A 70129-nucleotide genomic window follows, 5' to 3' on the forward strand; every position below is an offset into this window, starting at 1 on the left:
GAGGATGTTAATAACAGAGAACTTACACATAGACATCCAATGCAAATATTCACAAACATATTACTAGAAACCCAAAGACAGTGCCCTTGAAAAAATGGGGGGGGGTATTTCTTTCAGGTAGCAGGCTCTGAAGCCTGGATGGCCATGCCCAGGTATTCATGATGAGGGGAATGCTAGGACTAGCCAAGGACATTTACTTTTAAGCTGAGGTTCACTGGAGCAGCACCTATCAGAAGTGCAAGGGAAGGGTGACTCCTACCTTTGAAGAAAAATGACTTTTTTTTTAAAGAATGAAACAGGAGTTGCTCTTTTCCTGAATCAATAAATCCTGTTTTCAACATTGTATTGAGCAGGCTTTTCAATGGACAGACATTTGGGGGGCAAGGGAAGAAAGGAACTAGAATTAAATTCCACAGAAATGAGAATTGCACTTAGGGGAGACTTCAAACAAAGGGTTCCAGAGGGGATCCAGAAAGATTGCTTTTCTTCTAACCCAGGACTGACCAAAAGGATATTTCTGCTGAGATAAAGACCAGGCATTGGGAGCTCACCCCCCCCCTTTTTTTTTTCTGAGAAGTTGACAAGTATCTAAAACCATTCCCAGCCTTTGAGCTGGTTGGTGACTCTCTGGGGGTGGACAGAGGAGAGAGAGAACATTTTTTAAAACTCTGGCTGCTGCTATGGTTCCCTCTGAAAAAAAGTTAAAACCCACTGACTGTTTGTAAAAAGACTATGACACTCTCCTACCGCAGAAACCCCAAGAAATGGGAGGGACCCCAATTTATGTTGGAGAGGGTTTAGGAAGGAGCATGGGATTTCTTGGCCTGCAGATCACAGGTTTTCTGTGCAAGATCGCTGGCGCTGGCTTGCCAAAAGATGAGAGGGGCAAAACCCAAAAGTGCTGGGCTGCCTTCTGGGGCTGGCCTTTCTGTAAGGGGAGGAGAAGCCGAGTGTCACCCCCCTCTCCAGGAAATTTGGAGGGTGGTGACTGCCAGGATCACCAATGCAAGCGCCTGGGAATACACTACACTCATTTCCCCTCTAACACAACGCCAATTTGGGCAGCTGTTTAGAGGCATATCAAAACAAAACCAGAAATTCTTAGAAAAGGTAACGAGTCAGAATCATGGACGGAAAGGTGGCAGAGAGAGTAGAGGAATAGAATATAGAGAAGGAAAGACAGAGGAGAGAGAGAGAGGAAGGAAGATGAGAGAGAGAGAGACCTGGGGGGATGGAAGGAGAGAGAAGGGGTGAAAAGGGAGAGAGAAAGTGTATGTGTCTGTGTGTGTGTTGGGGGGGAGAAAGTAAGGGGAGGAGAAAGAAACGGGAAAGAGGGAGAAAGTGGGAGGGAGGGAGAGAGAAAATGGGAGGAGGGAGAGAGAAGAGAAGAGAAACGAGAGGAGAGAAAGAGGACAAAAACATGGCGCTTGCTAGCTGTACGTGCAAAATCCGCAAGGAATTGCAGTAAATTCCTTTTTGTTTGAAGAAAATTTACAACTTGGTAATAGACCTTTTTATGACCTATTTGCGGTCGTCATTGGCTGCGGCTGGTCATGTGCAGGCGCCGCTCGCCTCCACGGCCTTTTTCCTGATTTCCCAGGCGAGTGCCCCCCCCTGCCTTCCCCGAGCCGCACCCCCTCTTTCCCTAACCTTTGTCTCCGCAGAGGTGGGCTGCAGTCGCCGGCTGCGGGAGCGCGGGCTCCGGGCGGCCTCGGTTCCCACCCGGCGCCCGGCTTGGCCCCGCGGCCGCTCCGCAGCAGCGCCGCCGCGGCCTCCGGAGCCACGGAGCGCCCGGCGGGCGGGGAGCCCGGAAGGAGCCCCAGGGCCGGAGCCCCCGCCGGCCTGCTCCCTGCGGCCGCAGCCCTGCGGCTCCAGCGCGGTCCCTCCTCGGACGTGGCGGGGCCCTGCCGCTCAGGAGGGCCCGCAGACCGCCCGCACCGCATGGATTACAGCAGCCTCCCCGGCCGACCTCCGCCTCCGGCCCGCAGCCTCCGGGTAAGAGCGCCCCGCCTGGCGCCCCAGGCGCGGCCACTGCGGGGCTCGGGGCGCCCGTCCTCGGGGGCAGCTCGGTGAGTCCGGCCCGACCCTCTGCGTTTCCCCGGGGCCTGGGGTCAGCTGTCTGTGCCCCCTGTCCCTTCATCACGCCAACTCCGAGCGGTCCTCCCTGGGGGTCCCGGGTGGGGTCCCGCTGAGCGCAGAAGTCGAAGGGAAGCCCCCTCTCTCCTGGAGATCCCGAGAAACGGAGAGCGCAGACAAGACCCCCACTGCCTGGGGCGAGAGCCCTCAGTTCCCATCCCGGGGAGTGTGGGGAGCTCCTGGGTGGCTCGGCTGCGCTGGGTCCCCTGAAGGCACTCTGTAGTACAGTGTTAGGAGGTTTGTCTGTGCTCGGAGGTACCTGGGAGGCAAACAGGTGTTTTTTTGTAGGCTGGGGCTTGGGATAGGGGTGGGGTGGGTTCTGTGTACCTGGGATGTGCTTGGTTTGTTCATCTAGGCTTTTGGTGGGTGATACTGACTAATTTCTTGGGTTTATGGTTTATTGGGCCTTGTGTATGAGATGGAATTTTAAATATTTTAAATTGTTTTATAATTCTTAGTGAATTCTTGTAATAAGTAAAAAAATGGTTCCTCTCACACCTAATAATTTGAAAGGTGAATTTGGATTGTTTTATGTCACAAAATGGATGCATTTGGGAGGAAGGTTGTAGTATCAGGAAATATATGGTTCAGGGCCTGGGTTACAAACCTATTAGACATTCCAGAAATGCGAAGCATGTGTATGTTCAAAGATCGCGTGTGTTTCTTATTTGCCAGAGTAGAAAAAGGGTAGATATTTTGCCCTCTAAATGTGCTGTTGTGTTGTTGTTTTTTGCCTACAAATCAATATTCTATAGCAACATTTCCCCCTCTATTTCAAAATTACTGAAATGAAACATTGTGAACCAAAAGAAAATCTTTACAGACAAAAAAATTTGCTATTTTCTCCCACGGATTTTGAATGGTAGGTACTTGAGGTTGTAGTTCTCAAATGCTATTGCCTGTTTACGCATGGACGCGTAGTACAATGTTAAAACCTTTGGACAATCTGCCGCATTGCGCATGGCGTGGACCTGCGCATCGCGAAGTATGATCCACAAAGCATCCAGTGGTAAAATCTAACTTAAAGTATCCCCAGCTATTCGAGTATAATCATGTTGTCTGTAAAGGTATTTCTAAACAATAAATGACATCCTTGTAGAAAGATATTTTTAGTAATTAACGATGAAATCACGCTAGTTTCAAAATGGAGGGCCACAATTTGTGGCCAGCTGACGTCTACCGAGCTATCGCGGATCACTATGATCTCTCACAAATAAGAAATTCCGAGTGATTTTTTTATTTTAGAATGTCCGTATTTTGTAACTTTTCTTTTTTTTTTTTTTTTTTTTACTGTAGTACAATGGCTGTTAAGATGAATCTTTCATATTAGTAAACAGCATTAACTATTGAAAAATCAGGGCCCTGGTCAGGGACTTAGGCCCTTCGCTGGCAGCTCCAGAGTCTAAGGAGCCCCTAAACGGCTGTGGCCACGGTGGGGGTGGGGAGGAACTGAAGCCATGATGGCCAAGCCCTGGTATTCAGAGCTGTGGTTGCTTTTCTTTGGGTTCGGTGGCTGGGTGCACCCAAGTGACTAGGAACCTGGGCAGGCTGCAGGTCAAATTACGCAGCAGAGGGTGATGTCACGGGCAGATAGATATCGAGGACTAAAGGGCTCTTTTTAAGCCCGTGGTAGCATTAAGAGTTATTGGAACTAAATGGCTGTCTGCATCTAAAGAATAATCTGCAAATCACATTTGAACTCAGGCCACTTATTCCTCGAGGAACTGGTTAACACTTTTGCCACTGCCGGAAATGCCCCCCATTGCCTCTGTTAACCAATGAAAAAATTAAACGAAATAAAAAGCACTTGTATCCTTTGAGCTCACAAGCTGGGGAGTGTAACTCCTAGGGTACTTTGCCTGAATCCCTATCCGTTTATACATCAGGGATCCAGCCCATGGCACGTCCAGGCCTTGTTGCCTACGGGTCAGGCTGCGAGCTGGGCTTGCGCTCTCTCCAAGGACCAGAAAAAAAAAAAGCAGCAAAGCTCGCTATTATAAATGTGGCCAAGCACCAGGGCTGAAAACCAAACTTGTTTTCCAGTCAGATGCTCCTCCAAATAAATATATTTCGCCAGAATTTTGTTTTCTGAGCTTGAGAAGCAGGGGACATCAGAACAAAGACAGTATTTCACTCTGGGCTGGCAGGCAGCTGTTAGAGGTATTTAAGGCCTTGCCGCAGTGCGGCCGCGGGGCAGGGCACGCGGGGGCACCGGAAGCTGGGAGAAGCCACCAAGAACTCGGAATTCTGCTTTAAGTCCAATTTAGGATCATTTTTCCGGAATTGGTCTGAACAGATCCCCTCCTTCTAGAAACTGGTCCCTTAGACTCGATAGTTGTGCAGAATGAAGAAGCTGTGCTCTCTGAACGCAGGGTGGTTCTCCCCCTGCCTTGATTAGCGACTCAGGAGACGCCGTGCACTAGATGTGAAATTGCTGGTCCAAATGACAACCTTGAGAGTGTACACTGGCAACATGGCGACTATGCTGAGTCTGCGGAACAGAGCTTGCAAATCAGAAAGGATGGTTGGCGCTTTTAATACAGATTTTCCTGAAAAAGAAAAGTATGTTTCCTGCCTTTCTGAGATAGGCGTCTAAGCGCCGCTACATACAGGCGCCGAAGCAGAGCGTGTATGGCAGGCACATCACCCGCACAGGTCCAAACCGCCTGCCACCCACGCTCTACCGGCTTCTGGCGCATGTGCAGTGAAATAGCCTAACCGGGGTATCCAACCAGCAAAGCACCGATGGGGGGAGGGGGCGAGTGGACTCAGAGCAGGAAAATATAACCCGATCTCTCCACTCCTCCCTCTCTTAGGATTCGCTTTGTTTTATTCCAGCCTTCAGTCTAAATATAGCTAAACATCTTGCCCTTGACTACGGTATTTTCAATTATCTTGACTCACCACTCCGCCCCAATTTTAATCTGTACTTTAGAAACAGTCTGCAAATCAGAACTAGTGGCCAATGGGAAATAAAATCTTCTTTCAAGATGTTATCTTGAAAGAACATTTTGTATCTGTGATTCTCGGGGAAGTGTACAGATATTTTTCAGCCTGATGCTCCTGCTTTGGAAAAAGGCCTTTCCTTCTGGCGCCTGTTCAGACGGCCAAACTTCAGGCCAGTCCCTCAGCCGCATCATTCCCCGGATCTTGTTATGCCAGCGCAACGTATTCGAGGGCTCTGTGGGGTCCAGCGGCTCAGCAGAGAGCGGTCAAATAAATAAGTGAACAGAAAAACTGGAAGATTTTCCTTCTGGGTTCTCCTAATTAATGGGGGATGCATTCATAGCAATAGGAGGCAGCCTCACAGACCTCTCGACTTCTCGGGCCGCCGCCGGGGACACACTGACGGAGGAGCTCACAGCCTCTGGAGCAGAGAGAGCTCCGCGCACGCGAAGAAACTCGGGCGTGGAGTATCGGCTGGTGCCTTCCTTCTGATCAGCTGTCTGGAGCCTTGTCCAGGAGGAGGCGCTGTAGGACAAGCATCTCGAGGCTGCTGCGTTGCCTGAGTTGCCCCTGACGCGAGCGAGAAAGCGAGCAGGCGCGGGCGCGGGCACGGGCGGCGGGGAGGGGGGAAGGACACGTGACCCCACTCTTCTTTCTATCTACCCTCCACCTAGGCTTTCAAAGTGATTTCTGCCTCTGAGGAGGGTCACAGACACTGCCGCCACTCCTAGGGAGCGGGTTCCCAGAACCGGCAGCTAAGGCTGCCCCTACGCCTGGGATCCTGAAGGCAGATTCCTGGGTGGCAGATGGGCTACCTCACTTCATTCGCCTTCCCGGAGGGGGCGCGATTTTCGCGCGCTTGGCTTCTAAAAGCAGGAAACTTGGGTTCCGTGGAAGGACAAGCCACGCCCAGTCCACGAGGTTTCAAACAGCGTCCTCATGCTGGGCTGCTGTTCTTAACACTTGACCTTCCCAGGATCCCTGGTACCCTGAATGGGCGCCCTTGAAAAGCACAGTGTTCAATGCCTCCTCTGGCCGGCTGATGAGCCTTGCTCTGGTTCACCTGGAGCAAGGCCTGCTGCTTCCTGGAATCCCCCGGGGGCTTCCTCTGAGAGCCAGAGCGAAATTTACCGACATTTCAGCTTGAGAACTCTGTAGATACTCATCTCTACCATTTTTTTCACACCACCCACATGCCCTTCTTTCACCATTGCTTCCATTTCAGGCCTTTAGTAGGTTCCATGGGGCGTTTCTTGCACTAACAGTGGCACCCACCTTCAACAACAAGCTCCAACCCCATTGGATCCTCCATTGTCTTCTGGCAATGCAGTTTTTCTCCCTCTTTTCCTATTTTAGGGCTATTCTCAATGAAGGCCTGTTTATAATGTGGATTCCTGGGTCTCACTCAAGTTTTCTTACTAAATCATAATGTCCAGGGCCTACATTTTGTAAACGGTCTTTCCCCGGGCAATCAGAAATGCACACTTACATATGAGACTTGGTCAAGGGTCTCTTCTGCTTTCATGGTTATTCTTCTGTCTCCAGGGACCAAGTTCTGCTTACCACTCAGGAACCCCCATAGTTCCCAAGGCTCACTCCCTAATTGGGTTTTCTAATATAACTATCCCATAGGTTGAATAACTTTACATTTAGGGAATGGGACATTTATCCCTTGCTAAGTGGGAGATATTAAAGAAGTAAGTAGGTTTCCACTGCCTGGTTCAAATCATTAACACTTATCTGCTGTGTGGCTTTGGGCAAGTAGGGCAAGATCTCTGGGCCCGTTTCCTCATTTGAAGAATAGGGCTAATGAGAATTCCTTAAAGTTGTATGAGAATTTTTACTTACATTGCACCACTATTGTCAAGCACTATTCGAACTGCTTTACATACATTAACTCACTGGTTACTTACTTAAAACTGTTTTAGCACAGAAGCATTCAATATGTGTTTGTTATCATCACTATCTCTTTTCTGCTTACCAATCAGGCCTAGAGTTTTAAAGCTGAAAGAGACCTAATTCATTCACTCAATCCTTGAATTCTACAGAGAAGACAGACCTAGGCTTGGTCACATAGGAAGTGGCAGACCCAGGAACTCATAGTTCTCGGACTCTTCCTATCGCTGTAGTGGGCCTCATAGACCCTGCCCCCTTGGGTCTCAGTGTCTGACACCTGTCTACAGGTATACTTCAGGGCCACACCCAGGAAGAAAGTACCCCTAGCTTCTCAGGGGGCAGAAGTCAGGTAGAACAGGTCTCACAACCACATAGACACATCTGTAACTCCTACAGAGAGCTTTAGGCCTTGCCAGAGAACAGCTTCACTGCCCACTTCCTGAAGTCACCTTCACCACCATCTATCACTCACACCAACCAAGGCAAGAACCCTCTTTTACAGCCCCAGGAAAAATACTCTTGAAATTTAGTCTCTTGAAATCTGGGGAAGGACAGAAAAGCAAAAGATCAGTGGGCAACAGTGCCCTACTCCTTAATCTGCTTGTGTTCCAAGATCTAGGTTCCAGGGCCATAGCTGAGCCATAGCTCCCAACTTAGGCCATACTGATAAGAAGGTGTGTCTTTGAGAGAACTTCTCCCCAAAATCTTCATCAGCTCTTTCAAATTTTTGAGATTCCTGTATCTTTTAAAAACAGTTATATAAATACTACCTCAGGCTAAAACACACACATGCATGCACACCCTGCAAGCAAGTTCCACCCCCTTAGCCCTGGCTTCCCTGACTTCTGCCAATAGATTTTTCCTGTGAGGGCCTCCGCAACCCTTGGCTAAGATGCTTTCCTTGGTTTAACCAGGAATACACCCGGGTCATATTTTCTCTCAAAACACACGATCTCTTCTGCTATCAACCATTTCAGGTAGAGTTTGGCCCATGGCATAGGACAGTGCTGTAACCCCAGCCATCCCCAACTTCTGTGCCATATCGCCTCCGTTCTTGCTTCTCAAAGGACTTAGATAGCCACCTCAGATCCTGCTCTTCTTGCGACCTCTGAGGCCATTCTAGCTCCTGACCCAGAAGGTCCTGCCCCAGGGCTCGTTCTTTGGATCTCATCTCTCACTACTGAAGTTTTCTTCCGGAGTCACCTTTTCTTCCCAGAGGACAGGAAGCCAAAGTTCCAATGAGTGGATTCCACTAGGTGGGGGTAGCAGGAGAAGTGTTCCTTTTTCACTGATAGAGCAAAGTGCCAGGAACTGTGGAATCATTTCTTTCCTGCTTGGGACTCCCAAACCAGCCCTTATTTAGTTCCAGTCCCAGCATGTGTCCCTAAGTGCCAGGCCTGAGCAGGCTCCTTTCTCCCTCTGTCCCTAGCCTAGGGAGTTCCTCCAAAGTCCCATCCACACTTCTTCTGGTTGTGCAGAAGTTTAGTTTAAGGGGAAAGCTTAATACCATCTCTGGGCAAGAAACCTCCTAAAAGTCAAGATCAGAATACTCTTTCCTGGGACCACATAGTAGGGGCCCTTCGGGTGGGCAAAAGGCAGACCTCATTACATTTGGAGGGTAGCTGATGCCTCTTGGGGTCTCTTTCTACTCTTCTCCTTCCCTAGAGCTATTCTGGCTTCTGGGTCAGGAGGAGCCCTACAAGGGCTCTACCTCATGGGAGCTCTCTGGGAGGAATTCCCCAAACTGGCTCTTTCCAGACAATGGGGAAGGACAGTGCCTATAGTCTCACATGACCCAGAAACTAATTCTCTACAGGTTTTTAAGAAGGCTTCAGACCCTGGCTGGGTAGCCCAATAGGTTAGAGCATTATCCCAACATGTCAAAGTTGCAGGTTTGATCCCAGGTCAGAGCACATACAATAATCAACCAATGAACATATAAATAACTGAAACAACAAATCAGTCTCTCTTTCTCTCATCCCCTTCCTCCCTTCCTCTCTCTCTAAAAAGCAATAAAGAAAATAGAAGACTTCAAGCTCTCCTCCCCTACCTTCTCTTTCATAACTACTACCACCACCATTGAAAGTCCTTGGGAAAACCCCAACAAATGAGCCCAAACCAGTCTGCTGTCCCCCTGGTGCGTGAAGTTCTTACTAGTCAAAGTTTGCTCTTCCCCGTTCCCACTCTCTCGTTCATCTACAGAAGTACCCGATATTTGGGGCTGGAGGGGGAGAGTGGAGGTGGGCAAGGGAAGATTGAAGGAAGGTAGACACTCTCTCCTTAATCATGTTTCCCGGTTGTCCTAAGATTATAAAGTAATTGAAAATGTCTGCTTCCTTTCCTACCTGCCCCCTATGCATAGCTGGTTACTTTTCTGTTATTATTTAAATATATAGAGTAGGCTGTTTAATTTTATTCCTCTTCTCTAAGCTGCAGTGAAGACTGCAAGCTAGTTCCAATCACCGTTCTTTATCATTCATTCCAAAAAATATCTACTGAACTAGCTAGGTACCAGGCATCATTGCAAACACTACCCACTCAGCCTGGTTTTCTCCTTACTGCACCTCACCCCTATAAGAAGCTCATCACAATTGTTCAGAAAGCTATACAGCCTTTGATTAATTCTGTTTTATTAACATAAAGAAAAATAAAAAAAACTTTTCCTTCCCCTCAAACTTTATTTTTTACAGTGGTTTCACAGGGACTAATTTTGAAGCTGATCACCTAGTGCTAACAGTTTCTTTAAAAAAAAAATGGTTTCTTTAAAAAAGAAACCATTATTATTTTTAAAGGATTGATCTTACTCCTTTTAAAAACAGATGCTGCCAACTATAAAAGAAAAGATCCTCCTAAAAAAAAATCCTCCAAAGTGGTTAGTAGGGGGGAAATGGAGAAGTGGATGTCATCCAGTCTGGGCTAACAGCCCCCTGCTTTCTAGCTAATGAAAGTCAAATCAGGAAATGGGTTTAGAAATGCATGGAGAATGGGTGGAAATTAGGATGCAAAGAAATCTTTCTAGAGAGGGATCTCTTTCATGGGTTTGATGGGATGTGCTGGTGAGACCTTTTGCAATTGAATTTTATTTAGAAATCATGTATGTATGTGTGCTCTACAAATCTACACAGAACATCTATTCTTTTAATCAGAATCATTAAAAACCATACATTCTCACACTGTTTGGTGGCAACTCTGGCAGCCTATGAAAGGGTGCTGGGGATCAGTTTTTGTCCTTACTTCTGTTGATGGGAGCTGGGGCTTCTTTCTCACCCCACCTCCCCCAATCACAGAATGTTACATGCTCAGGTAGGGCAGCCATCAGGCCCAAGATCCTTTTCTGGGCTTTCTCAGCAGGAAATCACCCTCCCCCCTGTTCCCTTAGGCTTTCCTTCTGGTGGGAGTGGCAGTCCAGGAGTGGGAGGGGGGAGGACCCACCCAGGTTTGGGCCCCAGATTATGAGCACTGAGCTCTGTGGTTGGGGCACTGTTGGAGTGGGGACAACTGACTTCCTGGGCTTGGGTTCCTTGAGAGCCTCATTTGCTTCCTCACACCCTCTCCGCTTCACACTATGGCTGTTTTATTGTTTTATAACCTTCTTTAGAGCTTCAGTTACCAAAGATTCCGATGGGGCTATTCTCCACTTTCTCACTTTACCAAACCCCAAGTCTTGCTGTTTTAAGCAGTTTGGTCACTTGCAAAGGCTTTCCTTTCAGATCTAAGCAAATTATAGAAACCTCTAGGCATGTGGCTACCTTCAACTTTGCTGATCCCATCCACAACAATACAGAGCCAAGTGTTAGCTCCAACTGCCACCCCACCCCCACGCCCACCCAGCCTCTCCGGTCACTCTTTTTTCTACTGACGCTTGAACAAAATCTCAAATAATCTCAGGTATAAGCAAGCAAAAGTTGCCTTTGACTTTCCTCTTTATTTATTTACCAGATCTAGAGCTAGAAAGTGATTGAAATAAAGGAGTTGAAGGTACTCACAGTGAATGCAGCCAAAGAATCATAAGACATGCCCACCAACCAGCCTTTTCCAAATAGTACTATCTCCCAACTTAAACAGACGTCTCTGAAAAGATGCTATTTGAAAGGCCTGGGGTATTGATATGAATATGACCCCCTTGCATGCTGGATATTTGGAACTGTTTAAATGTGGGGGAACAGTTGCAGTGAACCTTTATTTAGTGAATAAAAGTTTAAAGCCAAAGGTTATTTATGGTTCTGCAGAGATGGGACCTGAATGGCTATTTCCGAGCACGTGATTCCAATAAACTTTGTTTTATGGCTTGAGAGTTGACAAGCCAAAATATAATTCCCACCATAAATTAGGTTAAGAGCATACAAGTGCAGATGCTGGGATCCTGGAGCAGCGATAGGAAAGTGAGAAGCTCCAGCTAGCGCCTGGCTCAGAAGGAGGCACTTTACTCCCAGCTCCCCTACCCACTAGAAGAGAAAACCAGTAAGTCATTTACTACTTTTTCCCAGGACAGCTCCAGGGGTGGGGGACTTCTCTGCCTCTCTTTTTCACCTGGGGTGGGAAGAAGTCCCATCAAAGTTAATTCTAAACTTTAGCCTAAACCTAAATTAACAAATAGAAGGAAAATCCCGGTTTTCTTCTCTCTCTCTCTGGACACAGAAAGTTAGGAATTGAGGATTCCCAATTCACAAGAGGGACTTCGTGTCTCTCTTGTCCCCATATGGAGCATCTGTTTCAGAAGTGGAATGAGACAGTGGTAGCCTTGGTGGAAAGAGAAAGGATGAGGATGGATGTGGCTTCGCCTCGCAGGTTTCTCAGAGAAGATTACCATACTAGAATAGAACCAGGAGACCGAAAAGTTGAAGCTGGACCCCAGCCCCTGTGAGGACCACCGCTCTGTAGGATTGCTGTGTGGTGTCTCCAGCTGCAGTGCTGACAAAACGATGCCACGTCCATAGAGCCGGATAACGATCTGAAGACTTGCCATTTACCTTGAAACCCATTCTCCTCCCAGGTTATCATTTGGGTCCTCATTTCCCTGGGAAATTGCTCTTTGTTTTGAATTGGAGCACCAGTGGGAAGGCGAGTCCCAGCCTTGGCTGGTCCTTCTTTGGGAAGAAGACAGGTTTGGGGGGCGCTAGTTTGGGGCTGGGGGATTTGAAACCAATTTGAAACTGGAAAAGGGGGCTGAGTTGCTCCCAACGCAAGCCAGGCAGGAAGCTGGGCTGCGGACAGATGCAGCGACTGCCCCCTCCCCAGTGGACTTGCGCCCACCCAGCCCATTCTGCATAAGGAACCACAACAAAGGCCCATTTTCTGCTCGCTTCCCGTGTTCCCACTGGGGAAACTCTGTTACAAGCAGTCTGAGTCTGGCCAAGCAGCAGTGAGGCTTTGCCCCTGGGTGCGTGGCGCGGGGGTGGCGGTGTGGCCACACTCTCCTCTCCGCGGGGCTGCCCTTGAGCGCTGCGGTTCCCGCTCCGCGGAGAACTTGGCGCAGTTCCTGGGGGCGGGCACCCGGAGCAGGGAGGTCTGGGTATTGGTGGGGGTGTCTGGGCCTTGTCATTTTTTCTGTGTTACATCTATCTCTGCTTTATTATACTGTGGAATTTAAGTGAACCCCGTTTTTATTGCAACAGGTTCGGGACCAGGAAAGACCGCCGCTGTAAGTACCTTCCCGTTTCTCCCGAATGGCGCACAGGCGGTGTTGCCGGCTGGGGAGGTGGTGGGCCAGGGCCGGGCCAGGGCAGTGGGCGGGTGGAAGGCCGGGCCTGCCTCCCGGGGCCTCGCGCGGGGAGGGGAGCTCGCTTTGGAGGTGGAGGCTCTAAGCTGAGCTCCTGGAAAGATTTTTGGGGCCTACTCCACAGTCACCTAACTGAGGGGAAGTGCAGCGGGCTTTCACCCGTGTCTTCTTGGGTCTCGCTGGACCTTCCGGGCTTTCCAGCTCGCACAGGTGCAGCTCCATGGTGGAGCACGTTGCTGTTAAGAGCTTGCAGCTAATTAGCAGTCTGCTCTATTAAGTTTCGGCTAACGTCGCCTCCTGTTAGAACCAACCTGCCAAACACCAAGGCAAAGCGTTCTCCCTCGCAGCCCAGCCCAGCCCAGCCCAGCCCAGCTTTACCCAGTCCCGCCTAGCCCAATCTTCTCACGTGTGTGTTTATATAAAAAGAAGAAAGAAAAAGCGAAAAGGAAGAAAAACGATCTACAGCGGCTGTGTGGAGTGGGCCTTTTCTGGGAAGAGCTGCATTAGGTGGAAGTCCCTGCTCGCTCCTGCCCAGCCTCAATGGTTTGGGCTCTGGGTTGGGGACACCGGCTGAGTGGCTGAGCGAGGAGAGAGGAATACAGCCCTTCTCCTTCACCTCTGCCTCTCAGTAGCTGCAATTCTAAAATCTCTGCGTGCGCCAGAGCCGCTGGTGTTGCAGGCAAATATGGGGGTGATTGGGGAGGGTAAGGAGGAGGCATAGATTTTTGGGGCCCTGGGCTCCGAAGTTGGATCTTTTTGAGTTGCATGTGCATCAGAAGACAGGTACACATTTGAGGAGGCCCCGTAGAGTGTCAGGGAGATTGTCTCATTAAGATGAAGGTAGTGGTGGAACGACCAAGGGGAAAAACAACGACCCCTCCCTCACTGCAAAGCGAAGCAGGGTGCGAAGGCTGCAGGAACCAGGCAACCCCCCCCTGCTGGTCAGATACCCTCTCTCTGGGGGAGGAGAAGCTGGCACTTGGCTCTGGGCCAGGTTTTTTTGCCCTCCAGTCTGGGCAGCTTAGTTGACTCCATGGGGGTTGCATTCACCCCCATAAGTGGAGATTTCACCCAGGACGTAGGTCCCCTCTACACACCAGGCTGGCTCCAGTGAAACGGGCTCTGGTTTCAGGCTGGAAAATACGGTAACCCCAAGATCCTCTTGGCTTCCCCCTTTCTGCCGCTGCCTTGGCTCTTGGGTGCTTATCTCTGGCTGATGCTCCTCGTTTAAAAACCCACATTTTGCACCCGGTAGCTGACCAGAGTACAAAAACTGGAGAGATCAAAAGCATTTGTATGAGCAGTTGTGTGGGAGGTGAATATTTAACGCTTTTGTTCATCAATAACTCGTTGGCTTTGACCTGTCTGAACAAGTCGAGCAATAAGGTGAAATGCAGGTCACAGCGTCTAACAAATATGAAAATGTGTATCCCGGCCGGTCCCTACCCGGCCCAGCAGGCTCCCCCAATTTGTCTGGATAAAACCTAGGCCCAGTACCCCCAAGAAGGAGGGTGTGTGGGAGCACCCAGTATTAGGGGAAATCGGGAGGAACCTCCTCCCTGGGACAAGGGGAGTGGGCTTGGGGCAGCATCAGAGCTCTTGTTAGAATTGGCTCCAGGAAATCCCTACAAAATCGCCAAAGCACTGGAACCAATGGAGTGAGATGAGGGGAGTGTGCAAAGTGCAGAGTGGAAGCAGCAGCCAATTCTGACAGGCTGGGGGGCAGAGAGGGGTATTCCCTGCTCTGCCCCCACCAAGCTGAAACTAATTTTTGAATCATAAGGGAAAAAAAACAAAAAATCATTTTAACACTTCCAACCTATAGTTAGGGATCTCAAAGCCCCACTCAAGCGGGGGTATCCCTCTGCCCCTGAATCCATCTGGGCCTTGAGTGCATCTGTGCTCTTGGTGCCCTAAACCGAGGGGTGAGCCACAGAAAGCACTGAGCTGCTGGGGCCGGCATACAATTCGTGAACTTTTGTACTCTTGTGCTGCTGTCGGCAAAGCAAAAATAATGAAACTTTGTGATATGTTTCTAAATGATTTTGAATGACCCCTCGCCCTGCCCTTCACCATTAGTGCTCTGGCCCCAACCCAGGGCAGCTCGATGCCTGAAAGAAATGCCTGCCTCGGGGGTCTGCAGCAGCAGCAGCAGCAGCAGAAGCAGCAGCAGGATGGAGAGCCAGACAGGCTCAGGGCCCAGGAAGGTAAATGCGCAACTTTTGGAAGAACTAGTTTTGTTAGCCAACCTGGTTTGTCCCGCGGTGGGAAAAAGAATGGATAGAGGATATTCCTCTCTTGCCATTTTTTCTGCTTCTGAGGGCCTTTGCCTTTTCCTGAAAAATACCACTAATAAAGGGGGGGGGGCATTTGGATCTGGAGCTTGGGGATAATAAAACTACCGTTTCTGGGATGGATTTTTTATTCCCTAAGAAAACTGCCCTTGCTCCTTGGCTGCTCTGGCCGCTCGGTAACCCGGGCCCTGGCACAAAGACGGGGAGCTCGTTGCTGCAAATCGCCTCCAGCCCTCCAGGCTACCTGAACCATCTCTGAAAGTGCAGATGGCTGTGTGAGGCTGGCAGTGGCTCTGAAGAAGAGGCCAAGGCTGGCAGCGGTCTGGGGACCTGATTTGGGTGGAACCTGGAGGTAGTAACGTTGTCTATATATACCCTGTAGAACCGAATTTGTGTGGTATCTACATAGTCACAGATTCGATTCTAGGGGAATATATGGTCGATGCAAAAACTTCACTTTTCTCAGAAATAACCTGAGTCAGAAGGAGAAGCCAGAGGCAGCCATGCTGGGTCAGTGGCCTCTTTCTCTTTTATTACGTTGGAATCCAGGAGGATCGACTGAGCTTGGTGACACAGAACACCCTTTTCTTCGAGAAACCCTTCACCTTTATACAGAGGCTCCTGTGTAAACCTACAGTTGGTTGCATGAATTCAGGGCCAGAAACCTAGGTTTTGTGGGACTGGGGAGTGAGGTAGGAGGCCAGGGAGCCCCAGCTCTGCCCCCAAGGAGCATGAGGTTGGAGGGTGCCCAGTGAGGGGCTCTCTGGTCATTGACTACTGGGTGGGGAGAAGGCAAGCTGCAAAGGAGTTCAGGGTCCTTAGGGACCCATTGGGTGGTGTGGGGTGCTCTCACCATCTTCCTGTGCGCCCCTCCGCCGCACGAACTGAGGCAGTGGGTGCCTCCTGCCATACCTGCAAGGCCCGGCTTGGGCTAGAAACTCCCAGCTGGAGCAGTCGCAGGAAGCGTGGCAGTTACTCATTGCCTAAAATGATTCAGGCCAGCTAGAGTGTGGTCACTTTTGGGTGACCCTGACAAAGACAAAGCCGGGACTTAGCCTTTGTATGGTGGAGACCATTCCCGCGGCTGGGTTGGCAGTAGCCCTGCCTGCTGTGGACTCTGTCCAGCTCAGAAGCTCCCTTGCCCACCCGCCTTTTGGTGCCAGCACCCCAACAGACGTGGGAATTCATTTCCCCTTGAACTGTGCGCACTTTGGGGAGCTGTGTGCAGGCTGGTCGGCGAGTGGAGAGGGCAGTCGAGGTTAGCAGTCAGTGGCTGACAAAGCTGGGATTACCTCGGGGAATGACAGGACTGGGGATGGGAAGTACATTAACCTCTGGTGGGGGCCCTCGAATGTGACACAGCGAGTCACTTGATTACACGTATGTTATTTAGTTAAATTTGTTAAAATTATGAGATGCTCACCAACCCGGTGATAAACTCGCTTCCTCGCCATTGGCTGGCCTGGTCACATGGCCGCCAACTTTATTCAGTTGACAGCAAGTAGGAGGGCCCTATGGAAGCAGAAAAAAAGACAACACGAGAAAAATTAGTATTTTCTACCTTCTGAAATTAATGGCCATGAGTTCGTATATGGTGAACTCCAAGTATGTGGACCCCAAGTTCCCTCCCTGCGAGGAGTATCTACAGGGCGGCTACCTAAGCGAGCAGGGAGCCGACTACTACGGCGGAGGCGCTCAGGGTGCCGACTTCCAGAGCCCGGGGCTCTACCCACGGCCTGACTTCGGCGAGCAGACCTTCGGCGGCGGCGGCCCGGGGCCGGGCTCGGCGCTGCCCACGCGGGGCCACGCGCAGGAGCCAGGGGGCCACTACGGCGCCCCCGGGGAGCCGTGCCCCGCGCCCCCCGCGCCCCCGCCCCTGCCGGGCGCCCGGGCCTGCAGCCAGCCGGGCGGCCCCAAGCAGCCGCCCCCCGGGACGGCGCTCAAGCAGCCGGCCGTGGTCTACCCGTGGATGAAGAAGGTGCATGTGAATTCCGGTAAGGTGCGGCCAGCAGCCTGGGCCCGGGGAGGGGTGCGAGGGTGGGGGATGGAGAGCTTCCACGGGGGCCTCAAGGACTCTCTCCATAAATTTTTATAGCTAGAGGAGCAGGCCTGGGCCATGTGGCCGGCTGCGTGTCTGTGGGCAAGAAAAGGGGGTGGGGATGGGGATGGGGATGGGGTGGGGGAGGACTCCATTTTCAGAGCAGAGGGTACACGGTAGAGGAAAGAGAGCTTTCCAAAATGCTTGGGAATCCTGGAGCTTTGGTGGGCCCGGGAGGTGGGAGCACAGCTGAGGACCCTGCCTGCCCCTGGGGGGGTGTGGAGGGCTGGGCAGGAGGGAGTGTGTGGCCAGGAGAGGGAGGGAGGGCGAGCGGCCGGAGCGGGGAGGGCCCCGGGCCTCCGGCGCGCCAGGAAGTGAGCAGCGCTGGCCAGGGCCTAACTGGCGGCCGGCTGACCTGACCGTGCTGTCTGTTTTGTCTCTCAGTGAACCCCAACTACACCGGCGGGGAGCCTAAGCGGTCTCGGACAGCCTACACCCGGCAACAAGTCCTAGAACTGGAAAAGGAATTTCATTTTAACAGGTATCTGACACGGCGCCGTCGGATTGAGATCGCTCACACCCTGTGCCTGTCGGAGCGCCAGATCAAGATCTGGTTCCAGAACCGGAGGATGAAGTGGAAAAAAGACCATAAGCTGCCCAACACCAAAGGCAGGTCCTCCTCGTCCTCGTCGTCCTCCTCCTGCTCCTCAGCTGCCCTGGGCCAGCATTTGCAGCCACTGGCCAAGGACCACCACACGGACCTGACGACCTTATAGAAGTGGGGACCCTGGTCCCATCCCTCCCTGCACTCCCGGCTGAGCCGAAGCTTCGGGGGCAGGCCGAGCCTACTGTCACCTCGTTGGGCTCTAAGGTACTGTAGGGTGGACCTGGGACCTGCAGGCCGCCCTCGGACTAGGTTAGCATCCTGCCCGAGGGCTGCCCCCTCCCCGGAGCGGGTGTGGAAGTGGGAGGGGGGGAGGGGTTCTCTAAGTATATTATCATATGGCAGGAGCTACTGAGAACATAAAACCTTGGTGAGTCATTAAACTCATGAAAATCTCTGCTGTTGGAATTTGAATTTGCAAATGAAGGTTGAATGCTTTATCCCAATTTGAATTTGAACATCACACCCCCACCCCACCATTCCAGGGATCTTGGTGGTTTAATAATGTGGGGGAGTTGAGGCAGCAGGTTGCCCACCCCTGTGCTAGGTGCTTTCAGTGGAAGCAGGAGAGCTGGGCCAGGATTTCTGAACTTTCTGGGTTGTCTATATAATTTTCGGTGCGAAGAAAATATATATGTATATATTTTGTTCCCACTGGCCCCATGCCCAAAGAAATGAGTCTAAGAAAGAAATGAAAACGGGTTATTTTATGTTTAGATTATATTTGCTTAAATATTTATTTGTTGGGGAATAAGGTACAGATATAATTGACATCTTAATGCCAAAAAACTTAAGATGGTGAAAGAGGCCGAGTTTCAGGGAGAAGAATCAGAGAGGTGCAGACTTACTTCTGGCTGTAACTGGCATTTTGAAGCCCACCCCCTCCCCATTCCCCGGAAATGAGAGTAGGAGCCCTTAATCCTTCCAGAGAGAATCAAAGGGTCCACTCTCAGTTGAGTTCTTGAAAATATATTTTCACATGTGCTTTTTCAGCACTGTGCTACAACCAGTTCTGGGTGATTGAGGGAAAGGGAAAAAAAGAAAGAAACAAATGGTCCAACATTTTCCTTCTGGGGAAAGAAAACAAAACCTCTATGTTCTGGGTCATTAGATAATGACTGAATTTTCTGTTCCAACTGGATTCCAAATGCCCAAATAGCCCATATAGCAATATTTTCTAGGAATCAGTGTATGGCCTATATGGGTGAGAGGGGTTTGCAGTGGGAAGTAGAGGAAATCTCACTTTAAAAAAAGAAAGAAAAAACTAATTGAAGTCCACAAAGGTTGGTCATAGGTTTTTTTCCCCTGAAGTTTTTATTTTTAAAACGAATCTTAAAGTTTTTCTTAACACATTAGGTTAGAAACAGAAATCGTAAAAGTACAAAAGTTTTCAGGCCCTCCTCCTTGCCTTGAGAAGAGTGGTTTAAAACAATCATTCTCAAACCACAGGAGAGATGTTCTTTAGTCATTTTTCTTATGCCTTGCCTGGGAAGGGTTCAAAGCTCATTTTTCTAAAATGTTGGCCTTTGTGGATAAGAGGAAGAGAGTCAAAGGTAATGACCAGAGTTCATATACTCAAATGAAACAAGGCTTCGAAAGTTTAAATCCCAAAGTCTCGTGATCTCCAAAAAGAAACCCCAGGTTGTAGCTATGGAAAAGTGACAAAAGTGGGTGGGAGGAAGGGTGAGTTCGAAAGAGCAACAGAATAGGGGTTATTTCTTTAGTGCTTCAGAACACTTTAGAAGATTTCAGTGTAATTTAAAAAATACATTTAAGTGTAGGGGAAAGAAAAGACTTTCTCTGAAGTGATGTTCTTTGATTGTCTCCTGAGAGCTGAGGGCAGGTATTCACTGAAGTCCCTAGGCTGAAATTCCACTTCTCTAAAGTATCTTCCAAGCCTTGGTCTTTTGTATTAGACCCTGGGGACAGCTCTTTGTTCCTCCTTGGGGTGAGCCTGGCTCTCAGACTTGCACATGGCAATACTTGAATATCAGCACGTCGGGATATTAAAGATGGATATTCCTGCATTATTCACATCATTGTTTCTATGACAAAAAGCACAGAGTTCATACATAGTCAAGATGTCTTTTTTTTAATGCCCTCACGTTGAGAAGCTGAAAAGGTATTTTACTGAAGTTCGGCTAAATTACAGAATCAGGTTCATCCAGAGGACAAATTTTCTATTCGATTAGCTGTATTTCAGCCGAGAGGACTGACCTCTAAACCCTTAACCTTTTGGACTCTAACTACCCTTCTCCCTTTTTTCCTTCTAACATGGAGATTGGTCTTTGGATGTAGCATCTGAAAAGAATCGCTATCCTTAGGCAAGTTGGAAAGTTGCTAAGCTTCTTGTCTAAAACACAAATCTCTGAATACATTTAACTTCTTGGGAATGGGAAACAAAGTATATATTTCCACAACATCCAGCTACATATACAGGGGTAGGCAAAAGTTGGTTTACAGTTGTAATACAACTAAATAATACAATAATTAATAATAATACAAGAATAAAGTTTCATACTCACAACTGTAAACCTACTTTTGCCCACCCCTGTATAGTAGAGATTATTATATAGATTTTCCCCCTTCCCAAATGTTCAGGTTATTTACCCTAGCTTTAGACCAAATACCAAAACTACTTAATTATCTTCACCCTTGCCACAGAAGAAAACCAAAAGGCACATTTTTATGAGGAAAATCTAAGCTCATTCTCAAACATAGCCCTATTACTTAGGAAAGTAACTTAATCAGAGAAACAACTTCTTTGTTTATAAATCCTCAGCTCTCCCTCTCAGCTTTCAGGGATTGTCTTTTGAAATGTTAATGGAGCCTGGATTGCCCAGAGGGCAGCCCAGGACCCTGGGGTCTCAACTGGACCCCAGGGTCCATTTGGGCCCCTAAGAGTGGGGCAGGGAAGCAGCAGCCCCCCATCCCCACCCCCCCAACCACCTAGGGCAGGGAAGGAAATGAGTTTCCATCTGGGAACGTGCTTTGGAGAAAGCTAGATGTGGAAAGTCTCAGTGCCCATTTGCTTTTATTTGTTTCCACTTTGTTCCCCCAAATATGAGCCAGAAGTCTTTGTTTTGCTGTTCTGTTTTAAAGCTGTATTGAGGTTTTGACTAGGGGGAATGCAGTGTTTGCTGAGGACATTGCTCCTCAGACTCCCATCTCACTTTGTCCTTTGCAGCTGGGAGATGACATTGTCAGTCAGTCCATGGTGTCTGTTCACACGAGATGCTTTTTAAATAGAATTGACCAATGTTCTGCTGCCACTGATTAAAGTATTATTTATACTAATTGTTGCCTGTAGTTTTGATGTAACTCACTGATCTATATTTGAAGTAATAAAAGGTATAGAGAAATCTCCCTCCTGTTTGGTGCCTCCACAGAAGCATTCTTCATTAAGTCTTCAGAAAGCTAACATTAAATACAATTTAATTTGTTTTCTTCAGTGTGCCTTGCATACAAAGGTTAAAACTGTGTAAGGCTTAGCAATTCTATCGTGACACGCTTCCCCACACATACATACTCCCCATTCAACCACCATAGTTTGTGACCATTGGTAAGCCTGGTGTTGAATTCAGGCTGCTGGGTCATAGGAAGTTACTGGCCTGAAAGGAGGTTCCACGTTGCCTTTCTGCATGGCTCCAGTCAGCCCTAGACCCCTTCAGTCTCTGTTTATGATGTGGTGGGTGAGAGACCTCCACACCCCCCAACTCTAAGAGAAGGGGTAAGGAGCTGAGTGGTGGGCCAAGCTGGGACAGGCTGGTGGCTGCTCAGACCTGGTCCCTCTGCCCTCCAGTCTTGGGTTCCTACTTTTCAGGTGTTGCTCAGCTCCACTGGGGTCTCCAGCACCTGTCTCTCCACCCCCCTGCGCCCTCTCTGCTCTCCAGACAATAAACACTCCCCACTATAAAAAATAGCCTGCGCTATTTTTATCGTGAGGGCTTTCTCACATTTTGGCCTGGCTTTGAAGGGGAGCCAAGGCAGGAGTTCCGCAGTAGATGAGGTAGGGGGTGTTTGCTCCAGACAGGAAATGAACGGGGTGCATAAAATCAGACATGTATCCTTAATATATGGAAGCGCTCCCCTCAGATGCGTGGACATGTGTATTTATAAGCGTGCAGACAGAAGTTTAAATATTCAGACACATTTTATGATTGTCCTTTGCCTGTCTTGTGGCTAATGGCTCCTCCTGTGCCCACCAATACATCACTAAGGCTGTGTGTATTGAATCAAGGCTGGGGTGAGGAGGAAGCGAGTTCCTAACCGAGACTACTAGCGTACAGTACAGTAACTGGGGCCCCTTGGCAAGCAGACGGCGCTGCCCGCCAGCCCGCCATGTTGGGGAGCCCTCCCTGCCCCCCGCCCCAGGCAGGCGGCCCCGGCTCACCGGCAGCTGCGGGAGGGCCTTTCATAACCCGGAGAATTTTCAAAGTGCGAAGAAGATGATAAGAATAGATTTCTACAAGTCCTGACCACGTGATTGGCGAAATAATTAATTCAGCACGTCCCTTAAGAAACAGGGAGTCGTCATTAATCTGCCACGCAAAGGGCTCTCTCCGACTCGGAAAGTGCAGGGATCCCAAGAATGTCACCCGCCCAGGGTGGCCCCCCGCGCGGCGCCCCTGGCCTCCACCCCCGGGTGACGGAGCGCAGCCCGCAGGTAAATATTTTGGCGACTTTTATTTCTTCAGATTTAAATCCTTAATGAATTTAGTTGTCAGAGCCGCTGACAAATAGTTCCCTTTGCTTCCTGCTTTGGAACTGCGCGCTGGCGAGAAGTTGTTAGTGGCTTGGATGGTGACCTTTGGTTCAACAAAGCTTTGCACTTATGAAAAATTGCCGAGTGCGGCCGAGTTTATATGTCTGCGTGTGAAAGAGGGTGGGCGAGGGGACAGGGGGCGAGGGTGCCTGTGGGCTGCTCCGAGACAACAGGAGTTAGAAAAAAAAAAAAAAAAAAAAAAAAGCCGCCGGGCTGGGGGAGCGCCTGGCGCACGCGGCCGGGGCTGCGGTCGCCTGTGTCTGCCGGGAACAATGGTCGCTGTCACGGCATCTGCTGCCTATTCTTAAACCGGTGAGAAAAAGCCCCAGCCCTCTTTTCAAGTGAGGGTCGTAAATTTTTCTTTGCGTCATAATAGGAGGCTATAAAATCGAGTTGAAATTTTACCCCAGGCAGGTTTTAACCAACAGATAACGATTTCCGAGTGGCTTCTCCACTCCCCTCCCTCCCCACCAAGCTCTACTGCTCCTGTCACCCTGGAAAGTTTCCCCTTCTTTCCTTTTATTTTTGTATTTTTAATTTGAGGGGGGGGGGAATAAAAAATAAAGGCAGAGGGAAGAAACCCTTGCCTCAGTAGGGGGAGACCCTGGGGCGCGAGGGAAGAGGAGGACGATTGTGCAGGAGAGGACAGGGCAAGACGCAGACACTCGCCTGCTCCTCGCATTTCAGCCTTTTTTCTTCTGCACTCCGAGGAGACTCGAGCTCCCAGACCTATCCCGCTCCCGGTCCCGGCACACCTCGGGCTTGCCCAGCCGTGGGTCTATCTGCTGGGAGCAGCAGCGGTTCCCGGTAGCCTGCAGCTCCCGCCAGGAGGCCGGGGACACAGTCCCTTTATTCGCCTCCTTCCCTCTCGTTGGCTCCCAGGGTTTCTGCGAGCAGGAGGCTGGCGGCGGCGCTGGTTGTTTTGGGATTGGGATTCTGTGTGTTTTGATTCCTTTTTGGTGTGTGTATATTTCCCCGTCAGACAGAGACAAAGTTTCCTCCGTTATGAATTATACATTCAAACAATAACACATTAATTCAATTATTCAAAGATGACAAATGTTTATGTGCTTTGCAAGTAACTCCAGTGCAGATTCCGGGTGTTTTCTCCGAGTTGCTCGCCTTTTTTCTCAATAATAATTGGCTCCCCTCCCACCCCCAACCCCACCCACTCCAACCCACTTCCACATCTTGTGGTAAACCCAGGAGAAACCCACCAAACAAATAAATAAATAAATAACACGCCTCCTCGGCCCCGCGGCCGCCTAGCAGCCAACAGCCTCCCAAGGCCCGGGCTCGGCGGGCACCGATCCGGGCTATTTTATCAGTGTGACAATTGCCCGTGTTGGTGTGATAAATCATCGTAAGTAATTCCTGAAAGGGTGCGAGGCTGTTGGGGGCCGGCCGAGGACTGTAAATCTTTCCGGTTTATTGCTCTATGAACATATGCTCCGATTGAAGAAAGCTTAGATCCTTTCTTGGAGACAAATTCCCGCCAAGGGGCCCCCTCTTTAGCTGGAGATTAACACTTGCTGCAGGCTGGCTGGGAGGCTGGGGGCGGGGTCCCTCGGACGGGGTCCCCTGGGGGGGGGTGGCATGGGGCACCCCGAGTCCGGCTCCAAGGGGCGTCCTGAGCGGGCCTCCAGCCAGGCCGGGCGAGGGGAACAAGAAGAGTGGCCCTCTGACAGATCTGGGGGCTGGACCCCCGCCCTGCCCCCCGGGACGTGACTGGGCCTCCGGAGCGGGGAGTGCGGAGGACCGGACACCGCTCTCTCCGGCTTTCCCGCAGCTGCGGAGCACGTTCCTGCGCCTTCGCCTGTCCGAGACCTTGCAAGCGGCCCCGGGGCCTCTGCTCCGCGCTCACTGCCGCCGGGAGGCAGAGCTGGCGGTGGAATGGAGACTGCAGGGAAGGGGCGGCGACCCTCGCACCCCGTGGGATTCCGGGGTGCACACGCCAGGCCGGGCAGGCAGCGGGGCTCGTGGGGACCCGCAGCTGGAGGCCAGAGCAGGCCCCCGGCCGCCCAGCGTTGCTCTTCTGACCACAGGCAGGGTTGTTACCTAAATTTTACCCGACCACTCGAAGAGTTCTGGGAACCTGTCCTGATTTATTATTTCTGGAACATAAGTTCCCTCCTCCCCCAGATTAACCCGACCGCGCCCGTTCGGAGGCTCCGCAGGAAGCGGGGAGGCCCGGCCTGGCAGGCGCGGGTCCTGCGGGCTCCGTGGGCTCTGCTCAGATCCGGAGGCGGACAGGTCGCGGCAAAGGCAGCTCCGCACCTCGGCCGCTCCAGGCTGGCGGAGCCCGGCGGGGTCGGCAAGGTGCAGAGAAGGGAAGCTGTTCTGGATCCTGGGGGCTGTGTATGCGCCCGGTCCTGGCTACCCAAAGTGGCCGCTTCTCTGCCGCGTCCGCCGGCCGAGCCAAGGCCCCAAGTGGTGGCAACGTGACTGTAGTGGGGTACCCGGCCTGGTCTGTGAGCGGGAGGCCCCCCCCCTAGGGCCGGAGCTTGCACCGTGCCACAAGGTAACCGCCTCGCGGGGGGCCGGGGAGCGCAGTGGGTCCGCCGAGGCGGCGCCTCGCCCCGGTGCGTGAGGGCGCAGAGCTGGGCGCAGACGGGGAGCAAAGAGAACCCTAAGCAGCTGGTGCTCCACAGCCGCCTGCAGAGAAGCCTCTAAGTCAGGCGGCTTTAACATTCCCATCCCGGGCCCAGTCTCGTGGAAGGCTAGGCCAGGGTCAGAGTTCACAGGAGGGAAGATCCCCAGCGCCCCCAATCCGCTGTCCGCGGCCGGGCTGGCACTGGGTCTGTCCCCAGCAGCGAGGTGGGAGCTTTCCTTCATCCTAACCGCTCAAGTCTGCCGCTGAGAAGGTGCCCGGATCCCACGCCTCCCGCCCCTCCTCCCAGCCCCCAGGCCTGGCTGTGTTCGGGGGCTGGATGGTGTGAAAGTTTCAGCCTCAATCAGTACAATCTTCCCTCGGGGTCACGTGAACAAATATGCTCGCATTTGAAGGCAGCGTCTGTATTTCCTGACTATGAGGGGGTTTCCGGGGCTCTCTCCAAATCCAGAAAGGACCACATTCCAAAAGCAAAACAAACCCTGAGCTCTGGGGGGTCTGGGAGGACTGGGCAGGAACCCAGGAGTGGGTGGGGGCGCGGTAGCCACCAGTCTGGGCCCGGGAGCAGACAGGCGGCCGGGTGGACCGAGGGGCTCGCGGTGCCGGCGAAGCCAGCTCGGGGACTAACTCGTTCCTCCTGCGTTTATTGGTAGTTGAACCTCAGCCTGGTTCCGTTCTACCGGGAATTCCGTGTGCTCGGGTATATGGCCGCGTCAGCGAGCACGCAAGACCAGGGTTGGGACAGTGTTGTCTGCAGACAAAGGGGGAAGGCTAGCTCTACCCCCCACTGGCGTCCACTCTGAGGCCGAGGACACCAGGTTTATGATAAATTGGGATTCAGGTAAGCAATTGCATGACAAAATGGAAATCTTTGGGCACGGGGCGGCTTGCTGCCCTGAACGGGATACTAAATATGATTCATTTTGTGTAATCTGTGATCTTGATTATTGCCAATTGGTGAGGAAGCCGGCGAAGACCTAGATACACTTCTACATATACATCGAGGACTGTGATTAATCGTAACAAGGCGCGCTTTGTGGGAATGCTCTCCGCCTACTCAAAGGTTGGAAGTACACACTACCTTGCCAGGCTTGGAGGGTGGCGGGTGGCATGGGTTGGGGAGAGGAAGGTGGCAGTTTGAGGAGAGGGTCAGTGAGTGGTAGGGGTTTGAAGGAAGTGTTTGGGGGTAAATGTGCAGTTATGAGAATGGGCTGAAAATGAATTAAAAAAAAACTTTTTTTACACTGTCATTGTCAAAGTAAGATGGAGCATCATATTAATTCTGTGTCTTGGGCTGCCCGGCTGGGCGCAGGCAGGTTGATTTATATGTATTTAAAATAAACTCTGTGGCCATCCAGCTCCCTGCATTGTTCTGGGAGCTAGTTCCACATAGGTACGCCTTTATCTCTTGCTCTTGGCTTAATTTTTTTTTCCTGGAAGGTTAAAGTGCCACTCAAGATTCTCTCCCCAAATTCAAGAGAACCCCTAAACTACACAGAATAGTTTGGGAGGCTCCTCCACACTCCTCCTCACTAATCTAGGGTTTTGACAGCAAGAGTGGCAGAGAAAAGGTGTAGGGTTTCTGGGTTCTCTCCAAGAACCAGGAATAAAAGCTAAAATTGTATTTTGACTTCTGCATCCTATCCATCCTTTTGTTTACTATGTACTATGGCTGCTGGCAGGGGGGGGGGGGCAGGCAATCTATCCTAAGTCTTTTAAGGGGGGGGGGCAAAGCCCCAGTAGGCAGCAACCTGAGTCCAAGTGAAGGGCTCCAAGCTCATGGGAATGCCACAGGCTGGGTCAGATTGGGCCTCTGTGGCGAAGGGACCCAGAAAGCAAGGAGCATTGACTCATCCTTGGTTGGGACCGGGCATCAGCAAGAGAGGAACCCACTGCCAGGGGCGTCGCCATCAAAGGAGAGCAGTAAAGTTGTTTTGTCAATCGCCTGTGGTTGGCTCCATCAGAACTTAAAGTCAGTGGACATTTTTCTTCGCTTGCTGCCTTGGAGCTGCGCGCCTGCCAACTTAGTCAGCTGAATCCAATTACTACGAGCAGCATTTCATTTGGCCCCATGGAGCACTCACTTATAACTTCTCGAAAATTTCAATAATCCGCACCCTATCCTAAAGGCTTCCTACCCTAAAGACTTTTCCGGGGTACTGGTGAGAGACGGGGTGTAGGGCCGGGCCTATCCGGACCTAGTTCCTCACTGACAGCTCTCAGACGGGATTCCCTCCAGTTTCCCCAGTTTTTGGCTGTGGAAGTGGTACTTGAGTTGGTGGCTCAGAGCCAGCCTGGTTAAACCTTGGATTCTGGACATGCAGGAGGCTGAAGTCTGCCGGTGCTGGATGGTGGGTGGGTTGGGGAGGGAGCTCAGAGGAAGGCTGTGAGGGCTCTGGACGGCCCACCTTTGTCTACTTTGGGGATCACTTTTCTTTCCCCAAGCCTCTTGCACACAGAGCGCACCGCACACCCCGGAAAGACCAGGCGCAAACTTACCCTGTTCCTCCGTGGCTGGGAAAACAAAATCTAGCTACCTTCATCCGGGAATCAGGAATCGTGGCCCTGGGTGAAAATTTAGCCCTTCTTCTGAGGGGAAGCTCCTACTTTTAAAGAACCTTTTAAGATAATAATAATAAAATAAAAATCAAGCAGCGAAAGTTGACGTCCGCCCACGTGAATGTATCATATAAAGCAGCTTCGGGATTCACCGGTCGAGGCCGTTGGCCCGGGTACATCGCCAGCGCCTCCATCGCGAAATCCTTGGGGCTGGCTCAGCGGAGTGGACCCCCTGGATCCCGGCCGGCTGGGAAGCTGAAGTTGAGGCGTGATGTTAGGATCTCTACCGAGCCGGGATCTCTCCGAGGCGCTTCCGTTGGGTGTTCATTAAGGGTGAGTTATTGCTGCGTGAGCCAAAGGTCACTTCAAAGGCTTATGGCTGCCCGCACTGTTCTTTCGAAGGGCCCGGAATGCGTTGTATGGGGCTTTCCCAGCGCGGTTTAGTGTTTACAAACTACTGAGTCAACAAATTGCACAGGGCAGATGCAAGAGAGAGGATTGTGTCTCTACTTTCACCTGGCAAGGGCGGGTACCCACTGAACACCGGCATTAGTGGGCAGCTCGGTCTGTTTGGGGGTGAGGGTGGAAGAGATGTTTCTTAGGCGGTTTGCAGCCTGATTTCTAACAAGGCGTGTGGGAAACTCAGACGAGGAGTGTGGTGGATACTTACTGGAATAAAATAAACTCAGGAAAATTATCCATATATAATGTACAAAACGGGAAATAGCGCCCAGTTTCCTCTTCTCTGGGGCTGCCTGAGCTGCCTGGGCAGCCATTCACTGGGACTCATCCAGGCCCGTCTGTATGTTCACCATCCTTCTCTGGTGCGCTGTAGCCCCCTTCTCACTCTAATTCTACACAATCCCTCTCCTCTGCTCTTAGAAGACTGAGATTGGCCTGGGGGACTAGGGAACCTGGAGCATTTAGAGTTTGGTTGGAACAGGAGGATAGGGACTGGTTTCCCTGCACCTCTGACCCATGTGGCCCACCCCAAGACCACGGGTCTTATCCTTTCCTCAGGTCTGACACACCCTTCCCCTATCCAGCCAAGGATTTCGGTGTCAAAGGCCACTCGCTCCCCAGGAGCTAACCGAGTCTCTATTCTGCCTGGGAGAAGACACCCTGAGGCTGCAGGCACATTTTATAAGAGTCGCATTGATTATGACACCTTTGAAGGAGGTAAAGCCTCTTGACCTGTGAGTGTTGGTAAGAACCAGCTGCCATGGAGTTTTCCATTTTGTTCCAGATCCGCCTGAACAGAATTTCTAAAGAAACCCAAAGAGCCTACAAAAAGAGTTAGAGACAAAATTTGAGAAAATGCTCATATACAGACTCATAGACAGCTGTGGTAGGTGACATGATTTAAAAAAATAATAATTTCCACTACATTTACATCTGTTTTGCAACTCAGAGTAAGCCATATCAGGATTCATACATCAAGACATAAAACAAAGGGCGGCTTTGAAGTGGATCACCTTAGTGTGAACTGCTGCCTGTTGTTACATGATAACCGATCATCGGCCTTCAAATTTATGACTCTTTAATGGGGTGATCCCAATGCCTTAAATGCAGGATGTATTACCTACTGAGTTATCTGGGCTAAAATAGTGATTTAGAAGGCCCATTCAGGGCTCCCATAGGGCAGAAGAGGCTGAGGCTGAGAGATCTGGAGTTGGGCAGAAAGCTATGGGGTAAATATATCCCCTTTCAAGCAAACCTGAAAAAAAAGCAGTTACAAAACCCCAAAGTAGCAAAGCCAACAGGAGGAAGAATCATTGTTCAGTCCAGTGAATTAAAGAGAATACCCAACATGAGCCGTGTCTGCCAGAAAGAGATCTGTGGGTTTCTAATGCCCTGGTTGAGGCAAAACGGAGAGGAGACGAGGGCAACTCGAACCTCAGAAAAATCTGAGACTAACAGAAGCAACCAGAGGACCATCGCCTCCCCCTTTTCTTTCAACTTGCACAGACTGACTACCCATCCGTGATTTACGACCACTGAGTGCTAGTCGCAGACGGGAGAGGGCCGCCCCCTCCCTCCCCAAGCCTCTCCGCCTTTCCACGACCACCGCGGGCTGGCAAGCTCTGGTCCGGCTCCGAGCGTCCAGCGGGCCTCCCGTCGTTCCCAGGGCTTGGCGGGCAGCAGGTCTTCGGTCCTGGAGAGGCTGCGCGCTTCCCTTCCAGCGTCTGGCGGCCCAGAGCAGCTCCAAGAGGCGGCACCGGCCACTTTATATAATTCCCCTGCTCCGGGGGCGCGCGCCCGGGAAAAGTGCGGAGTAGGGCTTTCTTTTGCAGCGCTTCCTCCTACGCTGAGCCTGTTTTCCACTTCTGAAAATGCCGGGCCTGGGGAAGTGTTTTTCTTTTCATTCCTTACTGAAGCGTTTACTGCCTCCGTGGCTCGCAGTCATAAATTTTGTTACAAACCACAATGACAGGTGCATTGATATGCACCGTGAGAGCTCCAGCTGCTTAATAACCCCGTCCCCTGGCCGCTGCGAGCGCCTTTTATTTATTCGGTATCATATTAGGTATTGATCCCGGGCAGAATTAAGTGCAGTAGCAAGTATCTGGATTCAGCGGCTGGGAGGCGCGGTGGGCGCGGCGGGCCAACGCAGCCAGGGGCGCGGGTGGTGGTTGCTCAGAGGCCAGGCAGCTTTCCTTCCAGCTGGGCACTGTTGGGCCCTGACTGTGGTTGGGCCTCTGAGCTAAGTTGGGCAACTTCCTGGGACCTCGAGAAAGGACGGCCCAGACCCCCGTTTGGCGCCCCTTCTCAAGAAAGGGCTGGGAATGGCGCGGGCAGGGTTCTGGGGAGGCTGTCCCACCAGTTCCCCAGTCTGGGGGGGGGTGGCGGAGAGGAGGAGTGAGGGGACAGGGCAGCTGAGGACTTGGAAGGCTGCCCCTCCCCCTATAGGAGCTTGTCTTCACCCCAAGGCATTTGGGTCCCAGAGCCCACAGGAGCAGAGGTACCAGAGGGCGAAAAAAGAAAGCCTTAAAGAAGGGGGGGAGGTGATCGAAAAGATGAGCCACTGAACAGTTGACCATTGTCCAAGTGATTTATGACCCATTCCAGCTTTTTAGGTTCAAGCAGAGTTCACAAGGAGTAGGGATTTCTGGAAAGAAAAAAGCGGTGTTTTTTTCTTTTTTCTTTTTTAAACCAGTTCTGTAACAATATCCTCAGGTTCTGTTTTTCTGTTGCAGGAGGGGTGGTTTCTTTAGGGCACTATATATTTTTAGGAGGAGAGGTTGCAAAATCCTTCCAATTTTAGGAGAGGGATACTGCCCTGGTTTCTGGGAATGGATATTGGGGTGGTGAATCATCATTATGTGTGCCTTGAAATTCTTTAATACAATGAGAACAGAAAACACACTCTGCGGTTACTCATGAAGCTGTCCAGTGTTTGCACCTTTGACATTTGCACACAGAGTGTTTTCTAGGAATATGCTATAGCAGCAAATATGTATGTAAAGCCACGTGTTTTAAATACCTGGTCAGTTCCTAAATACATAAGCTGTTTTAATGTGACTGGTCCACCTATCGAGATAAACTTGGTCATCCTGGGAGGCAAGAGGGCATGGATGTTTTGCTTCCATAGTTGTAAATGGAATGACAGAAGCAGCAGTGAGTTATGGTGGTCTCAGTGTCAAATACGACCATTTTGACATCCAGAGGGCCCAAAGACTAGAAGCAGAATCCCAGAAAAGTACAGAGATTTAACCAAACCCAGAGTACCTGGTGCTTTTGCCTAGGGACAGATACATATAAATATTAATCACAGGATGAGGAGGTAGCTGTCCATTTGATATTCAGTAACTTTAAGAGTCAGAGGATGATATAGAAAATGAATTGAAAGAAAGATTAAGACCAGTTTTATTGGGTAGATATCCTAATTGCATACATTTAATAACAACATAGAAAATACTACTAAAATACAACATTCTAGTATTCTGTTATCCTACTGAGAAGGGCCTATCTCTTATCCAGATAAAATGGTGGCCTGACCTATGGTGGCACAGTGGATAAAGCATTGACCTGGAATGCTGAGGTTGCTGGTTCGAAACCCTAGGCTTGCCTGGTCAAGGCACATATGGGAGTTGATTCTTCCTGCTCCTCCCCCTTCTAGCTCTCTTTCTCTCACTCTTGCTCTTCTCTATAAAATGAATAAGTAAAATCTTTAATAATAAAAAAGATAAATGACATATTCACTTATATTTTAAAACAAAAATGGGCAATAATACTACCAAACAAAGGCTATAATATAAATAATTTTTAGAAAATCAGGTTAGGCTTTTTTGTGAAAGTGGAGGGTAAAGGAGTGACTGGAGGAGCAATTTTGGTACTAGTGGTCAAATTTGTTAGGCCACATAAGTTGTCTAGATAATGTGGTCCATCATAATGAGCATGATGTAAACCAGAGAGTTGTAGGGAAGAAAAGTTGCCTGAAAGCAGAAATAAAAAAAGTAAGACCAGGAAGCTGACCTATGAGTTTTCTTTATCAAGCAGACAAAAGTAGTTGAATGGTATTAGTTATACTTTAACTCCTTAGGAGCCTTTCAGGAGAAGGTTTGGGTGGGTGAGAACAAAACTCCTCTCCCCCCATCAAGAATCAGAAGATACAAAAGGCATAGAATTTTCTTATTTTTCCCCCTTCTTATTCTGGGTCCATTCATCATGCCAAAAGAGGCTCTCTCACTGGTTGTGAGTTTGGTGGTGGTGGTGATAGAATGGACAATCCAGAGCAGAAGTCAATAATATCTATACAATAGATACAGGATAAAAATGATAGTCATAATATAAAGCATTCTTCAATCAATCATACTTCATACATTTGAAATTCTAAATCTCTTCACCCATTTTCAGTGGTATTCATGTAAAAGTAGTGGAGGAAAAAGTTAAGAGTCTAGAAAAACATATGTGAAAGAGAAGAAACATTTTTCTAGCCTCAGTATTACTCTGGGAGTCCTTAAGTCCTCTTCTTGTTTTTTTATCTCCTAGTGGATTTCACAGTGCTAACTCACAGAGCTAACTGTGCTGATTCTCACCCTGTCACCGGAAAGTGGACTATCTGGGTCTTCATGAAGGATGCTGTGATTTTGAAACCAGGTGGGGGAAGAAACTTTTTTGAGAGCTTTGACTGTTCTGCATGTGTTGTATGGCTTTCTTTTGCCTATCAAAACCCTGAGATGACCCAATGGTTGATTAACCCATTCTTTCATTCACTCATTCAACAAGCATTTATTGCACTTACTACATATGGGGCACTGGCTAGATGTTTGGAATGAAAGACACAGTCCCTGCCTGCACGGAGCTCAAAGTCAAGGGAGATAATCAGCCATTAAAATGTATGAGGTCATAAGTGCTTTTCCATGCAGTTTCAAATGCTTAATTGACACTCTTGGAGAAAGAAAATTGTATCTGAAAAAAGAGAAGAGTCCCTTCCTTTGGATGTAGCTAAAGAGAAGTACCAATCTTTTCTTATGCTTATAAGAAATTCTTTCAGACTTTTCCAAAGGTTCAAATAAATTGAACTTTATAGAACTCCAGATCACTCACTATTAAGTGAGAAGCAGAGAGTCTAAACTAGTCCCTCTGTATTGATTGGTCTCGCCAATGACAGTCCTGCTGGGGCCTCTCACTTTTCTTCTCTGCAGGTCACCTGGAGCTTGGGGCTGCCCCAGCTCTCTCAGGATTTGGCAGACATTGGAGGTGGCAGTGAAGGAGACAGTAGTGGTCAATGTTATTTGAGCAGGGTCAGCAGGCCCTGGAGTTTCCTGAGTGCACGATGCAGAAGGCTGCTTACTATGAAAACCCAGGACTCTTTGGAGGCTATGGCTACAGCAAAGCCACTGACACTTATGGCTACAGTACCTCCCATCAGCGTTATCCACCCCCTGCTGCTGCCAACTCCTTGGACACTGATTACCCAGGTTCTGCCTGCTCCATACAGAGCTCTGCACCTCTACGAGTGCCAGCCCACAAGGGGGCTGAACTCAATGGCAGCTGCATGAGGCCTGGCACTGGAAACAGCCAGGGTGGGGGTGGTGGCAGCCAGCCTCCTGGTCTGAACTCAGAGCAGCAGCCACCACAGCCCCCTCCTCCACCACCGACTCTGCCCCCATCCTCACCCCCCAATCCTGGAGGTGGAGTGCCTGCCAAGAAGGCCAAGGGTGGACCCAATGCTTCTGGCTCTTCAGCCACCATCAGCAAGCAGATCTTCCCCTGGATGAAAGAGTCCCGACAGAACTCCAAGCAGAAGAACAGCTGTGCCACTGCAGGTAGCTCTCTGAGTGAGCTTATCCCTGGGCTAAGTCCCCTCCGCACTGACCCCAAGAAGCTAGCTCACCTAGGAACCAAGAGACTCAGGGCTGGATGTGCAGAAGGGCATATGCCTAAACTTCTACAGAGACAGAAATGTCCCATTTTAGTGTCCCTGATTGGGGGTCCTACCTTTACAGTGACAGGGGGCTCACTTCCATTTCAGGCTGTTGGTGCTTGTGCTGAGCAAGTCTTATAGTTACTAATAGACAGCTCTTCCTTATACTGACCTAACATCTGCTTTCCTGTGCTGCCGGTCATAACTTAGCTCTTTTTTCCATCCAATGTCTCTTTAAGACCTGAAGACAAGTATGACCCCTAAGCCCAGATGGTTATGTAGTACATACCACATGAATCCTAGTCTCTTAAATTAATAAGTAAAGTCTATAGATTGCTATGTTAAGAACGATGCTAAGTGCTTTACAAGTATTATCTCATTTAATTTTTCAAAGAAAATTTTGAAGCAGGTATTATGATAACATCCTCATTGTATAGATAAGAAAACTGTGAGAGATATTAAGTCACTTGCCCAACACCATAAAATAACAGAATGGTGCATTTGAAACCAACCAGGGCATAACTATGGAACTACATTTGGCCCAGCCCAGCCCAATTCTCCCCATCCTAACAACTCTATTACATGGAGGGGCATATCCTAGGGGAAGAGTAGTATGCTCTGAAACAGGAGCAGTTTTGTTTTTCTCTTCCTGGAAAGGGCGACTCTAGAATTGACTCTAGATCTTCTGTGGGTTCATTCAGGTTTGTGGAAGAAGATGGGCAGGGCCAGGAGCCCAGAGGCCCACGACCTCTCTCTTCTCAGCCTGCTTGGTTTCTGAAATTTTCTGGCCTTGTGTTCTGTGTTGTGGTTTATCTTCAGGTAGATGTACTTGCTTGCAGGTTGAGGGCTGGTTTGAAGCCTGGGATGTAGCTAGCTTGTTATCAGGTCTCTGGGTTGCCTGCTGCTCTCAGGGGATGCTGCTCCTAGGGGAGAGTCTTGCACAGCCTGTGAGCTCCTTTTCCAGCCCCTTCTTCCCAGCTGCAGGCGCAGGCCCTCCCTCTCAGGAGAAATCCATTTGTCTTCCCAGAGAGGGAGTGGACAAGCTGCTGAGAGAAGTGGCAGGCAGGGGTGGTGGAAACCAGTGTTGAGGCTGTTGGTCCTAGCACTGCAATATTCAAAATGCTCCCAGCCTAGCCTTGGATTCCCTAAAACCCCAGGGCAGTATTTTTATGGTTTACCACCTCCGGGCATTTGGACGCAGAGCTCTTGGGTGAAGCTGGGCTGGAATGAGGTGCTAGGATCTCCATCCTCAGGCCTGGCTCCCTAAGTGCTTTGCCCAGGAACCTGCCCCCAGAGCAAGGCAGGCTGGGTCTGTTCCCCCACAGCCCCCTCCCCCAGCAGAGGCTTGAAGGAGAGTTCAAAGAAGTCTGGCCCTCTGTGACAGAGGAGGGGCCTTACCAGCTGCTACTAGTCTCCCATTAAATTCCACCGCGGCCTTTGGGACGGGATGATGGACTAGGCTGGAGGGGAGGGGTTAAGCGGAGGGAATCGAACCTCAGACCGGCTGATGGCGGTTTCAGGTGCGACTGATTGGTAGGCCTGTGGCCGGTGAATTTCTCCTTAGTCTCACTTCTCAAATGTCCCTCCCCCACTCCACCCAGGATTAAAGTGGGAGGAGAAGGAAGAGGAGGGAATCAGGGAAGCACCCCTTTCCAGCCCTGGGTGTCCCCAACTCTCCCTCTCAGCGTCCCCTCTCTCCCTCCTTGTCCAGGAGAGAGCTGCGAGGACAAGAGCCCGCCGGGCCCAGCGTCCAAGCGGGTGCGCACCGCATACACAAGCGCGCAGCTGGTGGAACTGGAGAAAGAATTCCACTTCAACCGCTACTTGTGCCGGCCGCGCCGTGTGGAGATGGCCAACCTGCTGAACCTCACCGAGCGCCAGATCAAGATTTGGTTCCAGAACCGACGCATGAAGTACAAGAAGGACCAGAAGGCTAAGGGCATCCTGCACTCGCCAGCAGGTCAGTCCCCGGAACGCAGCCCGCCGCTCGGCGGCTCCGCGGGCCACGTGGCCTACTCGGGCCAGCTGCCGCCCGTGCCGGGCCTCGCCTACGACGCGCCCTCGCCTCCCGCCTTCGCGAAGTCCCAGCCCAACATGTACGGCCTGGCCGCCTACACGGCGCCGCTCAGCAGCTGCCTGCCGCAGCAGAAGCGCTACGCGGCGCCCGAGTTCGAGCCCCACCCCATGGCGAGCAACAGCGGCGGCTTCGCCAGCGCCAACCTGCAGGGCAGCCCGGTGTACGTGGGCGGCAACTTCGTCGACTCCATGGCGCCCGCGTCCGGGCCGGTCTTCAACCTCGGCCACCTCTCGCACCCGTCTTCGGCGAGCGTGGACTACAGTTGCGCCGCGCAGATTCCCGGCAACCACCACCACGGACCGTGCGACCCGCACCCCACCTACACAGATCTCTCGGCCCACCACTCGTCTCAGGGACGCCTGCCCGAGGCCCCCAAACTGACACATCTGTAGCGGCTGCCGACGGCCCGAACTCGTGGCGCAATTACCTCCTTTGCTTGGGTGGCGGGGTGGCGGGCGGGGCCCGCGGGGCAGGGCGACCCCTCCCTGGTCCCGGCCGGGTCGCTGCCTCCCTAGCTTCGGGCCAGCGGCGCCCGAGGCCTGCGGCTGGGTCTCCCCTCCAGGCGCTTCCTCCTTTGGGTAACTTGCCATAAATCAACTGCAAGGATTCTCCTCGGTAAGCCTGACAGTACCATAGACTGCGAGCCGAGGGCCTCTAGTCTGGTAATGGGGTCCCGAAGGTAAGTCAGTTCCCTCGGCAGCGCTCTCTGCGCAGGGACCGGAGCTGGGGGAGCTCCGGGCCCGGCCCGTGTCTAGCCTAGCTGCGGAGACCTTAATTTATGAGCTCCTTCCCGTCCGTAAGGATTGCATCGGACTCAACAATCTGTATTTATTATTTGAAGCGAGTCATTTCGTTTCTCTGATTATTTATCCTCGTCTTAATGTATTTATGTGTATATCTGTAGAATTCTCCGGCCAGCTTAGGAACGCGCTCCCAGGCCGCAGGGGCCACATTTCATCTCTTCAGGCCCGTTGGTCTGAACTAGTTGAGAGAGTAGTTTTGAACAGTTGTAACCGTGGCTGGTGTTTGTAGTTGATGTAAAGGATTAAGACCGCGAATGGTTCTTCATGGGTAGTCATACGACGCCCGTTACTCATTTCTTAACAGCCGTAGCCCTCCAACTCGACACAGTTTATTGATTTCAAATTGTCTGGTACTATTTGAACAAATATTTAGAATAAATTTTTTTTTTCTCAGTCGGAACAGTATCTGTGTTAACACACACTTGCAAGTAGATCACTGCCTTTATCTTTCCTACAATCTCAGTGGAAGGCCCCCAAATACGCTGACCCTTTTAAATATTTCTTTCCATGTGTTTGGAATCTAGTGCACACACTGGTTCTAGAGATACTTGATCACAACCCAGCTATTGACATTAGTGGGGGAGAAGTCTGAGGATGCAAACCTAGAAAGCTGATTTGGGTAGTGCTTTGCGCTGTTCCTGCTTTGCTATTTCTACCCTTCTCTTTCGAGACACAAGTCGACCTTTTTAGATTTCATTTACACTGGGAAGGCTAGAGCTCACTTTTCTGTGTTAAGTAATAAAAAGTAAACTTTGAAAGAAAACTGACAATCAAAAAGACACAAGAAATCCTAAGAAGAATTGAGCTACGAAAAAGCTAAGGTGCAGAAAAAGAAATGATCATTTGGAGACACGCACCTAAGCCTTTTCTCTAGGAAGTGCTGTCACGACTTTTTCCTTTATAGTGGTTGGTGGTTAATTTCTAAAGAAAACAAACATTCCCTGTAATGTAAAATAATAAAAGTTTCATTAATGGAACATAAGTATAAACACCTTGTTTACTCCTGTTCCTTTTTACTAAATGGGCAAAAAAATGTCTCCAAGGATTTATAACCATTTTGTAAATAACTGCGTGGCTTTAGCTAGGGTTGGACAACTTCCACCCCCTTCTCTGGGAGGAGGCACTTGGAAAACGCCTTCAGATAAGGTTCAATTCTTTGTATTTCTGCAAAGTCGGCCCACACATCTTTATTTGGTTTGACAAATAATGCAACCCCTACTACATCCCCAGTGACACGAGGTGAAATTTCTATTGTGTGGAAATAATTTAACTTCTAATCTTCTGGTGGAACAATAGTTTCTATTTGGATGGTTGTGTTTTGCTAAATAACGACGCTAAAAAATATTTAGTTTTCCTTGTTCCTTTGTGCTGTTTTTTAAATGGCATGTTAGATTGGGGGTGGGAGGGGGTTATCTTTTTGCTAAATTTCACCTTTTCTGAGCAGGTTTGAAGTATAAATGTTGTAGAGGTGTATCAGCGGAATAAATGGCTTCAACCGGAGGGATAGTTTACCCACTCTCAAGGCTTAACATTGTTTTCTATGAAATTTGTGTCCATAGGCAGAATTTCTAATTGTCTTGTAAGGAATTATTTTTTAAACTGTTAGGGACATCAAAGAAGAGCCTGCTGCCTTGCAGGGATAACAACTTTTCTTAACTGGCTAAATATTAAATAGATGAATTGTTAGGCTGTTTAGATTCAGCCCGGTTTTCCCTCATCTCCTCTTCCTACCATAAGTAATAATAAACATACATAATGCATCATGGCTCCAGGCGTTTTCCAGCGCGGTTTGTTACCGCAGGAGTATCTGCTGAGTCTGCGGGTGTCTGCAAGGTCCCAAGTGTCATCTGCGGCTTGGGGTTCCATGGATTATACTTTAAACGGTGTCTAGGCCGGCTGACATCAGCTTCCTCTCACACTCAGGCTCGAAAGAGGTGCGGGATTCGGGGCTCCCTATCCAGGCAGCCGCAGCCGCCCTCGGCCCTCGAGGCACCCTCTCTAGTTGGGTGGAGGAGTTCTTTTGGGACCAATCTGCGGCTTGCTCGCTGCTTTTTGGAGAAAGGTTTCCCGAGGCCTCTGAGAACGCCTTGGATGGGCCGCACTGGGCCGCTCCTGGCGCGGGTGGGGCGTCTGGGGAGGGCGAGAGCGGGGCCCGCCACACAGCCATTTAAAACTTCATAAATTATAAACAAGCCGCCTTGGCTTTCGCCATAAATTCTGCTCCTTTTGAGCCTGCAATTAGTGTTAGGAAACACCGTAGTCTAAACACAACCAAACGCCCTCTGAAGGGCCCTACTGCCCGAGGTTGCAAAGTTTTATTTATTTCCCCTCCGAGCCGAGGTTTGCACACACAGCCGGCTCCTCCCCCGCCACCGCAGGCGGTACACACTCGGCTGGGTTCCCGCTCTTCCAGGGAAGGTCACAATAGCCGCTCTATCGGAGGAGGCGCCCGCCCCCACTCCCCCGAGAAACAGAGAAAGAGCAGTGGGGGAGGGGAGCCCGGGCCGGCAATGGCGCTCGGAGCCCAGGCCTCTTCTCTCTAGGAGGAGCTGCAGCGGGAAGGGGCAGGTTGGAAGGGAAGCAAACCTCCCACCTAGGCCGTGAAAACAGGGAACGCACCACGGCCTGGAGGCTGCCTGCCCTCGGCCCTCGGGGTTGAGGGCGCCCAGAGCAGCCTGTCCTCTGGGATCTGCTGTACCACAGTGTGCGCAGTGTCCCCACGAGCTCCGTGGAGGCGGGGAAGGCCACACAAAGGCAACGTTGAGCCGACCACTGGAAGTGGGGAAGGGCCTGACCTAGCCACGGGCCTTGGTCTTTGGGAGGTTCACCTCATTAGCTCACCTTGAGGAAATGGCTCTTTGGCTCAGGCCTTGACTAGCTCTTTTTCCTTGTAGAGACCTCACTTTGGGGGAGGTGAAGATCAGGGAGGTTGTGGGGGATCCTCCTGAGGCCTGAAGAAGGGGGTAGGGCCTCAAGTCCCAGCCCATGGATGGGGAGTGGCGGTCCTTCTGTTCAGAGGATCAAATGTGAATTAAAGCAAGGTAGAGGTGAGCCAGCAGGAACAGCCCACTGCAAAATGGGAGGTGACAGTAGGAAAAGATTTAGGCAGACTGGGAGCTTGCCCTGGTTACCAGGAGAAAGCCAGCACCCAGCTGGAGTGATGGGAGAAGACCCAACTGAGCTAGCGATGGGGGTGGGGAAAGGGCAGAGTAAGGGCCTGAAGAGTGTGCTGGCCCCAGGAAAGGCAGTAAGAAAGGGCAATTAAGTCCATAGTCAGTCTGCCTCAGCTTTCAGACCTCAGCTTCATCCAAGGACCTGACAGAAAAATCCGCCTCTGATGGAATCATTAAGTTAACAATCCGTTTGTACCATTTCTTTGTACAGGCTTTCAAATGAGAGGGAGGGAGGGAATATACAGCTAGTACTTTCTCTTGGTACAGCCCCAAGCTTAGTCCCTATCAGAGACCTGTCAGCCAAATTGGTTTTCTGGGCCCCAGAGGCTGCTAGCCTTGCTGATCAGAGTTTTAAAAGCTAGTAATTATACCTGTACTAGTTCCTCCCTTCTCCCTCCCCCAGTCTGTACCAGCTGACTGACCCTTGAGTGAAGTGCATCTTCTCAGCCAGCAGGCTGGGGAGCCTGGGCTTTCCATCTGTTGAGGTTTTTCATTAGGGAGGGTGAAGAGGATGTGTGGGTGGGTGTCTGAATAACAAAGAAGGAACCCAACTTCTAATAAAAAGTGTTTCTCCGCTGGACCTGGGGAAGCCAGCCACTTGCTTATACCTTCAGTATTCACAAGATAGTCACAAGCCTGTTTTGTCTTATCATGAGAATTAGCTGAAACTTCTTCCTGAAGTTAAGAATAGGTTAATCCCAGTTACAGATCCAGAAAGGTCCTCTTCATCTGGAAGTTCTTGGCATTACTTTGGCCCTTCTTTCATAAACTGTAAGAAAAAAAAAAAAAATAGGATGAATAGAAGTTTGTGAGTATCAAGTAAAAATAAAGAGGCGCAGAAATCTCCAGTTTCCCACAGGTCTATAGCCTGATCACTTCAGAGCAATGCCAGTTTCCAGAGAGGATGAACACACCTATCTCTAGAAACTTTGGGCACAGGGAGCTGAGACTGAATCACCAGCCACACCCTCACCACCTCTTGCGGCTTGGCTTATTTAGATCTCTCTTACAGAAGGCCTGGAAGAGAGAAAAAAAGGTAGGTTGATGAATTCTTTGCACTTACTGCATTGGTGGTGCTAGTTGGTGGTGCAGAGGATTATTGCAGATAATGAAACCTTAGTTCTCATTTCTCATTATTCCTTTGTCTTCTACTCCAGCTATAAATGCCCTTATCATTAGACCCAAAGTTGGTGCCAAATGGACTTAAATATTTGGCCTAAAGCCTATATACCTAAATACTTCCATCAGATCTCATTGGCAAATTGGAAAGGTACAAAAACAGTCCTACAGAGGCCTACTTTCAGGCCAGGTCCAGCCTGATTCACCGTGAACAAAAGGTTTCCAGACATGAAGAAAAAACAAGATAAATGAATGTCCCACCATTTGTAGTAGCAGACCCAGGTGAAGGGTCCCCAGGAGATCTGCAAGGTGGGAGATATTGCAAAAGTCCTCTAGTAGATCTTGTGGCAATATATCTCAGCTGGTTCCTATAGTTAGTCTGGATCATTTTAATGGAAGAATAATACCTGGAAAATCATGAAAATAGGATTTTAAGGAGATCTTAATTTAAATCAGCATTTATAGAGAAACCTGGTACAAACGAAGTTGTTTTTATTTTATTTATTTATTTTTTTGCTGGGAAATCATGCCTCAAACCAGGCCTGGAGGGCGGACCTGTTGGGCCAGGACCTTTTTGAAGGAGGGAAGAGCATCCCTGGCTTATTAGGAGACAGGGAGAAGGCCGTTTAATGGGTCTATTGTTCAAAGAATGTTGCTCTACAAATACCACATTCTTCCCTGCCTCCTCTGCCAGGGCCGAGTGGGGAAACTAGGTCGGTTGAACTGAGCTCCAGGCAGCAGCAGGCTGCCCCCCCCCCCAGTCTATTGCCCCTTGGGGCAGCAACGACTCCATCCCCATGGCAGGCAGAGAACACACAACAAAGGAAGCTACCAACTGTCCTCGGACCTGGAGACACTCTGGGGAGGAGGCTGGCGTGGACCCCGAGTCTGAGCACCTCCCTTCCTCGTGGACCCTGAGTCTGAGCACCTCCCTTCCTCGTGGGGAACAATAGCCCAGACTTCCCCTGGGGCGGTCAGGCGGTCAGTCATCACGCTGCACAAAGACTTGTTTTGGGCTGCGCCACCAAGGGACACGCAACGCAAGCTTGCTTGCTCCAGCTGGCTGCCTGCGCGGCAGGGTGCTGTGGCTAGGGGTGGGTGGTGTTCCTGAATCCACCTGGAACACTTTGGAAAGACAAACGGTGAGTTAATCACCCAACCGGCTGGCGGCTGGCGGCCTGAGTCCCATCTCACTGGCCAGGAGGTCTGGGGAGGAGGCTGGGTTGAAGGATTTCTCAGTGTGTGTGTCTAGGGTGGGGGTGGGGGGGGGCAGGAAAGGTTAGTCCTATTAAAAGTTCATCAATCACCCGGTGTGCACTTTTTTCGCTAGACAGAGGTTCCTCCTTATTCGGAGCGGGCCAGCTGGTAACCGACCAGAAACCGCAAGTGGATGAGACACAGGCACACTGAATGAATGCCACGAGGGTGAGAGCGGCCATCCTGAGCTGCCCACAGGATCCTCACAGCCTGGCCAGCATGCTGCTGTGTCAGTCTCGAGGGGAGCACTGTCCAGTGACCTCCTCACATAGTAGCCAGCTCTGCCCTCAGACAGCTCAAGGTGCCCAGGACCCTGCCCAGAACCCTCAGTGGTTCTGTACCCTCTTCACCCCCACCCCCACTTCCCGCTTGTCCAAGTGGCACTCTTGGGCACTGTTATACCCTGGGAAAGGGCCAAATTCATCTCAGATGACAAGAGAAATCCTAATAGGTCAGAAGGTTCTTGCAGACACTTCAAAAAGTTTTAAAAAAGATGTTGCCAGGGACTAGAATTCAAGGGAGAGTCTGAACTATTTTAGTTCTATTTATTTGCAGGAGTATTTATATGGAAGGAAGTAGGATAAGACTCCGGTTGAGCTTGGAACTAAACTTGAATGCCGTTCAAAATAACAATAAAAATATACTCAAAACACTAACCATAATGATATGCTTCTCCAATCTTTTTTCTCTCTCTCTTTTCTTTTTCAGGGACAGAGAGAGAGAGAGAGATAGGGACAGACAGACAGGAACGAAGAGAGATGAGAAGCATCAATCATCAGTTCTTCGTTGCGACACCTTAGTTGTTCATTGATTTCTTTCTCATACGTGCCTTGACCGCGGGCCTTCAGCAGACCGAGTAACCCCTTGCTCGAGCCAGTGACCTTGCATCCAAGCTGGTGAGCTTTGCTCAAACCAGATGAGCCAGCGCTCAAGCTGGCGACCTCGGAGTCTCGAACCTGGGTCCTTCCGCATCCCAGTCTGATGCTTTATCTACTGCCCCACCGCCTGGTCAGGCTCTCTTTTTTGATGTGAGGTCAGGACTCTAATAATATAAAAGTTTAAAACTGAAGTATACTTGATAACATTGTATTAGTTTCAAGAGTACAACATAATGATTCGATATTTGTATACACCACAAAATGATCACCACAATAAGTTTAGTTAACACTACAAATTTTTCTTGATGAGAACTTTAAAGATTTAGTCTGTTAGCAACTTCCAAATACACAATTCAGTATTAATCATTGTTACCATGCTGATGAGCATTTTTACTTCAGCTCTTTTAGGTTCATTTTCGAAACATCATAAAAGGACAGACTCCAAGTTTGGGGCAGTAGTCATTAGCATTAGAGCTATTTAGAGCAGGAGACTTGGGTGAGTGGGTGGTGAAGCATTCTTCTACCCCCTCTTGAATGGTACATAACTGTCTTCTTTGTAGAGTCTAAGAAAGTTCCAGGTTACCCCTCTTTTACAATCCCATCTTTTATCTTTTTTCTGAGTGACATCAGGTGAGAATTTTCTGAAGCCAGGTAAATGTGTTACCTCAGCCCATAGTCTCTGAAGGACAGAAAGTCCCAGCTTTCTCCTCCCTTCCCTCAATCCTCTTCTCTATCTATCATCCCCTTGGTTGTAAACTTGCTTTGGAGAAGTGTTTACTATCATTTTGTTTCAGATAGATATGTTAAAACATTGAGCCTTGTACAGTGTCCCGAACTCATTGAACAATTAAAATATTTGGTCCTGATGTCCTCGGTTCACAACTTGTCCCTCTGTCCTTGTCTTTTCACCAATACTGACTGAAAAGCTCCTATATGCACTTTTCTGGGCTCTGGGTACAGAAACGAGTCACTAATGCTAAGTGCTCTTCTATCTACTGGGGGAGAAAAAGAACCAATGCTAAAATAATGTGACAAAGGCTGTTCTAGAGGTGTGGCTAAAATGTTCCTGAAAAAGGGGGAAGGCACCCCTAACAGTTCTGTAGTGTCAAAAAAGCCTTCTCAGAGGAGGTGAATTTGGGTGCCTGAAGTATAGAAGGTTTTTGGGCCCAGGAAATAGGGACATACTAGGTGGAGAGAACAGTACACACAAAGACAGGGAGGGAAGAAAGAGCAAAGTCTGGACCTATAACAAGGAGAGTGGTTTGGAGTGGGGCACCTGGCTGAAAAGAGAGGTTGTAGAAGGTCCATGGAAATGAGTCTGCATTTCAATCTGTAGCAGCTGGAATGTGAGGTTGTCTGTTTGGAAGGCTAACTCTTGGGGGTACTGTGACTGATTAGGGAAAGGAGAGATAGGAGGCAAGAAGAAGAAAGAGGCTGCTGCAATAATCCAGCCTCGGGAGGAACTAATGTAATACGGGTTAAGAGGAGAAACATTGAGGAGGAAGAATTCACAGGACTGGGCAACCAGTGAGAGAGTCATGGATGTTATTTCCTAGGTTTCTATTTTGAGGGCCTGAGTGGGTAGTCAGGTCATTCACCAAAATGCATAGTGGAAGGGGAAGGGAAGACTTTGCAGAGGAAAATAGTTCAATTTTAGGTCTACCTTATGTTCTCTGCTTTGTTAACTGATATACTGCATGACCCTTAGCAATTCATTTAATCTTTCTGGCCTTCAATTTCATTATCAATGAAACAGTCAATAAAGATATCTACCTCATAAGTTTATCATTAGAGCAGTGTGTGTGTGTGTGTGTGTGTGTGTGTTATCTTTCTTTTTTTAATTAATTGAGAGACAGGGAGGCAGAGACAGACTCCCAGATGTGCACCCCCAAGATCTATCCTGCAAACTGGAACTGAGCTATTTTAGCCTGAGGGGAGGCCACAAGGGGGGAGGACAACTTTGCTCAATCTGTTTAGCCATGGCTTCCAAAGGGGGAGAGAGGGAGGGAGAGGGGGGAGGGGCAGAGAAGCAGATGGTCACTTCTCCTGTGTGCCCTGACCAGGAATCGAACCCAGAACTTCCACACACCAGGGCTGATGCTCTATTGTATTGCTGAGCCAACCCACCAGGGCCTGTGTTATTATCTTCACTAGGTCCAAGTGAGTGTCCTATTATATAAAGCTAAAACCTAGGGAAAACATCCTCTTACCCATCCATGCTGATCAATATGTGGGTCCTGAGTGGCCAGTGAGAAGTAAGTCTCAGGAAAATTAAAAACAACATCCCACTGCTTCCCAGATATTGAATCCAAGCTAATATTTAAGACTAGGTCAGATCAAATTGCTAACCAGAGCCCCTCTGCTTCCGGAGGGTACTCTCCAGGGGAGACATGCAGAAGTACGGTCTTGGTATGAGACCACTAAAGAGGGGGCCTCTTAGCAGATGTCGGAAAGCATCTGTGCTTTTTTACATCATGTATCTTTCAGGGAGCGCTCTAAGCCACCCACTCTTTTTGAACCTCCTATGCTTTCTTACGGCACAGTGCAGTATAGGAGAGAGCACTGAACGTTTGACCTTGGCCGTTCACGTTGGCTGTGACTACAGCAAGCTGCTTATCTTCTCAGCGTCAGTATTGCCATTCATTAAACAGAATTATGGAAGGATTAAATAAGACAAGTAGAATGACGTTTCTGGAAATGCTATAAGGCTAAATAAAAGATATTTTTCACTTATCAAATTGGCAAATAAAAAACTAATTCCCACTGAGTTGGCAAATGTGTGAGGAAACAGGAATTCTCATTTATTGCTGCTAGAACTAGAAACTGCTTCACTTCTATGGAGAGCAGCTTGGCACTATGTATCAAAATTGCCAGCACACATACTTTTGACTAATTTCACATCTAGGAATTTTTCTAATAGGTAAAAACTTGAACGTGTGTTTGTGATAGCAACAGACTGAAAATAAGCTCAATGCCCAATAATAAGGGACTGGCTAAATACATTGTGGCAGGTGGATACAGTAGAACGGATGAAGTTGTAAAAATGAGCCAGAAGTTCTGAGTGCATTTAAATGAAATGATCATCAAGATATAATAGGGAGGCCCTGGCCGGCTGGCTCAGCGGTAGAGCGTCGACCTGGCGTGCGGGGGACCCAGGTTCGATTCCCGGCCAGGGCACATAGAAGAAGCGCCCATTTGCTTCTCCACCCCCCCCTCCTTCCTCTCTGTCTCTCTCTTCCCCTCCCGCAGCCAAGGCTCCATTGGAGCAAAGATGGCCCGGGCGCTGGGGATGGCTCCTTGGCCTCTGCCCCAGGCGCTAGAGTGGCTCTGGTCGCGGCAGAGCATCGCCCCCTGGTGGGCAGAGCGTTGCCCCTGGTGGGCGTGCCGGGTGGATCCTGGTCGGGCACATGCGGGGGTCTGTCTGACTGTCTCTCCCCGTTTCCAGCTTCAGAAAAATACAAAAAAACCCCCACAAAAAAACGATATAATAGGGAGAAAAGCATGGTTCAAAAGTCTAATATGCTATTGTTTGTGTAAAAAATGTGGATGCATGTGGTGAATATGTGTGTGTGTAAAATATCTCTCGTGTCCTTGTCAGGATGCTTAAGTGGTCTAAGGTTCCAGACTAAAGTATTTCTAGAAAGATATATAAGAAACTAGTTTTTATATATAAAATTGGTTTCCTATGTGAAGGGGAACAGGAGTGGGAGACTTTCACTGCATACTCTTTTGTACCTTTTGCAACTCTCAAACCATGTAAATTTGAATGAATTACCTAGTTTTTGAAAAAAAAAATGAGAAGAAAAAATAATCAGTACAAGTGTAACCGACCTGGGTGTACCTTGTGTGTTTACACACATCTTTATTTGTACTTGCTCTATCCAGCTACATTAATTTGGGGGCACTTCTTGTTTTGTCTCCCTGGCACCCTGATGCTGATCAAGCTCAGCAGGAAATGAGTGGATCTTGACCCTGGCTTGGTGATACAGTGGTTAGAGACCCAGGCTCATCACTGGCCTCTCCTGCAGGAGTATCTCAAGGTAGGACCTCAGAAGAGTAGGGCGCAGGTTTAGCAAAAGGACAGTAGGCCTGCCCGTCAGCCACACTGCCTGTGTGGTCTTCCAGAAATGAGAGTGCCTCCTTGATCACCGGGCTGCTTGCTCAGCATCAAGGCCGCCACCGTGCAAAGAAGGAGATGCCGTACTCTCTGTGTTTTGCAGACTGGGAAGGCAACAGACTGTGGAGAGTCAGAGACCCAAGTTGATTCCCGCATTTTTGCAGGACGGTTTTTGACTTCTAACCTGAGTAAAGTGCCCTTCTCTCTAAAATGAGGGGTTTGATGTCACTTACCTCTAAGGGGCCTTCTAGCATTGATATCTTATGCTATGGAAGGCCAGCCTTTAGCCAGAGGAAGAGTGACAGCCTAGGCCAAGGGACGTTTTACCCTCTCTGGATTCCTGAGGCTCAAATGCTCATTCCAGACAACTTGGGAAAGGCGGAAAGAAATAAGGGTTGGCTCCTTCCCCTCGAGACCATCATCCCCGTTCCTTCCCTCTTCTCACTGCCTCAGAACCACTCTACATTTTCTCTGAAGAGATTAGGAGATTCCTGACCAGGTGGTGACGCAGTGGATAGAGCATCACCAGCTTGGGATGCAGAAGATCCAGGTTTGAATCCCATAAGTCAATGGCTTGAGTGTGGGTGCATCCAGTTTGAGAACGGGGTCGCTGACTTGAGCATAGGATCATAGACTTAACCTCATGGGTGCTGGCTTGAGCCCAAGGTCACTGGCTTGAGCAAGGGTCACTGGCTTGGCTGTAGCTCCTAGGTCAAGGCACATATGAGAAAGCAATCAATGAACAACTAAGACGCTGCAATGAAGAATTGATGCTTCTCATCTCTCTCCCTTTCTGTATGTCTGTCCCTCTCTCTGACTCTGTCTCTCTCACTAGAGAGAGAGGGAGAGAGAGAGAGAGAGATTAGAAGAGACAAATCCCACTGGCATCATCAAAGCCACATTAGAGAGGTGGCAAGGAGCAGAAGTGAGCGCAGTACGCAAAGCACTATTTTGTCAGCAAAACTTGAGAAACCCCTACTGACTTCTTTCTTCTTCCTTTTTCTTCTACCCCTTCTTTTCTTCTTCTCTTTCCTTCTCCTTCTTCCTTCTCCTCCTCTTCTTTTTTAAGGATTTTATTTATTAATTTTTAGAGAGAGAGAAGGGGGAAGGTGCGGGAAGCATCAACTCTCAGTAGTTGCTTCTCGGATGTGCCCTGACCGGGCAAGCCTGGGGTTTCAAGTCTGCCACCTCAGCATTCCAGGTGGATGCTTTATTCACTGTGCCACCACAGGTCAGGCCTGACTACTTCTTAGGATATTTTCTAGAACTTTGGCCCAACTAGACTTAAATTTGACCTTGACATTGACCTCTCTGCTTCTACTATCCGACAGGCTATGGACATTTTCAGGAATACTCACGCTCCAACTGGCCATGAGTTTTTATCTTGCTGGTTCCAGGGCCCCTCCTGCAGAATACCCTTTCTCTTTCCACACTGCTCCCTCAAACTGGCTCGTAAAGCAGAATTTCTCAAAATGTGGTTTCAAAGAATCTTGCTTTAGAATCACCCAAGAGGTTTACTAAGAAATAGACACCTGAGTCAGACCTATTGGATTAAAATCTCTGAGGTTGGGCTGAGGAACTTGCACTTTTAAACAAACTTCCATGGTGATTCCTACCCACATGAAGTAGTTCTGGGAGCAAATAATCTAAGGCTATCCTTCAGTAATATTAGATATAGTGAAGACACAAACATTCTGCCTGTTCTTTGTTTCTGTCCAACAAACACTTACTGAATGCCTACTGTGTGCTAGGCATGAACTTGACCCATGAATCTTTCATTCATGAAGCTCTTGGGGAATGGCACAAAAATCTAAACCGTTTTCTAGAGGGAAGGTCATGTTATGAGACTCCTGATGGGTTTAGAATTCCTGTCCTTAGAATCCCTTTCATTCTATGCTGGGAGCCCTCCTCCCTCAATTCCTTTTACTCCAACAAGCAATGGCCTTTCCATGCTTTGGAGCTGTGGTCTGCTTGGGTACAAGTGTCTCAAAGGATAACACGGCGGCAAGGCTTGTGGAGAGGGGTTGCCAAGAGGCTTCTTAGGAACAAATGTAAACATACAGAAGACCAGATTGCCACTCTCCATCACTTCTGTCTTGAGAAAAGCAGCTTGTTATTGGAATGGAGAAGAAAAGTAGTCATGAGGAATGGGTAGGGGGTAGCTGCTGTGGTGATCAGAATGGGAAAGATTTCAAAGCATTCCTACATCAAACACAACCTGGCAATCCAGCCCCTCTGCTATCACCTCCGGCTGGGAACTCTCAGCACCAGGGCCCAGCAGGGCAAGTGACCCTCAGGAATTCATGACTTAAACAAGCAATAAAATCAGTAAGACATTTCTTCCATACCCTGTGAACATACAGGAAACAAACTTTAAAGTTACTCAAAATACCCTATATTCACATCTTTCTACACACACCTCCCTCAATATTTTCCATTTTCCCCTTAGAAAACTACAGACGCAGATTCTTCTGGAATGTATTTATAGTAGAGCTAACATCTGTGCCAGAAATGAATCTCTTGTTCCTTTGGTTTGTGACTATTTCTCCCCAGCCTAACCCTCCCCTAATAAAATACGCTAACATGGTAGGAACTTAGTAAACACGTGCTGCATCCGAGTCTGAGATGACCAGAGTCTGAACTGCCAACCTGAGCAAGTCAAGAACTATCCAGGAGAGATGACAACTCTGAATTCCAAGGTGGAGGATGCGCCAAAGACTGGGAGGAGAGGGAAGATCGAACAGAGTGTATCCCTATGTGTGCAGTTATCAGGGAGTCTTTTCAAGTAGTGAACACCTCACCTACAGTTGCGAAAACAAAACAACCCAATTTTATAACTTTAAAAAAACTGATTTTAGAGAGAAAGGAAAGGAGGAAGGGAGGGAGGCAGAGAGAAACATTAATTTGTTGTTTCACTTATTTATACATTCATTAGTTGATTCTTGTACGTGCCTTAACTAGGGATCAAACCCACAACCTTGGTATGTCAGGACGATGCTCTAACTAACTGAGCTACCCAGCCAGGGCTCAAAATAACTCAATTTTTAAAAACAGCATTCTTTTTTGGGATATTTTTCCATCAGCAAAAGCTTAATCTCCAGAATTTTGCTTCAGTGTAGTGTGGACAGCTCATGAGCGCATCAAAGTTAATGTTTAATTGTGATACAAAGGACCCAACTTTGTCCCAAATGCTTAGCAGCAAAAACCTGGTCCTTGTTGCAATGGAGGTTGCCAAGGCACTCAAGCAGTCTGTATTTCCTGAAGCCTTACAGAGAAGGGTCCTAAATTTGATAGATTTTGTCTGACTTGCCAGACAGTTGGGCTGGGTTTTCTGTTCTATATCCTGGTCGCAGCCAGCTGGACATCTTCAGAGAGGTTTACAAGGCCACCCTTCTTTCTTGACCCCCCTGGGGCCTCTGGGCCTAGAGTTGCCATTTGATGAGTACCTTCTGAGAGAGAGCCTTAGGGTTTTATGATAGGAGTGTAAGATCTGGGACATTATGCTGGTTAAAACTGGCTATTAATGTCTAGCCAGGGGTGGCTATGAGGACACTAGGACGTCAGCAGCATCTGATTTGCTGATACTTTTTTTGCATTAAGGGTACAAAGGCAGGACAATGAAGGAATGAGTTTACCTTTGAGGCCTGAGTTAGCTTTGAAGAGCTCTATAATTTCCTGACAGAACTTTATTTTTCTCTTTTAAAACACTAGGATGTTTGTCATTTGATTGGTTTCAGGAGAAAACTGAAGCAGCAACATCAAGTTTGAAGTGCTATTTTCAGCATAGATTTGTATTTCCCGGTGAAATCCAAGCATGACAGTGCAGGAAACCCAGATCCTTTTAGCTTTGGGGCTAGTTCCTCTCTACCTACACCCTCCCCACCATGGCTCAACCCTCCCCCATCTTGGCTCAACTTCAGCCTCACCAGCAGTAACACTTTCGGTGTGGCTTTGCTTAGTCACAAGTTCATATCCCTGTAAGGAACTGGCTCGCTGGACTGCAATGGTTCCTGTTTTCCAGACTTCCTCAGAGTGGAATTTTAGGCAAGGACTCAATCGCTCTTTCATGACAAGTGGATCAGTAAAACAATAATAAAACCTTGGTCACCATAACTCAGAGGCTGTAATAGATCAAGTTCTCAAGGGCACTTGAAAAGCCAAGAGTAGACTCTATTCACAGAGTTTTAGGAAACCACCCTCTTTCATTATTGCTGTGTGTAAATAACATTTATATGTTTAATTTGTTATTTTCCTAAGTCCCAAAGCGGGAAACATTAAAAGGAATATTCAAGGAAGCTGGAAAGTTTGTCAATGTAAATAGTGTCTTTGTAACCCTTCTACTCTTTATTTCCTGTGCCAACTGCACTTTTATTTCCCGTCTCTCCACACTCAGTAAACAAAACCATATTATCAAGGGAAAGACGTGAGTCCATTAACATTGTAAGCCCTCAGATTTCACTCGCAAGAGACAACGCAGCACTTATCTGATGGAACAGAAGCTTTAATTGCTTCGAGGTACAAGCCTGTCCAAACCGTTGCAATCTGACCAGTCAGTCCCTGGAAGCCTCTGCGCCCCAGAGCCAAGCGCCTGGGAGAACGCGTGCCCAGCACCAGTGTGTGTGCCAGCCTCCCAGACAGAAGCACAACAAGGGCTCCATCACAAGGGCAAATTCTTTATTTTGTCAACCTAGTCAGAGGAGAAAATCAGCTAAACTTCTGAACAAGGCAGAAACTTCACCTTCTCTCCAAATCAAAATCTGGCACTCCAACACTCACACTGAGGCCGCCACAAATGGAAGGAGTGAAGAAGCTGAAAGGAATGCTGCGAAGTAACGTGAAAATCAGGTCTAAAGTGAAAAGGCTGTGCCTCCCCAGGTACCTAGAACCTAGAGCACAAAATTTAGTCCCGTAAATCGGAGGGGGGGCGGGGGCGGGAAATGAAACCTCTGCTCTGGGTTTAGGAGAGAAATAACACCAGTGGCAAGAAAGCCAAAAGCGCACAGGTCCTGAGGAACAAAAAGAACAGGAACAACTATCTTCCCCGGAGAAAGGCTAGGAGCAGTCCGCACCGGCGAGATCTGTGCTCCCTTTTAACCCCTTCCACAGCGCCACGCCCACACCCGCACCTTAGAGAGTAGCCACCCATGACCCAGAACAAGTTCTCGCCCCCTCACCTGAGAGCCCAGTCCTGCCTTACTCCCCACACCTCGCCCAATACTAGTCCGGGGAGCAGGACTCCTAGACTCCTCCGCTGCGCCCTCACTCCGCTTTTCCCAGGCCGCGCCTGGGCCTCGCCTGCTCTCCCTGGGACCGGGGTCCACTGGGTGGCGGCCTCCCGCAGGTTCGACAAAGTTGGCGGTGGGGCAGGCGCGCAGAGTCCGGGGCCGTGCGGGGAATGCGCCCATTGGCCGGCCCGCGCCACGTGGCCACCCCGGCCTCTATATTAGACCACTATTTACCTCGGGCTTGCTCGCCATGGCTTGGCAAGGGCACCTCTGTTAGGGGAGAAAAGCGGTGCAGCGCACAGCGCGGTGGTCCTGAGGTCCCTGCAACCCAGACCTGGACTGCGCGCTCAGGTGGGAGGGCCAGTACCATGAGTTCCTACCTGGAGTACGTGTCTTGCGGCAGCACCGGGGGTGGCGGCGACTTGCTCAGCTTCGCCCCCAAGTTCCGCCCTGCCGACGCCGGGCGGGTGGCCCTGCAGCCCACCTTTCCTCTGGGCAGCAGCGACGGCGCCTTCGTTAGCTGCCGGCCCCTGGCCGCTGCCCGACCTGCGCCTTCGCCCCCGGCCACCCCCGCGCCGCCCCCTGCCGTTCGGTCGTACGCGCCGTGTACCCTGGAGGGTGCCTACGAGCGGGACGACGCACCTGCGGCGGCGGGGGGTGCGGACTACGCCTTCCTGGGGGCCGGGTCCCCTTACGACTTCCCGTGCGCGCTCGGGCGGCCGGCAGACGACGGCGGAGCGCACGTCCACTATGCCACCTCAGCAGTGTTTTCCCACGGCAGCTCCTTGCTTCTCAGAGGCCAGGTGAATTACGCGGCCGTTGGCGAGCCTGGCCCCTTCCCAGCCTGTCTCAAAGAGCCCGCCGACGGCCACTCCGGCGCCTTCCAAACCGCGTCCCCGGCCCCTGGCGCCTACCCCAAGTCCGCCTCCCCAGCCTCTGGCCTCCCCGCCGCTTTCAGCACGTTCGAGTGGATGAAAGTGAAAAGGAACGGCCCTAAGAAAAGTAAGTGCTCGAGCCTGGGACGGACGCTCCTGGGCTTGAGGACAGAGGCCCCTTGCGCGGAACTGCGCTAGGAGCACCTTGCAGCTGTCCTTCTAGACCGCAGTTTGGGTTTTATGGATGAAACGCACTGCAAGGTGTTACTAAGCAGACGAATCCCAGTGAGCGTGCCCGGAACACACGCTCGGAAAGTATGCGAGGCATGGAGAAAATTGCGGTAGGGGCTCTCTCCGTAGAGTATTTCTCCAGGCACAACTGTGTTAGTAGAGACCCAGGAGGGCTGCGGTGTGACTTTGATTCTAACTGTAACCCCACTGCTCGCCAGTGCTCTGTCTCGGCGTCGTCTCGACTCGCTGACGCTCAGTCTTTCTGTTGCAGGCAAACTCGCGGAGTATGGAGTCGCTAGCCACTGCAGCGCAATTCGCACGAATTTCAGCACCAAGCAACTGACAGAACTGGAGAAGGAGTTTCATTTCAACAAGTACTTAACTCGAGCTCGACGCATCGAGATAGCCAGCTCCTTGCAGTTGAATGACACCCAAGTCAAAATCTGGTTCCAGAACCGCAGGATGAAACAGAAGAAAAGGGAACGAGAAGGGCTTCTGCCCCCAACCCCCCCTGTGGCTTCCCTCCAACTTTCCCTCTCAGGCAAGAACCCGGGGAGCCCTTCTCAGGCCCAAGAGTCCTCATGAGGTTCAGTCTTGAGGCTGAGGACGCTTGGCCTGCAGAAGTCAGAGGTCAGCCCACCACTGTAGACTTATAGCCCAGTTTGGGAGGGAGGTGGGCCTGGCTAGAAACAGGTTTCACTTGGGAAAGGAAGCATCATAGTGGACTTCTGAGTTCCTCCAGGCGGTGGGTGTACAGATATTAACTTGACATCTCCTAAGCCACTCATATGTGTATTATATGTGTCTTATCAGGGAAAAGGTGCCCAGCTGCCAGCCCAACCTTGCTGCTATGTTGCCTTAGTCATATGCAATTCCTGGGTGCAGAGTGGCAGTGCATTAGCTGCAGAGCTCTGCGAACTCTCTGATTTGCTCAAAAAGAGCATCTACCCAAAGTTTTTCTGGTTTTAATTTAAAGGACAAGGCTATGTGTATTCAGCTTCTAGAGATGACCAAAGCTAGTTAGGGCCTCCTTGATGTAGCTAAGCTGCTTCAGTGATGAGCTTCACATTTGCACTCCAGTTTTCTTTTTCTTTAAGAAGCAGTTTCTACCTCTCCATGTGCCTGAATAAAGATGCAATTGCTGTTTAGTTAGATGAAGAAATCCACTGGATGGGTAAAAATTAGAACCTGAACTACGCCTTGACACCACTCAAACTGTAATGTAAATATATACAGTATGTATATTTTTAAAAAGGTTTGCTTGAAAGGAATATATGTGACATTTAATGTCATAGCATGTAAAAGGTTTGACCTTTTTATAGTAAAAGTTAAAGAATATGCTACTCTCTTCTTTTCCTCTCATTTTGATTTTCTTTCAAGCTGATTCAATTTCTTCTATTTGGTATTTCTTTTCTTTTTTTTTTTTAAAGGGAATCACTGACTTTTTTTTTTTTTTTTTTTTTTTTTTTTTTTACTATTTTATTTATTTACTTTAGGTGGGGGAGAGAGAGAGAGAGAAAAGGGAGGGGAGGAGCAGGAAGCATCAACTCCCCATATGTGCCTTGACTAGGCAAGCCCAGAGTTTTTTGTTTTTTGTTGTTGTTTTTTTTTTTTACAGAGACAGAGAGAGAGACAGGGAGAGGGATAGACAGGGACAGACAGACAGGAATGGAGAGATGAGAAGCATCAATCATTAGTTTTTCATTGCGACACCTTAGTTCACTGATTGCTTTCTCATATGTGTCTTGACTGAGGGCCTTCAGCAGACCGAGTCACCCCTTGCTCAAGCCAGCGACCTTGGGTCCAAGCTGGCGAGCTTTTGCTCAAATCAGATGAGCCTGCACTCAAGCTGGCGACTTCAGGGTCTAGAACCTGGGTCCTCCGCATCCCAGTCTGACGCTCTAGCCACTGCGCCACTGCCTGCTTAGGCAAGCCCAGAGTTTTAAACAGTGACCTCAGCATTCTAGGTCAACACTTTATCCACTGCGCCACCACAGGTCAGGCTTTTTGATATTTCTTGATTCTGCTGTGGGAATTTGTTTAGGTTGATGACTTTTAAAAATAACACTTCCTAGATATTGTGTACACAAACAAGTTAGGGACAATTATCTGAGCAGTTAAGGGAGAAAAAAAACTATCCAGCTACATATCCAAGTAACCTAGGAATTACTTACCATAAATACCCTAGTTTTATGGCAAATATGTAGACTGCACATTAACTTATAGCTTAGGCGCTCACTGTGGGAATGCTGTAAAGCAGAGGGAACACTGCAAGGAGGTCTTGTTCTTTTGTGTCCTGGTCTTACAAAAGGAAGAGGAAAAGTGACGTGAAGACTTTGCTAGTTGAGTAATATTCTCTGAGAAAGGCAGCTGCACATTCAAGTTCTTAATGGTTAAATTCTCATTTCCAAAATCAAGTATTATACAGAGGCTGGTACAGCTAGTAAGTCTAGACAGGAGTAGGTTGGGCTGTGATTTCAAGCTTCCTGCTTTCCTGTAACCCAGATTGAGTATCTGGCCTTGTAAGAGATAGCACAGGGGTATCTTTCTGTGTAGGAAGAAAGTACAGGAAAAAGTTGTAGGAAGAAGTATTGATACAAGCACACAGTTGGAAAGTTGGCATGAGGGTATGTGGATGGTAAAAAGCCTCTTCTCTAACCTTGTTTCCACCCAGCTTCCCAACTCCCAAGCTCCCAATTCTGCAGGCACCTGTGCTTGACCAAACTTTTATGTAACCTTACAGAAATGCTATTTGAAAAAATGCAATGTTAATACACAAAATCATTTTCCTCACTATATAGCTAGCTACCTATAGCTATATCTTTAAGTTCTCTGTATAATTCAACTGAAATGATTAAAAGCCCAAATAATCCAGATAAAAACCTCAGCTCTCCTTTTAGCTAGGATTTCTAGATTCTAGAGTAATGCCTCAAATCCAATAATTCAGAGATCTGATGATTGTGGAGGATTACTTTCCATACAAAACAGTAATGTGATTAATTGTCTCAGAAGGTTGGCATTATAATGAAATTCCTGTCTTTTGCATTCACAGTTTAATAGAGTCAAAGAAATAAAATTATCAGCCTTCACAAACTCAGTTGATAAGGGGGAAAGGATATCATTTAAAAAATAGATCTGTCAGTATTATTCTTAAATTTTACCATCTGCCTTTCACAAACGTGTTGCTAATCAGATCTTGTTTGAAACAACAGCCTCCCTCTGAGCTCTGTAGCTTTTTGAAAGGACTTGTTAAAGGAAATGTGATCAGCTTGCCTGTGGCCACCTCAGGGTTTCCCCTGTAGTGGTCTTTGACAAGACAATGTTTCCTTTTTGATAAGCATTCACTTGTACATCTAAACAACAACAACAAAATACCAACACACTGGGACATTTCCTTAATCTGCTACCCTTTTCTTTGAAAAAATAAAGCTTTTTTCGTCGACCTGGAAATGCTGAGGTCGCTGGTTCGAAACCCTGGACTTGCCTGGTCAAGGCACATATGGGAGTTGATGCTTCCAGCTCTTCCCCCTTCTCTCTCTTTGTCTCTCTCTCCTCTCTCTCCCTCTCTCTCTCCTCTCTAAAAATGAATAAATAAAATTTAAACAAAGATAAAGCTTTTTTTTTTTTAAAGCTACTACTAGCACTTAGCTCTGATGGATGTCTTCCTTGATGAAGGTGGCCATTTTGACATGTGTATAATGCTATTCTATGAATCAGGCCAATATTAGCTATTTTTTGACCAACCCTAGGGATCTTTAAAAGCTTTCTTAATGCAGATCACTATACAGCTATATTCAGTATTAGGCAGAGTCCTGGCTGGAGATTGGGAAGAACTAGATGACCTCTGGAGGTCCCTTTCCACATGAAAATGCTACAGAAATAATTCAATGACTTCTGCAAATTTTATTTTTAGGCCCATCATTGAAAGAAAGAGAATTCAGTTCTAAAAAAAGCAAATACTGTCCCCAGAATTATAGTGATACTGTGTTTGCAAAGGAAAAATAGATTTTGGAAATTATCAACTACATTTCATCAGTGGAGGTACCTAGCCAATGTGGATTGTTTATAGATTATGTCCCCTTCCCATTTTTCAGAGCCTTGTGTTAATTTTGCGTCAGATCTTTCATAAAGTGTAAAGTTTACTACTCAAACTGTGCAATTGCTAAAACAATCTCATTTCTATTCTACAAGGTTTCAAACTAAACATGCTAATTCATCCTCCAGCCACCCATTACAAGAATGAATACACAGTGGACAGTTCTGGCTGTTGTATAATTAACTATTCAATGTTCCTTTGTCTTCACAGAATGACCGTGTGTCTGTTTTTCTGGATTCAGTATAGTTGGGAATAAGGAAAAAGAAATAAAGCATTTAATAGCATATAAAACTTCCATTGCTTGAGTACTAGCAAATGAAGGACTTGCTGATGTAAAAACCTAAAGCAATGTCACCTAAATTCTCAAAAGATTAATTGTATGTGATTTATTCTGCCTCAGTCTCATATATGGCAAGGTTCAAGACCAGAAGAGGTTATGTTTGATTATCATGTCATTAGAAAGGAGGGGTAGGCTCAGGAGAGTTGCATTAGCTCTGATGTTCTTAATTATTTCTTATGGCCAAACAAATGCTCTATAGTTGCTGAATATTGAATTTGAAAACCTCAGGACCTAATCAGGTTCAGAGAGATGTTTAGTCTGACCACAGACCTCTCAACAAGAAAAATGCCCATTGTTAAAACTTTATTTGTGGTTTTAAAGTGAAACCATACTGGACATATCTCACAAATAATGATTAATCTGTATGTATCGAAATAGAAATCAAGATTTTCATTTTTTGACTTCTATAGCATATTTCTGGGACATGAACAGGCAACAAATATACAAAATAGTTCTATTTAACATATAACTTGTATCTGCTTAAGTTATTCTTGTTATTCAGAGATATAATTGCAATAGAAACTTTAGCTAAATTCCATAATGAAACAAGATGAAAGAAATCCTAAATATTGATAGGAAAGGGAGTTCTATTACTTAGATTGTAAAGTTTTAAACATTATCTCTTCCATTTCTAATAGTATTATTGATATAATTTGGAAAGGATGGCGAAAGAGTGAATATTTGAACTTATAATAGCTAATAAAGCAGGTTACTGATACTTGGAGGCATTTCTAGAGGGCGCTAGACTATTTAGCATATTCCATCCTTAGGGGTTGTAGAAAAGCTAAACTACAATTTGAGGAGTCCTCTTTAAGAAAAAAAAAATACAAAATCAGAAATACAAAATTGCTAGGGCACTTCTCAGGAGCTAAAAGAGCCCAAGTTAGTGAAGCTTAAGTTTCTTTGGGTTCATAGTAAATCAATCTCTGCCTCTTCCTGAAACCATTGCTCCACATGCCCACGACCCAGCCATTGCCTGTAAAATGATAACAATGATTGCTCTCCTCCAACATCTTGGAGCCAGAATTACTGTTTGATCTTCTTCAAATGCATTCAATAATAGATAATACAAACAAGGGCAGGTTGGAACTGTGTTCTATAACCTGAGCATCGCAATCCCACTCTGCTTGGGGATGGGAGTTCCCTCATCCTGGAGGGTCTTTTCTGTATGTTTCCTTCTCAATGATACAAGCAGAAGAGAAACATAGAGCTAGAAAGCCCACAGCTACACATGTAGCTTCTAAGCATTTCCCAGAAGGATTGAATTACTGAGGCTGAAATAAAGGACTGTGTAAAAAAGAACATTATTCTTAAGGGAGGAAACCTGGATTTTAGCACTGGAAGTGTTTTCTGATTAAAAGGGAAAATAACTTCCCTGGTCTGTTTTTCCTATAAAAAGGGGGGGGGGGAGTTGGTCTGGATGGTCATTAAGTTTTTTTTATCACCCAGTATTCTTCTATAATCCTTTACTCCGCTGTTTATTACTGAAAAGTATACCTAACATATTGAAGCTCTGTAAGATTATCATCAACAAGAGGCTGTTATTGGAGTATTATCTGAGGCCTTTAAATTTTCATTTCTGTAGCTTTAGAACATATTTATGTGTGCATTGGTATGTGTGAGGTAGGCAATGTTTCTCATTGGTCTTGACTTGTTGAACACCAAAAAAAATCTAACAATGCTCATTGCACCCTCCACCCCAAAGTTACCCCTTCCCTTTGAACAGATAAATTAGGGGCTAATAAGAAACTTTTCAAATAGGTGTCAGCACTTCACGTTCAGATTTTCAGTCTCCTTGTCCTTAATTCCATACTTCAAAGTTGACAACTTTCAGAATAGAGAAATAATTTTGAAATTTTCTTCCTCTAAAATAATGTGGAATTGAAAAATAAACGCTCTCTTCTGTTGAAGAAAAGAGATATGGACAAACAAATCACTTCTTTCCACAGCGCTGCCTTATTTTCCTCCTCCGTTGGCTCCAGCTTTATAATTTCTCATTCAGATATGCAATGGGGGTCACACTGGACTCCTTGCCTTCAGTATCCTATCCAGCCAATCCACTGTAAAACTCTTATCTTTTTCATGTTCTGCTTTAACTTCTTGGTAGTTTTTGGTCTCCATTGAGACATCTTTAGCCTGAGATTCAAGTCCCCCAACACCTGTATTTCCATGTTAATCTCATACAATTTCTTGACACAAAACTCCCCATTTGGAGTAGTCTGTTCACTCTATCTCCAAGGAAATTTATGCTTTTTGCCTTGAGCATTTTCTCATGCCATTTCGCCCTCTCATAATTATCTTGTCACCTCTCCCTGCTTATCCAAAGTCATCTTTTAATAGCACAGCTCAAATCCTATCACGTCTGTGAAATCTTTTTTGTACCATCCAATTTTAAAGCAAACTCCTTTCAGTTTTTGCAGCAGTTATTGTTTGTAATACTCACTCAGTGTTTACAATATTCTGCCATATTATGAGGTCTTGATTTTTTTTCCTTCTCTCTTCCCCTCTCCCTCTCCTTCTCCTCTTTGCTGCTGTTTCCCTCTCCTCCCTTCCCCATTAGTTCTCTCTCTATGGGTATATAGTTTATCTCTCATTGAGTACCTTGTACATTAACAGTGGTCCTGCACTATTTGCTGAATACTGAGTGTAATTTTATTAGCTCAAGGGGTACAGTGTTGCTCATCACACACCTCTTCTACTAGGAGAAGAATGCTATAATGACTCATTGCTAAATATTCTTTGGATTTCATTATTTACAGTATAGCACATAGCTATTCTTGACCACACAATAAATATGAATAGGAGACTAGGAGATGAAGGAGGGGTGACTACAGACTTCCCTCCTATGCTTTAAGGCACATTCTCTTGATTGAATACAGTGTAAACCAACAAAGAGTGTGAATATTATCTATAAGATCCCTTTTTCTTTTTGCCCTGGCCAGATAGCTCGGTTGCTTAGTGCATCATCCCAAAGCGTAGAGGTTGCTGCTTCGATCCCCAGTGAGGGCACATAGAGGAACAGATTAATGTTCCTGTCTCTCCCTCTCTTCTTTTCTCTCTCTCTAAAATCAATCAATAAAAAAATTTAAAAACAAGACATTAATATAGAAACCCAACCAAATCCCATCATTTTTGTCATTAAAAAAAAATAAAAGATCTCTTTTATCCTTACAGAATATAATTTATAATGCACTTTGGTTGTTGTCTGAGGCTTATTAATATATTGCATTTGTTATTTGCTAGTGTCATCTGGTTACCTGATGGAAATAAAATCACCGGAGGAGGATTGTTGAAACCAAACAAGGTCCAGCATATGGTCTCTCAAGAAAGGTCTGGAGACAATTAAATATGATGGTTACAGTAGCGTACCTTGGAGGCAGACAGGCCTGGGAGTAAATTCTGGGACGAGTGACACTATGTTGCTCAGCTTTACATTCCTCTCTTAAAAATGGGAATAATAATGTCCTTACTTCATTGACTTCTGAAGGTGAACAGTTAATACATGTCAATTGCATAGCACAATAGACAGATTATGAGAGTCATAATAGGCAGCTAGGATGGAGAGACATGGGCTGAGGGAGAGAAATATTTATATGTCTGACAAATATTTATTGAGCTCCCAAGTGTTAGGCACAGACTATTAGATAGAATTAAAGAGATTTGAGAAGGGAACAAGACTCACAGGGAATCAGGTTGGAGAGAATAAGTAAAGGCCAAGGGTTATTGACAAACTTTGCAGAATATTGGTGGCACCTAATAACAGAGGGAGGTAAAATGGCAGTTGATGGATACTTGATGAGAATAATGGCTTGAACACTTACTGAATCAACTAAGAACCTAACACCTTAGAAGAAGCCTGGGAGAAAGGAAGGACAAAGGGGGTGTCGGATCACGAAACACTGCTTCCAGTTACTGTATCATTACGGGCGATGCAGAAAACCGAAATCCATCGTGCTCCTGCTCATTCTTTCCCTCTGCCGAAGGACATGTAAATTACATGTATGGTATTTGGAGGGTCAGGTGTCATACATTAGAATGCAGTGATGATTTACATGAGTTTCCTATATTGTGGTGCCTCCTCGGGTTGAATTTATCATTCTCAAAAATAGTGACTCTGGTTGCTGTGTTTTTGTTTTGTTGATCAAAGTTAAATCAACCACATTTCTGATTCTGTTGCTGCAGGAAGAAGAAATTTTTCCTTCTACCTACTCTGGCAGTGGGAAATCATGACTTTTCCTAACTGTGCATAAACCTGTACCTATTTCCATCATGGGATTGTGAAAACCTGTTATTAAACTGGGGGTAGGCAGGAGAGAAGCTTGCTGAAAAAGAAAAAAGACACTTTGAGATCTAATTAATGGCTAAGAGATAATCCTAAATAAAATAGAAAGTATTTTATTTTTCCTAAATGTCTATGACCAATTGTCTAAATAGGTTAGTATTCCATTGCTTAAATGAGTGATTATTATATATAAGTTTATATCTCCTTTTACATTTTAAACCTGGTTTAAATTTCAAATTCATGAAGTGGGTGACATTACAAGCTTCTGAAAAAATTGTAGAAAAGATAGATTCAATGTAAATAAATAAAATAAGCTCCAAATGATGAATTAAACCTATAATGCTTTTCATTCAGACAAAAATAGCATACTGCTTGTTCCTTAAAGTCTTCCATTGACTTTAAAAGCAATTTAAACTTTCTTGAGTTAACCTGCCAAAAAAGCCCAATTTATTTTTCTGTTTTGACTGCAAATAGAAGCCCACTTGCAATCAGAATAACCATTTGTTTCCCTACCAGCATATGGTTTCTTTGCAAACTTCAAAAACAGCTGTGTTTGAATCTCTGAATATGCTTTGAAATTTGTCACATGGTAATACTATCCAAGAACTCTCCAAGTCCACTTTTTTTTAAAATTCAATGAGAGGAGGGGCGGCAGAGAGACAGAGTCCCACATGCACCCCAACTGGGATCCACCTAACAAACCCACTAGAGGCTGATGCCCTGCCCATCTGGGGTGTTGCTCCATTGCTTAGCAACCAAGTTTTTAGCACCTGAGGCGGAGGCCATGGAGCCATCCACAGTACCTGGGCCAACTCACTCCAATCGAGCCATGGCTGCAGAAGGGGAAGAGAGAGAGAGAGAGAGAGAGAGAGAGAGAGAGAGAAATGGGAGAGCAGGTGGAGAAGAAGATGGGTGCTTCTCCTGTGTGCCCTGACCAGGAATTGAACTCGAGACATCCACACACTGGATCAACACTCTACCACTAAGCCAACCAGCCAGAACCTAAGTTCACTTTTATCAAAGGTTTGTAATTTTTGGCTTGGCCCTTGATTTTTGAAAATTTATATATTTTATATAGGTCTCTTAATTGGGCCCATATAAACGCAAACTATTTTAAGTTACATATTATACCAATAAACTAAATAAATTTTATTCTGAGTAGTCAAAGACAAATAAAGGTATTGCTTTGCAAATGTTCCTAACTCAAGATGCATCACAAAGACAAAGGCAAGCTACCTCAGGTTATTTGTAAAATAAGTTTTATACTTTCAAAAAAAGAGTTTCATGTTTTCCAATTATGCTCCTTCCAATTTTAGTTATAAAACTATTATAATTTTGCCTGACCAGGCGGTGGCGCAGTGAATAGAGTGTTGGCCTGGGATGCAGAGGACCCAGGTTCGAGACCCCCGAGGTCGCCAGATTGAGCGCGGGCTCATCTGGTTTGAGCAAAAAGCTCACCAGCTTGAACCCAAGGTTGCTGGCTCCAGCAAGGGGTTACTCGGTCTGCTGAAGGCACATATGAGAAAGCAATCAATGAACAACTAAGGTGTTGCAACGCGCAACGAAAAACTAGTTATTGATGCTTCTCATCTCTCCGTTCCTGTCTGTCTGTCCCTGTCTATCCCTCGCTCTCTCTGAAAAAAAAAACAAAACTATTATAATTTTGAACTCGGGACAAGTAGAGTTAGCCTAAAGCTTTCTCAATTACAATTATGTATATTAAGACACTTTAATAAAATTCAAAAATACATTTGGGTTGCTGAAACGTCAAACTTTGAAAACATTTTTCACATAATGCAATCAACAGTTCAAATGCTATAGAAATGTCTACCTGAAACCTATGTACTCTTATTGATCAATGTCACCCCATTAAATTTAATTAATAAATAAAAATATATATTTTCCCCCTTTAATGTCAGAAGGCTCTTTTAGAGGCTGCTCTCTTAGTGAAGAAGAAAGTTATGTTAGTTTCATCTGTTTCTCTCTTTTTGTTAAACTTTATATTTTTATTAAAAAAAAGTGTGGCCTGACCTGTGGTGGCACAGTAGATAAAAGCATCAAACTGGAATGCTGGGGTGGCTGGTTCAAAACCCTGGGCTTATCTGATCAAGCATATGTAGGAGTTGATGCTTTCTGCTCCTCTCTCCACTTCTCTCTCTCTCCTCTCTAAAATGAATAAATAAAGTCTTTAAAAAAATGCGGCCCTGGCCAGTTTGCTCAGTGGTAGAGCATCCTCCTAGCGTGTGGAAGTCCCAGGTTTGATTCCTGGTCAGGGCACAATCTGCTTCTCTACCCCTCCCCCTTCTCTCTCTCTCTCTCTCTCTCTCTCTCTTTCTCTTCCCCTCCTGCAGCATGGCTCAAATGGTTTGAGCAGGTTGGCCCCAGTCACTGAGGATGGCTCCATGGCCTCACCTCACGTGTTAAAATGGCTCAGTTCTGAACAACGGAGTAGTGGCCCCAGATGGGCATAACATCACCCCATAGGGGGCTTGCCAGGTGGATCCCTGACCAGGCGCATGCAGGACTCTGTCTCTGCCTCCTTGTCTATCAATAATAATAATAATAATAATAATAATAATATGCATGCTATCGCTGTGTACCAAACTATCTCCCCATGTGTTCATCTATCACTCTTCATATCTGCGTCTTCACAGAGACAGATATCAAGAAATATGACCACCTAACGTTAGTGATGATTATTTCTATATAGTAGTATTTTGTTGATTTTTTTCTTTGCAGTACTCTTCTTTTATAATGCTTAAAATTTTTAAATAAAGCATTAAATATAGAGATAATACAGTCATTACTTTAAAATACATGAAAAAGGAGGAAATGCATTTGGTAGCCATAGTCACTACATTTATTTTTGCCAGTGGGAGACCCCAGAGGAATTAGATAATGCATCTCAGGTGCCAATTCCTGAATAATTAAATAAAAATGTCTGTAATATACATGAGTGTACACACGAGTCAAATAAATGATAGATAAGGTCTATCATTCATTTCTTCAACAGGGAATTCAGCACTTGGGTGTCGCATATGTTGAATTTTCATCCTACCAGTTGGAAACAAGCTCCAAATTGTGCTGATAAAAGCAGAATTTATGATTAGCAAAAGAATAAGAAAAGAATATTTTTAGCTTAAGAAAAATAGAGAATCAAGATATATGGAAAACTATACTTCTGATTACCATTTTTTCAATACTTACAAAGCAAAACTAAAGAAATGCTAGTTTTACTATTAAAAGCAAGTCTATAAAAATATAAGCAAACTTTTTATAAGAATGTGTATTTTTTTTTTAATCAAGTGAGAGGCAAAGAGGCAGAGAGACAGACTCCTGCATGCACCCTGACTGGGAACCACCCAGCAACCCCCATCTGGGACTGATGTTCTGCCCATTTGGGGCTGCTGCTTCGTTGCTCCACAGCTGAGCTATTTTAGTGCCTGAGACAGGCCTTGGAGCCATCCTCAGTGACCAGGGCCAACTTGCTCTAATTAAGCCATGGCTCCAGGATAAGAAAGAGTGAGAGAGTGAAGGGGGAGGGGGAGGGACGGAGAAGCAGATGATTGCTTCTCCTGTGTGCCTTGACCGGGAATTGAACCCAGGACTTGCATATGCTGGACTGATGCTCTATCGCTGAGCCAACTGGCCAGGGCCAAGAATGTGTATTCTTAATAAGCTTTGCATTTTTTTTCTGGAGAGCAACACCAAAATATTCTTGAATTTCTGTCTTTCATAAAGTTTCAGGTCAATGAGATAAACACATCAAAAAAGAAAAAAAATCCTACAAAACAGGTTTAGTTAAAGTTCTAAGAGGCTAATTAAGGATTAGATAACCACAGTGAGAAATGCTAATTATTTCACTGGCTTATTTCATTAGCAACTTGATACCCCTAGGTATGTGTGAAAAAACTTAAAAGATATAACTGTATTAGGTATCTTCATTTGGCTGGAATGATTAAAATTCTGTGGATCATCTATTACAGGCTGTTTGCTTGTTTGGACTTGCCCAGTATCCACTCCTTCTCCCTCTAACAGACCTTCTCTACTCTTTCTATGGGGAAAGAACAGCTGAGCCTTGTGCCCATGAAGGTGACATCTGTGCCTGGTTTACATTTAGGGCTATGGAGACACCACCTAGGTCTGTGATCCTCCTATAGATAGATACCTAAAGTTAATCTTTTTTTTTTTTTTTCCCCTGTTTAAATTAGCTTGGTTGGATACAGTGTCTGTCTTTCAGAGCCCTGTGTGATGCACTGCCCTCAAGGAACTTATAAACTTCATAGTAAGGAAGATCAGACAAGTCCAAAAATAATGTTAAATGCATTATGGGAGCTTCACATGCTTAGATTGTGTCTACACAGCACAAAATGAAGTGGCAGTCTGGCACACATCCAGTTGCTTTAACAAATCTGGCAGCCCATTGACTGCATATGCCTTCAGAGTCAATCAGATCTCTGGAGAAGGGAATTCTAAAACTTCCACTGGTAACTCACTGTGAGTTGCTCCACAGACTGTGGCAACTAGAGAAGTGGAGTAGATTTTTTTCTCTTAATTTCTTTTGAGTCCCAAGAACTTTCTCAGCTCAAAGTGGGAATTTTGAACTAAACGATGAACAAAGATTCCGCTACCAATTGCTTCTTGCTTTGTTTCTTTTTTTCTTCTTCTTCTTCTTTTCCAAGTGAGAGGAGGGGAGATAGAGAAACAGATCCCAGCATGTGCCCTGACTGGTATCCACCCAGCAACCTCCATTTGAGCCAATGCTCAGCCCATCTTGTTCCATGCTGGCAACTGAGCTATTTTTAGCACCCGAGGCAGAGCCTCCATGGAGCCACACTCAGTGCCTGGGCTGATGCATTTAAACCAATTGAGTCATGGTTGCAGGAAGGGAAAAGGGAGAGAGAGAAGGGAGAGGGGGAGGGGGAGGGGTAAAGAAGCAGATGGTCACTTCTCCTGTGTGCCCTGATGAAAATAGAGCCGTGACATCCACATGCTGGGCCAATGCTCCACCACTGAGCCAACTAGCCAGGGCACTTCTTGCTTTGCTTCATAGTTTGGTTAAATTTTATTCCTTCTGTTTCCAAGCCCTTCTGTGTTCCACATTGCACTTTGTAGACATCTTTATTACAGAATGATTGCTTTATAGTGCAATGATCTGGATCCATGTCTACCTCCTCCAGGGCAGGAGCTGTAATAGACTCATCTTCCTAACTGGATTCTCAACTGTATCCATCTTTGCTATGGTTAGTATCATGTTTATTTTATTGTATATACCATAATTACCAAAGAGATTTTTAAAAAATGACTTGTGTCTGTGCCCCACTCTGGTCCTTCTAGAAGGTACTGCCTGCCATGCCTGGGTTAAAATGATAAAGTAAGAGAAGTTTGTCTCTCTATCTCCTTTTTCTGAGGCTTTTCTGTCACTGCTCCCCTGTAGGTCAACTCATACCTTCCAGTCAGTAGTGGAATAAGTCAGCCCTAAAGCACTGACAGTGTTCTAATTTAACCTGGTAACACAAGTGCTCTCTTATAACTGTTTTTTAAAAACTGTACCCAAAAGTTCAATGCACTCTTCTGGATGTATGCTATATTTCACAATCAAGATAACTGAGATAATGCAGTTTAAAAATATATGTCCATCACTACACATAGTACTGGGTTTCCCTCTGAATGGGCGGGAAGAGTGTTTTAGTGTACTTTAGCTTTTTTTAAAGGCAAGAGTGAGACACTGAGAATGTTAAACACTTTCTGAGATGACCTTGAAAGTGCTATTGTAAGGTAGAATAAATGAGAAGAGGCAGAAGTCAGAGAGGCTTCCTAAGAATTCATTCAGTAGCCTTGATAAGAGATGATGAAGGTGGTCTTGGCCGGTTGGCTCAGTGATAGGGCATTGGCCCAGTGTGTGGATGTCCCAGATTCAATTCCTGGCCAGGGCACACAGCAGAAGTGCCATCTGCTTCTCTACCCTTCCCCCTCTCCTTTCTCTCTATCTCTGTCTTCCCCTCCTGCAGCCAAGTCTCCATTGGAGCAAAGTTAGCCCTGGCACTGAGGATTGCTCCATGGCCTCCGCCTCAGGCACTGGAATGGCTCCGGTTGTAATGGAGCAACGCCCCGGATGGGCAGAGCATCGCCCCCTGGTGGGCATGCCGGGTGGATCCTGGTCGGGTGCATGCGGGAGTCAGTCGCTCTGTCTCTCCACTTCTCATTTCAGAAAAATACAAAAATAAATAAATAAATAAATAAATAAATAAAATAAAAAAGAGATGATGAAGGCTTGAGGCAATGAAAAAAATAGAGAAACATAAAACAGTTTGGAAAAAAAATATGAATGAGTTAGTAACTGATGCTAAAGAGACAAGATAAGACCAAATACAGACTTTAGCACTGTAGAAACAGAAATAAACATTTTTATCATGATAAAATACACAGAAATTCAAACTTACCATTTAACCTATTTTTTAAATATACAATTTAGTGGCATGAAATAGACTCGTATTGTTGTGCAAACATCACCACTACCATTGCCCAGTTTTTCATCTTCCCAAACCTGAGGCCCAGAAATACTGCACTGCAGGCTTAATGTAAAGCCTGGTTTGGGGCTACAATAATCAGACCCCTTATAGGCCCATTAGCTCGCTGGGTTTCTTGAAACCAGGAGGGGAGAACACTAGGTTATAATCAAGAATCTCTCTTCCCAGGCCAGAAGGGAAAAATGTAACCTGATACCCAAAGCATTGCATTTTATTTTCCTACAATAGAAAGAAGGGCAGATGTACTGTGAAGGCATAGCAGGGAAGGGGTGACCTGGTGATGGAGGGGCTGTCATTTCACTGTTCTTTTTTTCTTTTAGTTAAAGACTCTGGTTAAAGTATAAATGCCCCTCAAGAGGGGTTATAGATTAACTTCCTGTACTAGTTATTCATTGCAATGTAACAAATCACCCCAAAACTTAGTGGCTTAAACAATAATCACTTATTAAATGTCACAGCTTCTGTGGGTCTGGAATTCTGGAGTGGCTTGGCTGGGTAGTTCTGGCTCAGGATCTCTCACAAGGTTACAGCCAGACATCTGACGGCTTCACTGGGCCTAGAGATTCACGCCTAAGGTGGCTCACTCACGTGGCTTAGTCCTCTCCCTGTGGGCTTCTCCATGCAGCTGCTTGAGTGGCCTCATGACATAGCTACTGAGTCCCTCCAAAACAAGAAATCCAAGGAACCAAGGTGGAAGCTGCAGTGCCTTTAATGACTTAACCTCTGAAACGACACACTGTCATGGTGGAATGTTCTGGTCACACAGTCCAGTACTGATTCAGTGTGGGAGGCTGGAAACCAGGAAGTGAGGACCTTGGAGGCTGATTTCCATATCTGTCTTCAGCTCCAATCCTAGCTAGGAGTTAACCCAGGAATAGGGGAAACTTGGGGTGGGGCCTGGAGGGAGGCCTTAAATTGGTCCTGGAAGCAGGAGAGGCAAGAAGGCAAGAAAGCAAGCTTTGTGAGTCTTTCCCTGCCCTAACAGAGGGCCTGAACAGCAGCCTGGATGAGAAAGGCACAGCCCCTGAAGGAAAGCACAGATTGGAAAAGAGAAATAAAATCATTCCCCCTTTAGCAAATTGGGTACAATTTTGAAACTTTTGACAAATGTCTTGGTAATCCCTGTCA

General features: G+C 47.5%; 3 protein-coding genes across 4 annotated transcripts; all 3 read left to right on the forward strand.

Annotated features, from left to right (window-relative positions):
• The first annotated feature begins 15540 nt into the window (after window positions 1-15540).
• HOXD4 (homeobox D4) lies at window positions 15541-32714 on the forward strand. Of its 2 annotated transcripts, XR_010746615.1 has the most exons (3): window positions 15541-16985; window positions 17474-17900; window positions 32621-32714. XR_010746615.1 is itself a non-coding variant. In XM_066345482.1 (2 exons), the coding sequence occupies exons 1-2, from the start codon at window positions 16565-16567 to the stop codon at window positions 17803-17805; spliced, it is 753 nt and encodes a 250-aa protein (XP_066201579.1). In that variant the 5' UTR covers window positions 15541-16564; the 3' UTR covers window positions 17806-21055. The 2 variants fall into 2 exon arrangements, 1 of the variants encoding a protein (XP_066201579.1); XM_066345482.1 differs by lacking the exon at window positions 32621-32714 and having other exon boundaries at window positions 17474-21055.
• HOXD3 (homeobox D3) lies at window positions 27647-38658 on the forward strand. Its single transcript, XM_066345479.1, has 4 exons — window positions 27647-27961; window positions 32621-32728; window positions 33277-33900; window positions 35710-38658. Exons 3-4 carry the CDS (start codon window positions 33360-33362, stop codon window positions 36465-36467), a joined length of 1299 nt encoding a protein of 432 aa, XP_066201576.1. The 5' UTR covers window positions 27647-27961; window positions 32621-32728; window positions 33277-33359; the 3' UTR covers window positions 36468-38658.
• Window positions 38659-52933: 14275 nt separating this feature from the next.
• On the forward strand, window positions 52934-54531 carry HOXD1 (homeobox D1). The gene is made up of 2 exons (XM_066345467.1): window positions 52934-53649; window positions 54025-54531. The coding sequence occupies exons 1-2, from the start codon at window positions 53016-53018 to the stop codon at window positions 54336-54338; spliced, it is 948 nt and encodes a 315-aa protein (XP_066201564.1). The 5' UTR covers window positions 52934-53015; the 3' UTR covers window positions 54339-54531.
• The last annotated feature ends 15598 nt before the right edge of the window (window positions 54532-70129 follow it).

Source organism: Saccopteryx leptura, chromosome 7 (assembly GCF_036850995.1).
Source record: "Saccopteryx leptura isolate mSacLep1 chromosome 7, mSacLep1_pri_phased_curated, whole genome shotgun sequence".
In the NCBI taxonomy this organism is placed as follows: Eukaryota; Metazoa; Chordata; class Mammalia; order Chiroptera; family Emballonuridae; genus Saccopteryx; species Saccopteryx leptura.

Excerpts from the sequence above, each read along its gene's own strand:
- HOXD4 (XM_066345482.1), top strand. The coding sequence starts at position 16,565 with ATGGCCATGAGTTCGTATATGGTGAACTCCAAGTATGTGGACCCCAAG. Across the intron at positions 16,986-17,473 it reads GAAGGTGCATGTGAATTCCG|TGAACCCCAACTACACCGGC; the intron begins GTAAGGTGCGGC and ends TTTGTCTCTCAG.
- HOXD3 (XM_066345479.1), top strand. The coding sequence starts at position 33,360 with ATGTTATTTGAGCAGGGTCAGCAGGCCCTGGAGTTTCCTGAGTGCACG. Across the intron at positions 33,901-35,709 it reads GAACAGCTGTGCCACTGCAG|GAGAGAGCTGCGAGGACAAG; the intron begins GTAGCTCTCTGA and ends CTCCTTGTCCAG.
- HOXD1 (XM_066345467.1), top strand. The coding sequence starts at position 53,016 with ATGAGTTCCTACCTGGAGTACGTGTCTTGCGGCAGCACCGGGGGTGGC. Across the intron at positions 53,650-54,024 it reads AAGGAACGGCCCTAAGAAAA|GCAAACTCGCGGAGTATGGA; the intron begins GTAAGTGCTCGA and ends TTTCTGTTGCAG.